Consider the following 72089-nt stretch of genomic DNA (forward strand, 5'->3'; position numbering starts at 1 on the left):
TGTATTTGAGGATCAGTAAGCTTTTAAATATGACATGTTTATACAGGCTGAGACTTAAGCTCCCCTAAAGCGATATTTAAACTGTGGAAATCCAAAAGTAAACACAGGGCGGTGGTTATCAGTATGTTCAATATTATTATCGAAATCAGTCCAATTTCTATTTTGCTTCATGTCATGCGAATGCATTAAATCCGCTTTGATAATAAGATAAGTGTTGAATATCGACAGCTGATCGTGCTTAATCGTTTCGCAAGAGCCTGCACACGTACACGCCACAAGTTCGGGACTATATAAATCATCTTTCATGATAACGCTGTAATAGTTCGTGTATTAGTCTGTGCTCGCCTACACACGTGAGGCCCTGTCGCTCAGGACAGACAACATGATTGCATAACTTCTTCTTGAGGAAATCCTATCAATGTTGCCTTATCATTGCGTATGAGCGCTCTAACACAGTCTGAAGATATTCCCATTAACTTCAGATAAACACGATTCGGTCCTCCTACACTGACGCGACATGTAGTGTTGAGAGATGCTTAAAGAAGCACAGATTTAAGGAGTTGGTGACATCATTCCTGCTGCAGATACGTTCCTGTTTCCGCCCGTGCAGGAATTGTTATACGCATATAGTTTACAGTTGGCGTTGCCAGAAACTACGCCGCAAAATCAGATCTAATCATATAAGCAATAATTGGACTACCTTGACTTACCTTGATTTCCACTTCCAAGTGCTAGTACAGGTATACTGTAACATAATTCCTTCATAATATGACTTCATTCACGCCTGTTCAGCAGCAAGTCTGTTCACATGGCCAGTAGGTGATGTCAAAAGGAATCATATCGTCGCATCTCCCAACAAAAGAAGAATCACAGGATAAATACGGGATTAATACAATGTGGGTATGATATAGGAATTAATGCTAATTGTGGCAATGAACACGCCCACCTACACACGCCCACCTAATGGCGTGTGGACAATTCAGAAGGGCTTCTACCTGATGTCACTGTGGACAGATGGCATGTCATTCACGTCAATTCAAAGATCGCCATCCTTCTGCAATGTTTTCTGAACAGAAGTGAAAGAAGACATTTTGATTTTGACTTGATTCACGAAGAGATGAAATCTGCCTGGTCTCCCTTCTAATACTATGAGCCCTGGAGTATGTAACATAGCTTCTTTGTTCCGCGTGACTATGTATATAGTGTGTTACTCATTGTTTTGATGTCACAGTATTTTCCCCCAGGCAGCCAGCAGGGATGCGATATCTTATAGACGTCCATCAGACACTTGGCGATATGTGATGCATAAATATGATACAAACACCAGTACACACCCACTAGACAGCGCCATAAACTGATATGAATATGGAAAATGAGTGCAACAAAATACCCAATCTTGACGACCCTTAGAAACAAATTCCGTTTGATGCAAAGGCGTACACTCCTATGAGACACATTGTGATGAGTCACACACACACACACACACACACACACACACACACACACACACACACACACACACACACACACTATCTTCTTTCTCTCTTCCTCCCTTTACTAATGAAAGTGTAATCCCAAATATAACATGTTACATTTCATCACTTTCTAAAATGGCATTGTGTATTTCATAACATAATTTATTATTTTTTTAAATCTGTTCTTATACATTCTGCCAGTCGAAGACGATTCAGTATCTGAATGCCAGTTCTGTATGTAAATACCAATATTATAGGACTATTCATTACATTATGCTTATACGATTTTCACTAAACTGATTTACTGTTATACGTCCCGTTTTAGCCAAACTATCAAACGGAATACAAAAGAACTTTTCCGTCCAGTCTTAGCATGAAACATATATACGGGAGCATATTTCTAAACACGGAGCTATGTTCTGTTCTTAGGAACGTTAGTTGAATATTTGTTATTAAAGTTCTAACTGACTGGAGATCGATAAATTGTACTACCTGGCTTTGGATAAAGTATAATTCATTGCTTTGAGACTTTTCTGATATAATGCTTTTCTAGAGGACATTTCGTACTATGATACAGAGGTGTTAGTAAACTTCCATAACTTCAATATTCACTGAATGCTTAAGCTGTCTAAATCGCTAGCTCAATGTGAGAGGGTAAGAGGAGAAAGGTCAGAAAAGTATGAAATAGAAGGGAACACATTTGCAAAATGCAATAGCATAATCAACAAGAGAAACTCCTTTATTATTTACTTGTCCTATACCTTTGTCAAAACCAACACTCGTTATAACTGTATACTATATTGATTTTTACAAATGTCGTGTAACTTATTGCCATGATTATTTGCACGACCTTTACCAGAAAACGATCTTGTGGCAGGAAGATTCAGGCTAACCAAGTCTTGGAGTATCTGGTCACAACTGGTGCGGTCCTCTGGCAGGTCCACATCATTGTCAAGATCCCCCAAGGAGACATAACCAGGACTGGTTCTAGCGAGAGCATTATATAGTCACCCAGTAACATCAAGTCATCTTCAAATTTCATATTAACAATGTCATTTTCTAGATCAGCAAAACAATCATTTCGAGAGGAGGGAGCTCCTTCACGGGAAATGTATGACACACTAATCATTAATTCTTTCTGGCACTCTTAACGTCCAGACGCACAAAGTATTCATTACTACTTTGTTTATTAGTCTGTGTATGATATGTACCTTGACTGCCACTAGAATGTCACCTGAGCCACTCGGACCCTGTCTTGGTCTGGGGAAGTTATAAACCTTATAGCCTACAATGTTGATACTGTCAGGTTCGTCAGGTTCGGCTCAACAAAACCAACAATATCACACTCGTCAATCAAGTAAGTGAAGTCTGGGGTTAGTAGCATAGTATATAAACCACACAAGTTAATGAACACTTAACGCATCTTTCCTGATTTGTGAGATCACTAGAATGTGTAAAATGCTCTGTGTGTAAATTTTCATGGCTGTTTACTGCATTCTCGTGACGATCTTGGGTGTGAAGATGACCTCGACGACTGTCCTCAGATACAGATCGACCAATATCCTCAATGTCATCCGCGAATTCGCTACATTATATTGTTAATAAGCAGTTTATCCCTTACCAGCTTAACATTATCATCTCTGTTCACTTTGCCTGTCTAAAGAGAGGGATCAGTTTCTTTCTTCTGTCATTCATTGCACGTGGGAGCTCTTCGGGTGATTGGGTGCTGCTCTTCTAAGACGCTCAGGTTATTTGGAGTGAGAAAAGCGAGCTATAATGGGGACCCAAGACGATGGACTCTTTCTTTTGTGTTCTATTTTATGTTCATCCGTAATGAAAGTATATAACTTTTCTTTTGCATTTTGTTTATGCATGTATCAACCCCACTGAATATCAGTTACTTCCGCATTTCTCTCAACTCCTGGTTTCTCTCTCTCTGTCTGTCTCTCTGTCTGTCTCTCTCTCTCTCTCTCTCTGTCTCTCTGTCTCTCTCTCTCTCTCTCTCTCTCTCTCTCTCTCTCTCTCTCTCTCTCTCTCTCTTAAATGAAATTAAGCAGCACTAGTCGGTGAGAGAAGCTGCTTCGTGACTTCAGTCGGCAGCTCGACTCCTGAGAGTTTCTATATGGCTTCGGCCATGTCCACACTGAAGCCTATGTAGTGTGGGGTCTCTTCAAGGAAACTGACCTTGAGCGAAATGTGCCCAGCAGTGATTGCTATGTCCTTTTTCACACATGTATTGACGTTTGTCAACTGATACCATGCTCGATCACACACACATATCATTCTCTGTGTTAAACATATTGCAAAAGTTACATTTTAACCATTGTTTCTAGTGGCTTACGCGTTACGCAGTTACGAAGTTATCGCAATTTGCATTCCACATCCCCTGTTAATTCCTGTTTCTTGTGACCCTCGGATTCAGTTATTCTGTTTCGTTTGTGAACACATAACGCAAAATAGATTGGATGGTGTAACTATGTGACGTATTGGGGCAGTTGGTTTGGGTGAAACGGTACACAAGGGTACAGGTTGATGTATCGTCTGTTCCAATACAGTTTCCTATGCATTATTGTGGCAACAGAAACGTGAACTAGTCAAGATCGAAAGTTCCTCTGGAAATGGGTGAAGGACCATGGTGGAAATATGAGGATTCCAAGGCCAAATGAACTTGTGTGGATAACCTATTTGAACGGAAATTTACTTGTCATAAATATGAGAAGTGTTCATTAGAACAGAATGCCGTCTTCACATTGCGGCTTGGTCAGCGAAAGTTCCGTTTCAATTACAATTGCACGGAGAAAAAGAGGAAAATTTAACTGAAACCTTGAACCCCCTATCTGATCAGTTAAGAAGGGTTAAGAACTATGTGAACTGAGAATGGCTGTTAGACATAATGAGCCGGATAATGTTGGCGAAGCTTTGAGGTTTGCAGGTGAATGAGACCGTACAGAACAAACTGATCAAACAGAGAATGGTAGGGAGGGTTGAAGCGGTTGTGACACATTTCCTGCATATCACTGCATTATGACCACTCAGTGAAACCAACTGCTATCTAGGTTTCGAGCCCATCGCAAAATATTCCAGTTCAAATAAACAGCTTATGTAAAGTCCAGTTATTTTGCAAATGTTGTATACACATTTATAACCACTTATAGTCCTTATAGTCCTTCAACAACTCCTTCCCACCACTTGTTTAGTTTCTTGCACTGTCCTCGCCCAGGCAGTCTTACCTAGGCATGGTGTTAAATAGCCACACCATACCCCCTCCTTGTAAAAGATCACCATGTGCCCGCTGGTGGTAGGTGTCTTCTGTATTTGAGAAGCTACTTTAATGTTCTGTCATATCCCCTTAAACTCTGCTTCTACCTCTGTCCTTATCTTTTCTGACGTTATCTGTGTATGTGAAGGTGCAAATCAATCAGTCAAAATCAACCAGCAAATCGTATAGCCTGGATTCTACTCCTCCTTGGATTCTGAAAGTTTGCTTGAAATCTCGTTTGCTTGAAAACTTGAAAGTTTGCTTGAAATCTAATTGTTGAACAATTAGTCCCAACTTTACCTCCAAGCAAGCCATCACACCTCTACTACTAAATAAGGCATCATAAGGCACACGTATGGTCACGAACTGTATATGCTCTGGACACTCCTGTGTCCAACTTTGTGTCCGCAGAACTGGAAACGTTTATTGCAGTGAAACTCAATCAATCAGCATACAAACCAAGAGACAGTACTGAAACTGCAGTGTTCAAAGTACGCAACGATTTCAAAGGGGGGCAAGTGTTCTCCCTGCAATGCTTAACATTTCAGCAGCATTTGTTCAACGGACCATAACATAATCACCTGCTTAAAACACTTTCTGGGAATCAAGGACACATCATGATCATGGTTCAGATCCTACTTATCATGGAAGGGTCATGCATTTTCAGGTAGATGCTAAAAAAGTCTTTGTCTTGCATTCCTAATTTGTGGAGTGCCACATTGATTTAAGACCGATTTTGTTGGGTATGCTGATGATGTAAAGGAATGTTTTCATAGTTGTGGTTCTCGAGGTTCAAGATTTGTCACTGGAGGTTGGTAATTCTACGCTTTAACCTTCCTCTTTGTGAGGATCATGTCATCAGAGGAACAGGGTCTCGCAGTCGCCAGATCAGCTTCTGTTGAGCTTAGAAACATTTAAAAAGACAACTCAATGCACTGAAGCTCCACAGCCATGTTCTGTGAAGGATAGGCTAATGTAACACCTTATTACATGATCTACCTGCCATTATCCATTTGCAGTGTGTGCAGGACACTGCAGTCCGTATTATTACAAACACGAAATCCACACAGAACATCACATCCATACGACAGAGTCTTTTTCACTGGTTGCCAGATAAAGTTCAAGCACATTTGTATCCATTTGATTATTTGGATATGCGGTATCTTCAAACTCTACATCAATTCACACGTCGCAATCCACGCCCTGTCGATCAAATATATATACCAGACACTAAAATACAATTTAGCCTCGTTTCATCAGACCTGCCTCTAAAACCTCCGTTCCTCTGAAGGCGTTATGGCCTTTTCACAGCGCAGCTGCGCAACTTGGAAGGTTGGAAGTCATGTGCTATATAAGGAGTTCCGGGATGATGACAAGATCGCAAGATTCAGTTAAAAAAAAAGCCAAGCCCACTAAAAGAATCGGATTGAAATAGTCCTCCACCAATAGTCACCATCTGAAAGTTGAGTTGAATCCATTGAAAGTTGTGCTGACCAGCAATTCATTAAAGACTTGAGTAAAACTAATTATCGCTCAAGGAGGTGACTTAAAGCTTTTCTGTAATCTAGTCGACGCATCGCGAGATTTAGGCGGTAACTGTTTGTCTCAAGGATCATTATTTGTACCATCAATTGTTCCTTGCAACTGCAACAATCCTTTTCTGCTCCATGTAAAAAATGGGAGGAATAATATGATGACGCAATATCTGTATAACACCCTGTTAATATTTTGTACCGTGATTCAGACATGCAATAGTGGCGGTGGGGTAGCCTAATGGTTAAGGCGTTGGCTCGTCACGCCGAAGACCCGGATTCGAATCCCCACATGGGTACAATGTGTGAAACCCATTTCTGGTGTCCCCCGCCGTGATGTTGCTGGAATATTGCTAAAAGCGGCGTAAAACCAAACTCAGTCAGTCAGACATGCAATAGTTTTAATTTCAGATCAGTCAAATTACTTTCCCTTTAGACAGTTTTCGACGTTTGAACAACCGAGTCGGAACATCCCCCACAGGCACGAGAGAAATGAAACAGGGACGTAATGGTGTCTGGGCAAGGGAACAGTTTCCAATACTGGTTTTGAATTCCATCAGCGCCGCCATGGATTTGAAAGTTTTTCAGGCAACCACCTTTAATGACACACACCGATGGCGACCTTACTTCTTCGTGTACGTTATTAGTGCAGTTCTCTAACCATGTTTTATCAAGCATGCAGTTGCCGGGTAAAGACACAACCGTTTTCAAAAACTTTATCTGTATTCCATTCTGTCCAAATCTTTAACATTGCCTTCAAAGAATCATGAATATGATTTTTGTCATCTGTGGTCTTGTATTTTGTTTATTATTACGTCCAATTTGATTTTTGACGTCTAGTCATTGATTTCATTGAGGAAAGCAAATTTGTATCTGGGATACATCTTTTTTGGTTTGAGTCAGATTTGTTCCGAACAGATCTTTTGATGACTTCGTGTATCACCATTTTGTGGTTCTTTGTCTTCAGAAACGGTATGGTGTTCGAGCAGCAGCGTACACGCCAAACTTAAAGAACCACTAAACTTTGTTTTTTGTTACTCTTTTAACTATTACATATGAAAGATTTGTGGTTAGTCTTATGCGGAACACCAAATTTATTCTTTAAAAACTTGTGGTTAATTAATACCGAGCGATTAAAAGTGGCCAAAAAGTCGCCTGCTTCCCTCTCGCCCGCCAACGAAACCACAGACAGGTTACGTAACTCTGTCGCCAGAGCACTGCAGTGACGTCATATGAGGAACGATTTTCAGTTAGTTGTATAGAAAGTGTGTAGCACGCTCATCATTTTGATGATTTCTCGACATGAACGACGACATGCCGAATCGTTGCTTTGTCGTCAATTGCTCCTAGGGGTCGGGTGATGGTGTCACCATGCACAGATTTCCACAGGACCCCGCAGTTCGTGCTAAATGGGTTATGTTCGTGAGTGCGAAGCGAGCGTTGTGGAAGCCTGAAACGATATCTTACTTGTGTTCAGATCGCTTCACGGAAGTTAAAGAATCAAAACTACTTACTAGTTATAGTAAAATATGTATATGATTGATGACCATAAAGATTTTCCATAACACAACTTGTAACATAACGATTTCTTCCTCGGAAGTGAGGTTGTGGTCGAAGTAACAATAATATTGTAAGTAGTATTATATTGACACCCACCTCGCTGCCAGGAGAGAAATTGTTATGTTATACGCTATGTCATGCAAAATCCTATTGGCCATCAATAAAATACATATTTTACTACCAGTAGAAAGTAGTTTTGATTTTGTAACTTTGTGAAAACAAACCTAAATAGCATTTATCCTCAGACTGGCGGATGTTCCCGACAGGGCGCCGCCATTTTTGAAAATCGTAAAGTCTGTTAGAATTAATGAGATTATAGTTTGTTTTCATCAAGTTAGAAATCAAAACTACTTTCTACTCGTAGTTAAATATGTATTGGAATCATAACCAAAAGGATTTTGCATGACACAACTTATAACATAACGATTTCTTCCATGGAAGCGAGGTGGGGGTCGAAGTCACAATACTGCGCGATAAATTTCTTGCTACATTCACATGGTTAATGTCCACTCACCAGTATGTAGATACTAGTCAATGTGCGTCTTTATATTTGGTCTTATAATCCTAATTAGTTTATTATCATACATGTATGCATTTTGAAACTAAATAAAAAGCTGACGATCTGCTGATACTTATAGTGAATTTATAACAGAACTGTAATATCTAGACATTTTATAGTTTGCCAATGTGAATCATAATTCGCACACACACCCTAGTGTATGTCGTCTGTCTCATTACACTTCACGGCGAAAACAATGATTCTGTTGAATGCTACGACAAATGAATAAAAAACAAAATGCAAATATTAAAATTAAAACAGATTAAAGTTATAGGAACAATATCAGGCCATTACCTTGTTTGAGGAATGTATCCATCAATATCCACAAAACTGTTCCAAATGATGTGTCTTTTAACAGTTTAATATACGAAAAAGTGATAAATCTTTTCAGGTATTGGTGTATAGTCTCATTGGTCACCCAAGATAGCACACCTGGCAACTAATTGCATAATGTCCGCCTTTCATTAAAAACAGTAATTTAGTTAGCCAATAATGGGCAATCAATCAATGTATTGCCGGTTAATCCTTTGAAAGAAGGACATTGTTTTTACGCAGACACCGACACGGCAGAGTGTATTCAGTATAGATTAGTAAATCTACATACATAAACACTACCTTTTGACAATTCCGCTGTGTAAGATAAAAGTAATTAATCAATCAGCGTGTTATCGGTTAATCCTTTGATCGATGTTTATAATGTTGAAGATTTACTCCAGACACAAGAAATGCCAAATGGGAACCTTTGTCGGGTAATCTAAGTGTGTTACTACTAATCCTGTTATAAATGCATTAACTGACCATCAAGTGAATGATGACAAATAACATGTGTAGGTTTATACCACCTAACACGGGTTACAACAAGGGAGTATTAATTGCTGTATTGCATGTGAAAACTTATGGGCCGACACTGTTTTGAGAATACAAACAGATTTTTACATGACATGATTAAATATCGAGGTAAAAAAACACAGAAATGGGATCAATTTGGATCAGTCATTATACAAATAGAGCCTAACGACACCAATCAATTGTGACAGAAGCGTCTATGAAAACAAGTTGTAACTCGGAAACTAGGCAAAGCAGGAGACAAAATTAAATGCCAGTAGATTGTGAGAACATATAGCTTTCATTTTCCACAACAATTGTCACGATTTCAGGTTTATACAAGCCTGTAAACACGATAATTTACCCCCTAAAATGTAGATGAATTCTGCATCGGCCCTCAAAGCTATTCCTCATATGACGTCACAGAGTCGCGCCGCTCTGATTGGTTGAAATTTCGTTCGCGGGTGAGAATTGTGCACTGTTGTCAAAAAGGTCGATTTAAGTCAATTAAAGGTCGAAATGAGTAGTTTTAATGACGGGGTTTCATTTATAACGATGCCAGTTAGTGATTTATGTATTTTTACCCCCTAGGGTTTATGTGACCTTTAATGCCGTGAAAAGAACAGGCACGTGATTCTGTGGTTCATGAAATACATCAAATTAAATGACATATTGGTTTATGAAATAACATGAAGAAAATGTACAACGATCACTGACAGAAGAGGTGGTCGGAATCGGAAGAAAACTACAAATCTCTGTGACCAGATTAAGCAACTTTGGGTACAGGGAGAAGATGGATGGTGACTTCAGTCGGCAGCTCGACTCCAGAAAGCCTCTACGTCATTGGTCGTGGCCGCGCTGAAGCCCGTGTTTCACGACCGATGTCTTCTCACACAAGTAACTCAGTTCGATATATGCCTCTGTTGGCCCGGCAGTGAATGAGTGTCCAGTAGGATCGTAATGTGTCTACGAACTTTTAGCGCGAGACAGGCAACTTGGGTTGCATACTCTCAAGGGAGCTGAGAATGACAAGTGCGTGGATATTGATCCAGTGGTAATAGTGTACCACTTTACGTATGCTCTAGGGTGTGGATCTGGCGCATTATGTTACCCGACATTGTTATTACTAAACTCTTTATATGACAACAATGCCTCACACAGATATCAGAATCTCTGACACGCCTACATATCACTGTCACACCCACAGTCCAAGCTCTGTCTGACACCAAAGTAAAATCCCTGTCTGAGCTCTCCGTCACACGAATGTCACACAGATATCATTCCGCCTCAGAAATGTCATTCTGTGTGACACCAATGTAACACTATTACACCAACATATTTATGTTACACCAGCATCACTCTTTGTTGTACACTGTCGCACCAATATAGCACTCCCTGTCACACCAATATCGCACTCCCTGTCACACCAATATCGCACTCCCTGCCACACCAATCGCGCACTCGTCACGCCAATATCGCACTCGCTGTCACGCCAATATCGCACTCCCTGTCACACCAATATCGCACTCGCTGTCACGCCAGTATCGCACTCGCTGTCACGCTAATATCGCACTCGCTGTTCACCAATATCGCGCTCGCTATCAGGCCAGTGTCGCACTCACCGTCACACCAATATCGCGCTCGCCTTCACGTCAATATCGCACTCGCCTCCACACCAATATCGCACTCGCCTTCACGTCAATATCGCGCTCGCCTCCACATCAATATTGCACTCGCCTTCACATCAATATCGCGCTCGCCTTCACACCAATATCGCACTCGCCTTCACACTAATATTGCACTCGCCTTCACACCCATATCGCACTCGCCTTTACTCCAATATTGCACTCGCCTTCACGTCAATATCGCACTCGCCTTCACATCAATATCGCACTCGCCTCCACACCAATATCGCGCTCGCCTTCACACCAATATCGCGCTCGCCTTCACATCAATATCGCACTCGCCTTTACATCAATATTGTACTCGCCTTCACATCAATATCGCACTCGCCTTCACACCAATATCGCACTCGCCTTCACACCAATATCGCACTCGCCTTCACATCAATATCGCGCTCGCCTTCACGTCAATATCGCACTCGCCTCCACACCAATATCGCACTCGCCTTCACACCAGCATTGCACTCGCCTTCACACCAATATCGCATTCGCCTTCACACCAATATCGCACTCGCCTTCGCATCAATATCGCGCTCGCCTTCACACCAATATTGCACTCGCCTTCACATCAATATCGCATTCGCCTTCACACCAATATCGCACTCGCCTTCACATCAATATCGCGCTCGCCTTCACACCAATATTGCACTCGCCTTCACATCAGGTACCTCACATCAATATCGCACTCGCCTTCACATCAATATCGCGCTCGCTTTCACACCAATATCGCGCTCGCTTTCCGCAATGTCGCGCTCGCCTTCACACCAATATCGCGCTCGCCTTCACACCAATATCGCACTCGCCTTCACGTCAATATCGCACTCGCCTTCACATCAATATCGCGCTCGCCTTCACACCAATGTCGCACTCGCCTTCACGTCAATATCGCACTCGCCTTCACATCAAAATCACACTCGCCTTTACTCCAATATTGCACTCGCCTCCACGTCAATATCGCTCTCGCCTTCACATCAATATCACGCTCGCTTTCCCACCAATGTCGCGCTCGCCTTCACACCAATATCGCACTCGCCTTCACACCAATATCGCACTCGCCTTCACGTCAATATTGCACTCGCCTTCCCATCAATATCGCGCTCGCCTTCACACCAATGTCGCACTTGCCTTCACACCAATATCGCGCTCGCCTTCACACCAATATCGCACTCGCCTTCACGTCAATATCGCACTCGCCTTCACATCAATATCGCGCTCGCCTTCACACCAATGTCGCACTCGCCTTCACGTCAATATCGCACTCGCCTTCACATCAATATCACACTCGCCTTTACTCCAATATTGCACTCGCCTCCACGTCAATATCGCTCTCGCCTTCACATCAATATCACGCTCGCTTTCCAACCAATGTCGCGCTCGCCTTCACACCAATATCGCACTCGCCTTCACACCAATATCGCACTCGCCTTCACGTCAATATTGCACTCGCCTTCCCATCAATATCGCGCTCGCCTTCACACCAATGTCGCACTTGCCTTCACGTCAATATCGCACTCGCCTTCACATCAATATCACACTCGCCTTTACTCCAATATTGCACTCGCCTTCACGTAAATATCGCACTCGCCTTCACATCAATATCACGCTCGCCTTCACACCAATGTCGCACTCGCCTTCACATCAATATCGCGCACGCCTTCACACCAATGTCGCGCTCGCCTTCACGTCAATATCGCACTCGCCTTCACATCAATATCACACTCGCCTTTACTCCAATATTGCACTCGCCTTCACGTCAATATCGCACTCGCCTTCACATCAATATCGCACTCGCCTTCACATCAATAACGCACTCTAGTCAGGCCAGTATCGCACTCTCTGTCACAGCAATAGCAACACATATCGCACTTGACTGCTGGCAACACTCACTTCCAGTCATAGAATCAAGTGTGGCTTGCGTCATCCGATCCAAGGATCTTTACAATCCCCGCTTCATGTTACCATCAGCCATTTGAGAGTGTCAATATCGGGTTTATTTCGAAGAACATTACCAGCACAATTACTTGCATTATGGGTTCCACCTGATCCGTCATCCCTACGCAGCTTATTCACTAGCACTTATAGTTAGATATCCCATTAATGAGTAATAACGTAATATTCTCTTTATTGTGCCATACCTTGATGCATTAATTAAATTAAATACATTAACATGAATAGACTGATTTTCTTAAAGTATGACAACCGTATATAACCTGAACACCAACGAGAAAGTGGTTGTAACTGGTGGCCTCCCGCTTCTGGGTCTGTCTCTAGTTGTGCCAGTATTCTGGAATCGCTGACGCAGCCTTAGAATGGTGAGGCGATGACACCCGAGTGCAGCAGCCACTTCCCGATCAGTCGACCCAGTCTGCAGCATTCCAATGGCCCTCTCCCGCTCTTCTGCTGTTAATCTCGGCATTTTAGTTAATGTATGGTGTGAAATGATACATCTAGGGGCCTTATATACCCGTTTCCAACAGTTTTCACGTGCATTTCATGCAAGGTGAAGTTACAATGGGTACGTTTTGGCGTTATGCTTCCTTATACAAGGACAGAAATAGGCAAAATTTTACAGTATCTAAGGGAAAAATTAGTCTTTTCTCGTTTGACGACTCTTCCTAAAACAGTCGAAAGTCATGATGATCCAAAAATTTAACCTCAAGTGGTTGTAATGTGTTTTAAAGAGACAAAAAATCCAATTTCAGCATTGGGTCCCTTTTTACGGTAAACAACCATTCTTTCATATCCAAAACCCAACTTTATCACTCTTTGTGAATGTGCATGCATTATCATCATAAACAATATCATTTGGACCCATTTTTAACTGTTTTTTTTACACTTTTGATTTGAATTTTTACATGATTGAAAATAGGACAATGGACCCCACCTAAACAAACATGTCGATATCCTAATTATCAATGACTTCCTCAGTCTGATGTTTTGACTCAATAGAGTTACATGATTGGTTGTTAAAACATACCAAACCAAAGTCTTCTATCCATATAACATTTTAGGATATTCTAATGTTCAGAGGTGTAACGTTTCTTTTGGCGTTCAGTTTTTATTTGAAGATTCCGTCGGTCCTAAATAGTTCACAAACGAACGTAACCTCCGCATGGCACTTTTAATTCTATCAAACTAATATCACATGTGGGTCTTATGTAAACATTATGTCAATATTCCATTGTTCGAAAATACACCAATGCTAAACTACCTACAGCGGTAGTAACATTACTGTTACCTGGTCCGGGGACGGTTTACTCTGCTGCTCCATTCCGTAGCACGACTGGGCCCAAATGACTTCAGTGGTGAGAAGTTTTTATCGTGGTTTCATGTCAAATGTGAAATTCAAATCACGTTGACGCGTAAAGTCTCTAAAGGTTGAACAAATAGTTGTTTGATTACTGGATTTAATACACTGAGACTATTAGCTTGCTGACTGGGACGTCCAAATTGCCAGCTCCTTATTCATATTGATTTGATCACCATCTACGAATATGTCCGTCTTTATGGCCTGTATTACGGGCAGCACTCAAACCAATATTTGCAAGGAAAAAACTGTCGATAATTAATCTTCCAACCATTCCCAAAAATAATAAAACTCCATATGATATGATTAATATATGGGCTGTAAACACTTTCTATCACCGACCACTGCTTGAAAAGGGATATTAGTACTACTTTTTTGTCCTTCGGGGAAATATTCACCACTAATAACTTCTTATTGTCCAATATCAAACTCTAGGCTTTTAAGCCAATTTGTTGATCAAGTAATGTGACAATTTTCCGAACTCAATCTGAAGATATTTGTAACATTACTTTACGACATGAATTTATCGAATGCAATCAGAACTCTCTGTGCGCTGTGCCGGCCGGAATTCAGCATTCCCATCGCACGTTCAGAGGCTGAAATCAGTCTATTGGATAGGCATTAACATCGTGACTCGCTACTGTACAGTACTCCAACACGGAGGAAGAACCCACCGCCGTGAGCGCGTGTAGACCCAGAGCGGGAGGAGGCAGGCGTGATACCGGTTGCATACCACTCTCACACAGCACTGGGCGGCAGCTGATTCGTGGTTGGGATAATTGGAAAAAAATCAATAAAGAGGAGCTTTTAAAACCAGATGCTCGAACTTCCACTCGACTGACTAACTCTGGCAACGGGGGCATCATGAACGGGAATGTGACAGTCACGAGTCTCACCCTCCTCATGGGGACAGAAGTGCCAACTAAGGACAGTTATACCATCTTGGGGGGAAATGTATCGGACAACGATACACGCCCATCTCCTGTCCCCAGTAGTCCTGAGTATCTCCTGGCTTGGGTGACTGTGGCTAATGTGCTGGTTTTCATTACGGGTGTGTTCGGGAATACTCTGGTTATCATCGTCGTGTCCAGGGTGCGAGAGATGAAGACAGCCACCAACTTCTGTCTTATGAACCTCAGTATTGCAGACCTGCTAGTTCTGTTGATCTGCCAACCTGCCGCATTGCTGGAGTTTTTCTGCTATGAGAAGTGGATGCTGGGTGACTTCATGTGTAAGTAAAACCTGGGTTAAAGTGGTTCATGTCATTAACACAAGCGGGACAAGCATAAGTATTTAAACTTATGATGTCCAATAAAAAATGAAAAGCCTGTTATATTTGGTTTTGATAAATATATACTCATCAGCAAAAGTAAGTGACGACGACGAACCTTAAAAACAAAGCTTAAAGCTATTAACAGCATAACGAAGATGGACTTGAGTTTAATTTAATTTAAGAAAACGTGATTGTTTTATACTTTTGATGACTTTGATGTTGTTTTAAATGGATGGACACCATATCTGTGTTTTGTTCGTGCAAAGCGATACAGTTAAGGCTTCTGTTGGCATCAGTTTGATAACCGCCCCTGTAACTGTATGAATAGTTCCAATTTCAAAAGATAACTTAACATATGAAAACGTAATCACGAAGTTGTGCCATGCTCAATGTGTCGCTATACACTGAAAAGCATACGTTTCACTTTATGCAACAGGCAGATAGTTACATATTATCTCCTCAATTCATCAGTTCCCCAAAAGGTTACGCATCATGTACTCAGATTAAAGCCAAATAAGGCACTTCATTTAAGTTGTGGCAAACTTTAAAACAATCTAACATGCAGGATTGGTATCGAAATCTAGTTATCTACTTTGCAAAACTATTGTGCATTGTAATAAGTCAAAAGCGTAATTCACATGGGTACAATGTGTAAAGCCCATTTCTGGTGTCCCCCGCCGTGATATTGCTGTAATATTGCTAAAAGTGGCGTAAAACAATACTCACTCACTCACTCACTCACTCAAAAGCGTTAACATACAGTTTTTTTATAGGCTGTGGTCAGGAAACGTGTTACAAGGTGTAAGGGAACCTAGGGACAATGTAACAGGTGGTGTTTGTGTGGACACTCTCATATCATACGATGTATATCATGTTTGTTCCACATTTTAATGAAACGCTTGTTTATAGATACCTCACGATAAAGTTCCGACCCAATCATGAATGCGGCGTAATATTCATTTCAAATATGTGAAAACAAAATATTGCTTGCAATTAATTCGGCAAACAACAATTGTATATATTCAAAATACCCGGAGCAGTACACCATACATACAACTGAAACGAAGAGGCCCATACACCAAGCGCGCTATTTTCAAACTATGAAAATTGAACTTTCAAATTAACCCTGTCTGGCATCAATTCTTGCGTTCTTGTGTAAATTGTATTTCAAACCAAGTTATACTGGTCTGGTCGTCTTACTCTTAATATGTGCAGTATAATTTTGAGGATGAGTTGGATTAGAATAATTAAGAAAAATGACACTGTCATAGTCATGTAAGCTAAGCAATGTCTGGCTAAAGTTTATTTTTCGGTTTGAATATTTGATCTCATGTAAAGGTTTGTGCACAAGTAACTTACAACACCTCTCCCATGCAGTAAATGTTACCTTGTTTATTTTGTATCCATTGCCTGATTGAAATGAAAGTGAAGGAATACAGAAACTTATGTACATTGCCTTAATCGAACCTGTTCGTGTATATATGCAACCTGTACGAGTATGTACAATCCAAAACAAAATGTTCCTTCATTTACATCACAGTTATCAGTCACAATTAGCAAATATGAGGGCATCAGTTCGTTTCTAACTTATTTAAACTGACTTGCAATGGAAAATGGTATATGCCTCATTGGCATTTTGTATCTTCGCTTACACCTTTTCTGAGGTCATCAGTTTTAAGTCAATTCAACCCCGTCTTTTTCTTTATGTATTATGTTAATGTTTCAGAAACAATATGAGAAATATAATAGAACTGCAAAATTGTATGGTAAGCATGACTCGCACTGTTCAGTTACGCTTCTTAATGCATTATGGCAGCCCTTTTTGCACAATATTGACAATGAATGAAATAAGTCATCAACTTCATTTGCTAAAGCCTTCTATTAATGTGTTTGATTCATTTCTTTACAATGTATATTCGTACATGTACTTCTAATGGAGAGACTTCTGTCATATCACGTAAAAAGTTGGTCGGGAATATGGTAGACAGTTTGTCAAAGCTCGTCATACGTCCCCATAACTATATTCCTATCAAACGTCTTGTAGTTGAGAATATGCTTTGATAAACTCGGATGAAAGGCATTAGCTATTTACGACAGAGACAAGCAGGAGATGTAAAGTCGCTGAATATAGCAACTTGTATGCTGGATTACCCATTCAGCCTGCACTTTAACCCGACATATTATCTTGGTAATGAGTTCGGATAATTATCAAACGAATGTACCTGCAAAACCATTAAGCTTGAAATATAATACATGATGTATAACAATGGTGTCTTAAGTGAACGTCAATCACACTATGCATTGTGGTCATTAGCGACATAATCGTCAGCAACTCCAGACCAGGAAAACGTTATTCTAACAATTCGTTTTGTAAAAACACCACACATTCCCTTGGATTCCCTCCCACATTTGCGAGTTGGGGTAAAATGTTGTCTTATACGTTCATTTGAGTAGAAGTTAGATGTATTTGAGCCTCTGAAGCTAATTAAAATTGCGCGATGACTTTGGTCATTTAATATATTAATGAATTTCATATTCATATATATATTGACTGAGCTGTAGCATGAACACGTATTCTCAAAACCACTGTGTCACAAGCATCAGAACCACAGCCATGCATGATGATTACCAGGTAAAGGTGACAGCAACATCGGAAAAGTATACAAAAGTATAACATCTGTCGAAATGGCGACAGAACACTTCAATTTAGCAAGGACAACTACTCACGGCGGTCCACCGCCGTTTCCGCTGTTGTTACCGCTAAAGTGGATCCATAGAAAGTAGTCTTATTACCAAGTTCATTCGCTTAATTCACCCCTCACTTAGTCAATACCCCGCACAGTACTGGTGTACAAATGAGCAATTACTGGAAACCTACCATGCTATGTCGGAAAGCCGTGTAATGCTTATTGAGTGAATGGTATAGTTAAGTGCGGCCCGTGATTGACGGGGTCCAACACACTCTCCACACACTGAACATGAAAGCAATGCCTGTTTGCTTGATAGCAATATTTACAAATCTCCAAACAAAAATGACTCCCAGCATCAACGTGTGATAGGAACTTCTGAAGCAGTAGTTTCACCGCCCTCGCTTCCATGTTACTTAAATGCCGAAAAGATATTGCTTTCATGGCGCAAGTGTTCCTGCGCCAAACGATATCAGTCTGTTTTGCTAGTTACAGAAAGGATGTATTGTGTAGTTGTAAATGCTTGGCCATGTTTTATACTATTTGCGAATTTGGACCGTTCAGATATACTTCGTCGGCTTACGCAGTATGTATTTGACAGAACTCACCATGATACGCTCTGTGTTGACAACCGAAAACGTAAAATTCAGTGGTAACTGTCATTGACTGTAGGCTAGCAATGTAATTCACTAGGATCCTATTTACCGCTGATTCAATGGTAACGGACAATTTCTTCCTATACACTGTGGCAATTGCAATACCTTCCAACACACTGTGGCAATGACAATCCCTTCCCATACACTGTGGCAATACTAATCCTTTTACACACACTGTGGCAATAACAATCCCTTCCCATACACTGTGGCAATACTAATCCTTTTACACACACTGTGGCAATAACAATCCCTCCCAACACACGGTGGCAATTCCAATCCCTTCCAGCACACTGTGGCAATAACAATCCCTTCCCATACACTGTGGCAATACTAATCCTTTTACACACACTGTGGCAATAACAATCCCTCCCAACACACGGTGGCAATTCCAATCCCTTCCAGCACACTGTGGCAATAACAATCCCTTCCCATACACTGTGGCAATACCAATCCTTTTACACACACTGTGGCAATAACAATCCCTTCAAACACAGGGTGGCAATTGCAATCCCTTCCAGCACACTGTGGCAATAACAATTCCTTCCCATACACTGTGGCAATACCAATCCTTTTACACACACTGTGGCAATAACAATCCCTTCCCATACACTGTGGCAATCCTTCCAGCACACTGTGGCAATAATTCCCATACACAGAATCACGCCATTCCCACACTGTGGCAATTCCCATACACAGATCAGCCATTCCCACGCTTTGCCAAATCAAGATAGTGTTTCAGCTGTGTTCATCCTCTGACAAGCATGGTTTTCATTATTTCCTTATGTGTTTGCACTACAGAGTTGGGTGTTTTGGTATGTTTCAGGAAGCCCGGTGTTTCTTGTATTATTTCCTTATGTGTTTGCACTACAGAGTTGGGTGTTTTGGTATGTTTCAGGAAGCCCGGTGTTTCTTGTATTATTTCCTTATATGTGTTTGCACTACACATATATACAGAGTTGGGTGTTTTTGGTGTGTTTCAGGAAGCCCGGTGTTTCTTGTATTATTTCCTTATGTGTTTGCACTACAGAGTTGGGTGTTTTGGTGTGTTTCAGGAAGCCCGGTGTTTCTTGTATTATTTCCTTATGTGTTTGCACTACACATATACAGAGTTGGGTGTTTTGGTGTGTTTCAGGAAGCCCGGTGTATCTTGTATTATTTCCTTATGTGTTTGCACTACAGAGTTGGGTGTTTTGGTATGTTTCAGGAAGCCCGGTGTTTCTTGTATTATTTCCTTATGTGTTTGCACTACACATATACAGAGTTGGGTGTTTTGGTGTGTTTCAGGAAGCCCGGTGTTTCTTGTATTATTTCCTTATGTGTTTGCACTACAGAGTTGGGTGTTTTGGTGTGTTTCAGGGAGCCCGGTGTTTCTTGTATTATTTCCTTATGTGTTTGCACTACACATATACAGAGTTGGGTGTTTTGGTGTGTTTCAGGAAGCCCAGTGTATCTTGTATTATTTCCTTATGTGTTTGCACTACATTTATACATGAGTTTGGTGTTTTTTGGTGTGTTTCAGGAAGCCCGGTGTTTCTTGTATTATTTCCTTATGTGTTTGCACTACACATATACAGAGTTGGGTGTTTTGGTGTGTTTCAGGAAGCCCGGTGTTTCTTGTATTATTTCCTTATGTGTTTGCACTGCACTACAGAGTTGGGTGTTTTGCACTACAGAGTTAGTGTGTTTTGGTGTGTTTCAGGAAGCACAGTGCTTCTTGTTTTGTATTATTTCAGGAAGCTTATGTGTTTGCACTACAGAGTTGGGTGTTTTGGTGTGTTTCAGGAAGCCCGGTGTTTCTTGTATTATTTCCTTATGTGTTTGCACTACAGAGTTGGGTGTTTTGGTGTGTTTCAGGAAGCCCGGTGTTTCTTGTATTATTTCCTTATGTGTTTGCACTACACATATACAGAGTTGGGTGTTTTGGTGTGTTTCAGGAAGCCCGGTGTTTCTTGTATTATTTCCTTATGTGTTTGCACTACAGAGTTATGTTTTGGTGTGTTTCAGGAAGCCCAGTGTTTCTTGTATTATTTCCTTATGTGTTTGCACACACATATACAGAGTTAGGTGTTTGGTGTGTGTTTCAGGAAGCCCGGTGTTTGCTTGTATTAGAGTTTTATGTGTTTGCACTACAGAGTTGGGTGTTTTGGTGTGTTTCAGGAAGCCCGGTGTTTCTTGTATTATTTCCTTATGTGTTTGCACTACACATATACAGAGTTAGGATTTTGGTGTGTTTCAGGAAGCCCGGTGTTTCTTGTATTATTTCCTTCCACGTAGGTACATGTGTCCTCACCACTTGTACTTTGACCTGTGTGTTCAGTAATGGTTGTTGAGTTGGACGGTGCAGTCATACGGGTATCTGCTTTACTCTCCGGCGATACGACGGAGGCGTATGTGGGTTTTGCTTATCTGTAATAACGTACCTATTTTACCTGTCATTGTGTCTATTTTTCTGACTTTTAACTTCTGCTTAGCAGGAGATAGTTCGCCTGTCCATTTGTTTGTTGTCCTGTTTTAGTGGCTTAATTTCAGCTGCTAGCCTCTGTTCAGTGTTAAGGATATTTGTAGTTTTCCATTCAGAGTTGTGTTTTTTCGTTCTGCGTTTGAAGTAGCTTACATTTAAGGGATTCTATTTCTCTATTTTTGAGTTTTTTAAACTGTGTCCATCCTCTCCATCACAGCCTGCATCTTCTCATTCAGTAGTTGTTTAATCTCTATGATGGATGTAACTATATTTGCCATGTCATAGTCACTTCTAATCTCTGTCACCATGCTGGCATCCAGGGTACTGTTCATGTCAGGGCTATCGGCTTCACTTTGTGTACATCTCTTGCTCAGAACATCGTTGCATAGCGTTGTTTCCGACATATCGCCCATAACACAGTGGTATTGTGTGTAAATGTCACTGGCGTATTTCTGAGATAGAGATCTTACACTTTGTGAACGATTTACTCTTTTAGTCAAACATCTTCCTTCTGGGAATTTTCCACACGTATTTTTTACATAGTCGTACATACCACAACGGACATAGTTTAGGTCACATTCTTTGTTATAATAAGGCGTTTAAAGTTAATTTTGTCAAAATCTCCAAACTTCTGATGAATATTTTCAAACAGCTCTCTTTCCTCTTGAGTGACCTCTTGTGTTGTGTAGACAAGGCTATTGTCCGAGTCAATTTCATGCTGATTCATTGTGTTAGTGTTTTGTGTTGTATTGTTCTCCAGTCACCGGCCCGGCTTGGGGGTGAGTTCAGTCTACACATGTATGCAATGTCTCCAAACAGATCATAGGGTTTTGTGCACGGTATTGTAGATGTACACCGTAATTATCGTACAGTATTTGTGAGGATAAACTATGTAAAGCTTACGTGTTTTTCTGCTTTGTGAACATGACTGTCTCACTTTCACAAATATATACGTGTGATAGCAACGATCAGCGAACATATGGTATGATAGTAACGATCACCAAGCATATATACGTGTGATAGCAACGATCAGCGAACATGTGGTATGACAGTAACGATAACCAAGCATATATACGTGTGATAGCAACGATCAGCGAACATATGGTATGACAGTAACGATCACCAAGCATATATACGTGTGATAGCAACGATCAGCGAACATATGGTATGACAGTAACGATCACCAAGCATATATACGTGTGATAGCAACGATCAGCGAATATATGGCATGACAGTAACGATAACCAAGCATATATACGTGTGATAGCAACGATCAGCGAACATATGGTATCACAGTAAGATGCCAGTTTAGTCTCGATGCGCCTTGTCCAAAGAAAGGTTTCTGAGATCACGAAACGATGCATTGCATATACGTGTTGTCTATCTCGACGCCTCGACAGCACCAGAACACGTTTTTGTGTACGTGCAGTTGACGTAGCCATGCAGTACAAATCAGGCCAATTTATCTATTCTTATCATTACATCCGTTACAGTGTTTTCATAAGAGCCTCCCTCTGATTTGGCATAACCATGAAACGTAAACATAGGTCCGAAGGCATGTCGGTTTATAGGAATACAGCTGCCATCTTCTTCGGTGTTTGGGCGATAGATAGTTTTTAACTTTGCTTTCGTTTATTACATCCAGTCATCTCACCCGACACAGTTCTGTAGGTAGTCTGTCTCACAGTCCCTGAACCATATTATTGTCTCTACAGCCTAGCCCTCCCTGCAATGCTAAAGTCCTAAATGAAGAAAGATTTCCCCGGGTTCTGAATCTCTGGTCTCCCTGGGGCTTCTTTTCAATTTAAATGGGTTCATTTGTTACAATAAAAATTATATATATTCAGAGACTAAGCGTTAGTCTATTCTGTGGGGTACGTATGTGTATAGTCTGTCGTACAGACCCTGAAGCAAATATATCCAAGAAAGCCCACGCAAGTCTAGATATTGTGGCAAGTCTAGATTTCCTCAGCTTCAGGGTCTGTACCAATCTGCTGAATTCACAAGCCAGAATATGGCTTGTAATTATCAGTTGATCTCTAGCTGTCACTAGTGCTTAATATTAACTCTTGGGGAGCCTCCCCAACCACTCCCCAAGACCCCACACTGAGCCAAGACCTCCTGCTTCTGCCCTGTCTTCTCACTCCAGACAAACAACGTGTGTGATTATACTAGAGACCTGATGACTTATAAACTCTGAGTATTTTCTTTAACTGTTTCATTTTACACTGGCGAGGAGAGGGGATCATTTCGAAAAGGTTTCATTATATATATATATATATATTACTTCAGTAAAATATGTTCATTTCAGAGACTAGTTGTTAGTCTAGTATGTGCACGATGTAAGGCATTTTCAACCGCAGCTAAGAATGTGGAAATGGTCAAAAGAACTTCACGCCAGGTGGTCATGTTTCTCTACAAAACCAGGATTTGTAACGCAGGTGTAAAACTGTAATGTTTCAGTGAATTCTTTGGCAGAGACGTACTTTCCAAATGAAGAAAAGAAACAATTACTCCTGCTCTGAGGGAGGGAGTATTTAGCAGTGACCGTACACAGCGTGTATTCACTGCTTACTCCTAAGGAAAACACGCAACTTACGTATTTGCTGACGAGCATACTGACTGTTGATACCTACTGATTGTATATGGCATATCACGCCTTCATTAGCGAGGGTAATCAAGCGCTTCTGGGATGTTTTGGCTGGGTTATTGACTAGTCTCAAGGAAAACCTCCTGATAAAGGCCTGAGAAACTAATCTGGCATACGAGAAGGTGAGTGAGTTGTGTTTAACGTTGTTTAAGCACAACATATCCGTTGATGGTGGAAGGCCCGAAGTTTTCGCCTTGTAGCACTTGGGTCAAACCGTCGAACACAGGCATGGTGCCGGCAAACATAGAAAGATATTCCGGGCGAATCGGGATTTGAAACCACAATCACATATTTGTAGAAGTGACTAAATATGATAAATCATGAAGAATCCAGGGTTGCGAATGACCTGAAAATAAAACTCTGTATAGGTTGTTTTGAAGCAGGAGTTGTTTTTACGAATATGTCCTTATCGTCTAGCTCCATCCACCGACAGCGTAAAAAGTGGCCCATTTCAATGGCGGGAGCAAAGGTGGAGAAAACATGATAATTGAAGCCCATCTGTTAGTGACCAAGTTGCTCGCTATCATCGAGTGTATATGTGGCTAGGGCGGGGGTAGGGATGGTTGGCGGTGGCTAGGGCGGGGGAGGGAGGGATGGATGCAGCACGCATATGCCGATAAGGGTTAGGACATAAACATGTTAACATAGCCATCCTGTCTCTAAACGCTGACGGGCGTCCTAATGTTTGATGATGTTTCACTTGTTGAATTACTTGATATTGGACTATGTGACAAAAGAACTTGTGTTTAATGTACAAATGTCTTGCAGTTTGTATGTTCTGCCACTAGACAGATAACCCCTGCTGTGGTTTAGACCATAAAATCATCACAACGTTATTTATAGAATGCTTCTGTGTTGAAATTAGCAAGAACGGCTTTAAGGGTCATTTGGGGGTCTTTTTGGCACGTTTACAACGTAACGTAATATTATTTTTGTAAAACTCACACGTGTTGCACACTATCATCAAACAATAAGATCCAGAGGAAAACACACATGAAACTCTCACTCGTTCATCATCACCAGGCGAGTACACACATAAAACTCTCACTGGTACATCATCAACATGCGAGTACAAACATAAAGCTCTCACTTGTACATCCCCATCAGGCGAGTACACACATAAAACTCTCACTCATACTTCATCACCAGGCGAGTACACACATTAAACTCTCACTCGTACATCATCACCAGGCGAGTACACACATTAAACTCTTACTGGTACATCATCAACATGCGAGTACAAACATAAAGCTCTCACTTGTACATCCCCATCAGGCGAGTACACACATAAAACTCTCACTCGAACAACATCACCACCAGGCGAGTACACACATTTTTAACTCTCATCCATACTTCATTACCAGGCGAGTACACACATGAAACTCTCACCCATACTTCATCACCAGGAGAGTACACACTTTACACTTGCACCCAAACTTCATCACCAGGCGAGTACACACATAAAACTCTCACTTGTACATCCCCATCAGGCGAGTACACACTTAAACTCTCATTCGTACATCATCAACAGGCGAGTACACACATAAAACTCTCATCCATACTTCATTACCAGGCGAGTACACACATGAAATTCTCACCTTTACAACATCACCACCATGAGAGTACACACATAAAACTCTCACTGGTACATCACCACCAGGCGAGTACACACATAAAACTCTAACTCGTTCATCATCACCAGGCGAGAACACACATTGAACGCTTACTCGTACATCCCCACTATGCGAGTACACACATGAAACTCTCACTGGTACATCATCACCATGCGAGTACACACATGAATCTTTCACTCGTACATCACCACCAGGCGAGTACACACATGAAACGCTCACTCGTACATCATCACCATGCGAGTACACACATAAACTCTCACTCGTACATCATCACCAGGCGAGTACACACATAAAACTCTCACTCGTACATCATCACCAGGCGAGAACACACATTCAACTCTTACTCGTACATCCCCATCAGGCGAGTACACACATGAAACTCTCACTGGTACATCATCACCAGGCGAGTACACACATTAAACTCTCACTGGTACATCATCTGGCGAGTACACACATTAAACTCTCACTCGTACATCATCACCAGGCGAGTACACACAATTAACTCTCACTGGTACATCATCACCATGCGAGAACAAACATGGAACTCTCACTGGTACATCATCACCATGCGAGTACACACATGAATCTCTCACTCGTACATCATCACCAGGCGAGTAGTCACATAAACTCTCACTCGTACATCCCCATCAGGCGAGTACACACATGAAACTCTCACTCGTACATCTTCACCAGGCGAGTACCCACATTAAACTCTTACTCGTACATCCCCATCAGGCGAGTACACACATGAAACTCTCACTCGTACATCATCACCAGGCGAGTACACACATTAAACTCTCACTCGTACATCATCACCAGGCAAGAACACACATTAAACTCTTACTCGTACATCCCCACCAGGCGAGTACACACATGAAACTCTCACTCGTACATCATCACCAGGCGAGTACACACAATTAACTCTCACTGGTACATCATCACTAGCGAGTACACACATGAATCTCTCACTCGTACATCATCACCATGCGAGTACACACATAAACTCTCACTCGTACATCCCCATCAGGCGAGTACACACATGGAACTCTCACTCATACTTCATCGCCAGGCGAGTACACACATAAAACTCTCACTCGTACATCATCACCAGGAGTGTACACACATTACACTTGCACCCAAACGTCATCACCAGGCGAGTACACACATAAAACTCTCACTTGTACATCCCGATCAGCCGAGTACACACATGAAACTCTCACCTTTACAACATCACCACCAGGCGTGTACACACATAAAACTCTCACTGGTACATCACCACCAGGCGAGTACACACATTTAACTCTCATCCATACTTCATTACCAGGCAAGTACACACATGAAACACTCACTCGTACATCATCACCATGAGAGTACACACATGAAACTCTCACTCGTACTTCATCACCAGGCGAGTACACACATCACACTTGCACCCAAACTTCATCACCAGGCGAGTACACACATAAAACTCTCCTTTGTACATCCCCATCAGGCGAGTACACACATAAACTCTCACTCGTACATCATCACCAGACGAGTACACACATAAAACTCTCACTCGAACAACATCACCACCAGGCGAGTACACACATTTAACTCTCATCCATACTTCATTACCAGGCGAGTACACACATGAAATTCTCACCCATACTTCATCACCAGGAGAGTACACACATTACACTTGCACCCAAACTTCATCACCAGGCGAGTAGACACATAAAACTCTCACTTGTACATCCCCATCAGGCGAGTACACACATAAACTCTCACTCGTACATCATCAATAGGCGAGTACACACATAAAACTCTCACTCGAACAACATCACCACTAGGCGAGTACACACATTTAACTCTCATCCATACTTCATTACCAGGCGAGTACACACATGAAACTCTCACCTTTACAACATCACCACCAGGCGAGTACACACATAAAACTCTCACTGGTACATCACCACCAGGCGAGTACACACATAAAACTCTCACTCATACTTAATCAACCAGGCGAGTACACACATGACGTCACTCGTACATCATCACCATGCGAGTACACACATAAACTCTCACTCGTACATCACCACCATGCGAGTACACACATAAAACTCTCACCCATACTTCATCACCATGCGAGTACACACATTAAACTCTCACCAATACTTCATCACCAGGCGAGTACACATATGCAAGTCTCACTCGTACATCATCACCAGGCGAGTACACACATGGCAATCTCACCCATATACCATCGCCAGGCGAGTACACACGATCTCCTTTCACATATATAATGAGAGACAAAATTGATTGTGAACAGAATATTTTCATTGGTAATGTTGTGAATGACATTTCGGATGTAATCAGAGAAATGGTGTTCTAAAATGGCCGAAGAAACGAATCCAAGCAGTTTTTAAAACCGCACCAAATTTGTAAGAAGCATGACGTATTCGAATAAAATGGCCAGTTATGTTCATTTTGAAACGCCATGCACCCAGACGCTTATCATTTCCACTCGATGCATTTAATAAGTGCATTAGTGAGAAAAAAACACCTCTATTCATCGTTCTGGAACAATCTTGACGTGTCAAACCTCAGGAAAAAGACAAAAAGGTATGTTTCTGTCTGGTACCTCACGTGACATCGATTCGACGTCCCTAAACGTACCATTTGGCAGTTATGGCGACGGTTTCAGCAAAACCAAAATGTTATATAGGCAGTCCCAATAGGGCCCGTAAATAGGTCACGGCACTTCACGAGACCTTAGTACTTCCGGTGACAAACAACGTACACTTGGTCCGGTCTAGTAAAGTCATACTTGGCGGTCGCGCAATTTGGAACCACAACTGGCTCTTGTCACCGGAAATCTGGTACCGGAAGTAAGCTAGGCACCGTCTCGCATATCGCAAGGTGGCGCCGGGAACTGACTCTTACAGTCCATAAAGAGCCCCCCACCCCCCAACCCCCCCTTACAGCCTGTACCATACTTGGCACCAGGGACATATCTGCGAGAACAGTACGACGACGTCTACGCGTCTACGGCATCCATACAAGACGACACTAATTGATGGGGACGGGGGACACGTGAGTGGAGGAGAGCTGTCTTCACCGAGTCATGCGTCAGCTGCAACAAAGACGCCAATAATTGTGATTGAATTGAACACGAATGCAGGGAGGTACCGAGACGGCTTAAACGTTTTCGCTAAAAAACAGCCCTGGTGTGACGTTTCAACATGCTAACAACAGACCACACGTTGCTTGAGTTGTACAGCAGTATCTTAATCAGTGCAGTGTTAATCTGTTACCCTGGCCCGCGACGTACAGGACGCGGGATCTCCTGATTTGTCACCATTCAACACGTCCGGGAAGAATATAGCGAAGTTTAAGACGCCATCTGAATCCCCCAACAACGCTACAGGAACTCGCCCGAATCCGTCCCAGGATATGGAATGATCTTCCCGAGGACTTTCATCGACGTTTAGTGGTCTCAATGCACAAGGTGGACACACTCGCTACTGACCGTGTCAACTTGCTTGTCAACCGACCTTTTTGTGGCTCATTTGCAAATGCTAGTTGCGCTGTCCTTATAGACTGTTGATCGTTACCCAACATTGAAACATTTGTATTTCCATGTAATAATATATCATTTTCCGGTATTTAAAGTTTAACACTGATTCTGTTTGTTGTTTGCGTGCCACAATAACGTTTGCCTTTGAGCATACGTCATACTAAAAAAACAGTCCAAACACAGTTCTGTGGGGTACTTATACGAGGGCGATCAAAAAGTATGTAGAGTCACCAAGAAAACTATACAAATGCAGTTATTTTTATGTTTTATTTTTCTACATATTATCTGTCAAGCTCAAGCAATTTGGTTTTTCTATGTTCCAGTCTCACGATCCCCATTTTGTTTGACCTTTTATTTTGGTACCCTCAAAAAACGCAAAATCTACAATGAATGCATCATAAACGTCAGGAAACAAAATAGGCAAGAAATATTTTGTGTGTTTGAGATTGATAGAAGTCCCCTAGAATCACACTTAGATATTAAAGTTCATAAAAAAGCAATTTGAAATTACAATCGCTTGTTAAAGTGACTCCCCCCTTCATGTTCACTGACAGAGCTTGTTTTGGAGACACTACCCATCCCCTTTCAAATGACGTAATCATAAGGTCATAAATTATTCTAATGTTTTCACTTATTCATACATGATGCCAAGGGTTCAAACTAAACACTGAATGGTCACACAAGTGTCAGCTCACAATATATTGTAAACAGCTTTGAATATCTGGACACAATGTTTTAGGAAGATTGAAATGGGGGTGTCCTTAAAAATACAGCCATCGACTAAATGTAAATGAAGCAATCCAAATCTTTGACAGTTGATTATGACGGGAAGTCATCCAATACTATACAGAATAAATTTCACATGATATACTCTGAGGGCATATCATTATCCAAGAGGTACCAAATGACAGTTCGTTTTTCATTTTCTGCAGTTTTATTAGAAATATTATACCCCAATGTGTTGTGAAGACTAATATCTCGTTAACCACATTACCCACATATGTGAAATTTTGGATATGACTTTGCTAAAGATTCCTTCAAAATAAAATGGAAGCTTTTCAAACATTGGACATCGAGAATACAGTTAGTCTACGTACTTTTTGACCGACCCACGTAGGTCGCAGTAAGGCATTTTCAACCGCCATATGCATAGGCTGTGGAAACGGTCAAAAGAACTACAAACGAGAGCGCCAAGCTTCTCAGCAAAAACAGGATATGTAATGCAATTGTCAAACTGTGATGTTTTACGTAAATTCTTTGGCAGAGATCTACTTCCCAAATGAAAAACAGAAACAAATATAGCTGCGAGCAGCGATGTAGGGCTCCTTGGCTTTACTTCTTTGGAGCCTTTTGCATCTCTCACATATCTCATGAATGTAGTAATGGTATTAGTTAATATGAATCATATCACTGCTAGTCGAATGCTCTTCGACTGGAAGTACTGGGAGGTCATTAAGTTTCGATAAACTCATCAAAAAACCTATTTTCGTACTTTAAATAATATCACTTAGGTATCATGAATATCAAAACAGAAGAACCCTTTGTTCAAACGATCAAAGAAACAGAAAATTTTGTGGCCTCAACTAAATACTTTGAAAGGTTCACTGTGACTGACATTATGTGAATCTAAATGTACGTCACATGTAGCTGACAAGTCGTGATTCACATTTAACAGCCAGTAAACACAACTCATGTGTCATTTTACCGAGAGAATGATATTTTCATGCTCTTTATTATGGTGCATTGCTACTGATAGAGGTACCTGGCGAGTTTAGTGCGGATTTTTTCTGCACTGTTGGTAGACACCATTTCCATCTAAATATCAACAGCAACCAAAAAGACATGTCGACACGAAGCACGTATTTCTGTAGCGTTTATCAATATCCATAAAGCTGTTCCTCTCACGCTGACACAAGTGAACATGTGGTTTTACAGCAACTAAGGTACTCCAGTTGGGGTATTCTCGGGACGTGGACACCCTAAGTCGTGTAAAAACAAAGTCTAGAAAAATGTGTCCACTTTGGGTTACTAAGCTAATTAACGCCAGACAATAGACAGAGTTTGTGATTGCAAGACTTCAGGCAATACTAGACTGCGTAATTATAAGGAAACGAAACAAGGGTTTATTTACAGTTTTAATAAAATTATAATACACTGTGTCGGCAATGACGCTAATGTTCCCACGGTTATTAAACATCGACAAATCTCAGTTTCATTTGCATCAGCGGGGTGGTTGTGTGAGCATGTCGTTACCTGTAGATACAATTGATTTACAACACTTGATGCCACGAACACCAGTCATTTCTTCTTCTCTTCAGGATTGTGTATGTGTGTCAATTCACGCAGAAATATCTTCCGCCTCGAAATGTCAGAAGTAATTTGTAATCTAACTGTAGCAACAATTTCCTGACAGTGATTATTACTCACCTACCGTGTACACTTATCTGAGTGAACACATTTTATGAAATCAGTCAACACTCCAAGCGATTTCTGAGTGAACTCACTCACCTATCATAGTCACATGCTAACCACGCTTACCAGAGTGAACTACCAGAGTGAACAGACTCACGAAACCTTCACAATTCCGGTAACAGTTACGATTTTAACACTTCCCGACCAGTTAATCCCTTACTTAAAAACAGACCACATCAAAGGAAAACCGTCTGTCCACGTTCTGAGAAGACAGACAAATATTTTACTTAAGTCTCACCTCATGTAAAAGTACAGATATATACAGACATATACATAAAATGAGCCACAATTAAGGGGTTATGAGAGACTATTACATAGAAGTGGCATATATGATAAAAGGTACACTAAGGATTTAGCCACATAAGATAAGTTTTCTTCTTTGAAGAATATAAACGCAGGTTTTGGCTGTAAAATAAACATGTTCTTTAAATAGTAAAATCATTTCTTCATTATAACATAAATTTAGGAAGTTGGGATAGCTGAACCACATATGGCCATATAAACTTTCACGTAGATCATCGTACAGCGGACATGCCAACAGTACATGACGTTCGACTTAAATCTTATCACTACATTGAAAACACACTCTTTCATTTACATGCATATTTGAATATCAGCCTGTTTCCAACTTTAGAGGTGCAGAACCGGATCTAAACTTGGAAAGGGCAGATCGATAGAAGCGCGGCATTTGCACATTTACATAGCTTTCGCAACCATACACACTTCTCTCGTCTCCCATATCTGCACGTGAACCACGCTTTGCAGTGGTAGTCTCTTTATAGGACATATCATAAGGGGGAAATTAAGCCGACAAACAGTCGCCAAGGTATCCCATGCACATGTTGATATGTAGATATAGATGTAGATGTTATGACTGCATACTTACCTATTACTTTTCAAGTGCTATCCATGCTGACACGGTGAATAAACGTGCACAACTTGTCTGCGTTTGTGTGGAATCGATTGCAAACAGCGCGGTTGAAGGAGCGGCTATAATCGTCCTCGCGCTTTTCTTCAGACTGTCGCATGTTTTGCACGGGTAATGTGCCGTGTGTCGTATGTGTGAGAAACTCTTTGAAACATTTGGCAATGTATCTCTGGGCCGTCGGTGATGTAAAGTGATGCCATATAGCTTGAATATTGCTGACTGCGACGTAAAACTAAACTCAATCAGTCAGTCACACTCACGCTCACGCAAGTGAACTTGAGATTACACAGCAGTTAAGGTACTCCAGTAGTTTTTATCAGTATCCATTACACTGTTACACTCGGGCTGTTGCAACTGAATTTGTGAATCGAGAGCAGGTATATATACTGGAAATACACGTAACACCGCGATACAGGTCACCTATGAAGTTTTAAAATCCATGCAAACAGCACCGAATTGTTAGCAGAAGCGTATTACTCTTCGGGCATTGCAAAACTGGAGCCGATTTTACTAGCGCTTACTTCAGCTAGACCAGAGTTACCCCCCTTAGACCACAGCTAGAACTTTTACCCTGACCCGGAACGCTTAATCACTGACAATCTTTAAAAGCTGCCCCTTACAAAAGATTGAATTACAATGAAGGAATAGCACCTCTACTGCAGTCTATTTTAATTTTGTGTAGCGCTAGCTCTCGTCATTGTCAATTGAAATTGACATCGTCTCCCATATCTGCACGTGGACCACGCTTTGCAGTGGTAGTCTCTTTATAGGAGATATCGTCCTTGCGCCTTCCTTCAGACTGTCGCATGTTTTGCACGGGTAATTTGCCGTGCCGTAAATGTCGATGAAACTTATGACACATTCGGCAATGTATCCCTGGGCCGTCGGTGATATAAAGAAGTCCCTATTTCATTAAATCTGTCCAAACTTACGGTTTTTGAATGTAAGTATTATCTATGATGACTGGTACGTTGTTGGAAGTCTGTTTGCGTCATATTTAGCGTGTTCAGCCTGGAGTTGTGGGTGAGTTTGTTTGGTACTCTTTTTCTTTCATTTGGGGCTCGTCTCAAATAGTTTTTTTTTCTTTTGGCTCCCATACGTTGTATTCACACGGATAATGTTGAACGCCTTAGCGCTTGCAGTGACTTTTGACATTGGACCAAGAACAGAAAATGTTTAACAACCAAAGGCCACTTCAGAACAAGCGTTTAAACTGTTGTATGTGCTAAGTTTAGTTTGGCACAACATGGCAAAGAAGCCCGTGAAAGTTTTTGAAGACAACTTTTGCCCAAAAGTAGCGTCCAATATGGCGGCCATCATATAAACATAGGCACATTTGGGCGATGCTACTGTGTAGGAACATGCATAGACACAAAGTATGCAACGTTTGAAAGCCGTAGCTCTTGTAGTTTCAGTGCAGCACATTTTGGGAGGAAAGTAGTCAGCATTTTGCTTAAAAACATCAACAAAACTTCAATCCAACATAGCGTCCAAACGGTGCATTTTAGCGACTTGAGCCGTCCAGGCGAAATTGTAGGCATTTTGATTGCGCATCTGCTCCAGAACTTTGGCAAACATTGGAGCATTTGTTTTGGAGATATTTGTATTTGCATTTGAAATTTTTGAATTAATTTTGAATTATCTGCCCTTTGCTATTGGGCCTACAGCCTAGGGGTTTTAAAGTGCGATATGTACCCCTCGGTGGGCATCTGGGTGAATTTTTTCAAGGCATTCTGTCCAGCGGTGCTCTCTGTAGGTCTGGTACAAAATACGGCGGAAAAATAAATAATAATAATAAAAACATTAACGATTACAATAGGTCTCCTGCCTAAAGGCAAAGGAGCCCTAATTACTCCTGCTCTGAGGGAGGGGAGGTTTAGGAGTGACCGTACACAGCGTGCATTCACTGCTTACTCGAGAGGAAGATATGCGAAATTTAAGTAGTTGAGTGCTGATGAACATACTGTCTGTATGTCAGACATCAGGCGATTACTCACTTGCACCTGTTAAAGTTCCATTATAGATGTATAGATCATTTATACATAATATTATATACACCAGGTGAGTTCACACACGTGTCTGTGACCCATACTTGAAATTCCAGGTGAATACACACATACACCTATCATTTTTCTATATACACCAGGTGAGTACACACTCGTGTCTCTGAAATTCCAAGTGAATACACACATACACCTCCATGTAATCATGAACGAGGCGAGACCACGCAAGTTCTGATCCTACAGTACTCAGATCACTGAAGATATTTATGTCTCTCGTGATTACAAAGGACTAGCTGACTATTTCATCTCCTCTACTGTTAGTGCTATATAGCTATATGTTCTTTGTTTGAACCTTTACCGGAAGGATTGGTAGTTAGGTGTTAATGCCTGGATACACGATTAATTTGTTCTACAGACATGCAATGATCGTAATACTCTTCGGACATTTTACCTGCTCTTTCATATGCCGAGTACGCTTTCAAGCAAAGAGGAACTGAAAAGATGATTAGACTTTTTCAACGTGGAATTATGTTTCTCATTATCACAGAAGGGGTCTTCGGACTATATGTCAGACCACATTTCGAATAGAATGTTTTTGATCATCAGTGATGTTCGTGCATTTAGGAATTTCTGTTTTTCAAGTTGACAGTCGAACGGCATGTAGACTGTCATCTTTGACCTTTAATAGCGCTGTTGGAGTACATGGACACATAGTCACCGTGCAGTAGTCAGAACTATAGGTTAATGTCTAAAAGGAAGCCCGCGAGGTACGGCAGAATGGAGTTTGGTGGTATGGCGAGGAATGCATGATCCTTTTCAACATTTGACATTTAAAAGAAAAAAAGATGCAAATGATTGCAAAACAATCTGTAGGACGGCCACATCGTAATTGCTACACAATTTGTATTGCGTTGAAGCTTCGTGAGTACATCTACGTCTAAGTGACGTAACTAAAACACAAACTATAATAAAGAGAGACAAATATATGAATTAATTTTTCCCGAGATAGCATGAAAAAAGTTCCAAGACTATGAGAAAGTTGTCAGAAGGTGTTGACTGTCCACGACTCTGAATCTTGATGAGAATCATCCACAGTTCAAATGATACTTGGCCTCCCACGCTGGTGCTCTGCATGGAGCCGGTAAAGTGTTGGATCAGTTAAGAAGCATTGAGACAGGACGAGTCCAGCTTGACGTCAGCATCCATTGAAAGAAGAGCTGATCCAATTAGAATGCTGACATCAGAGAAAGAATCGTGCACATTGATGCTTGTAGGCATTTTCACAAATACCATGTCCCACACATCACGGTGCAGGTACTGAACAGGTACACTGTGTAAATATCTACATTCGATTCCGTTATATTTGCCACTTAAACCACACGCATCCACCCCCCACCCCCTCCTTCAAACAGGTTTCAGTTACTCATTGTAATCCTACGATTTCAGGATACATTTCATAACAAAATAATCCAGTATTATGATGTGATATGATATGATGGTAGTGGACCCAATACAAACTGAATCATAATAAACATGAAAGCTATGGTACGTGATCAAGTATGAAATGAATAATTTAGCTAGTGCAGGGAATGCACACTGAGGGCTCCGCTCTTTTAAGAAACTGATACTTAATATACACAAGAGTGATTGCAAACACCATATACCTGGCTCACTGACAGCTGATAGTTATCACCGTACAAATATATCTGCAGTATCTATTCACTTTGTCATTACTGGCTCAATCACCACACACAGTGGTCAATGTTGCATTATCAGAAACAATAGTCACGGATAGCTTTTGAAACAAGTTTGTATTGAGAGCTGCGCTGACTGGCTGAGGTGAGGACTGCAACACGTGCTGGAAGGGAAATATTTTCTTTCACCGCTGGCATGTGTGTGATTATAATCCACCACTTAGGGGTTGCTATCTCGGCGAAACAACAACCTGCAAGCCTTTGTGATAATGCACGTAATCGGGTTAAGAATGGAAAAGAAACAACTTGCAAATTGTAAAATGTTCCGAGACCGTTTCCAGACATTATCAAAGCAGGGCTGTAATGATTGTTTTTCAGAATTCAAAAGGAGAGGCCTCGGAAAGTTTCACGTTTGATTTGGATTAGAAATGCCAAACTTTTCTGAATCAAGGTCATTTTAATCCAGCGTACTGCTATTACTGGCATAACGGCTGTAGGTCCCCAAAAACATTTGCTCGTTGTGTACGGATGAGACAAAGCTCGGCGTAGCTTAGTGGCTAAACATGATAGTGGATATTTGAAAGTCATATCGCTAGAAATTGCATATAACACATTAGTATAATTATTAATAAAGATTAAAATTTCTGTTGGGGTACCGATAATGGTGTTTGTGTTGCCTCAGCCTAGTTCCGGTTGGTCAGTCTAGTGCACGAGCAAGACGGTAGTAGAATGAAACACGATCTATTCAACCAATGTCGTATTCAACCAAATTAATGTTCATCGATTACTGCACGTTTTGACTACATAGTTAGATAACATATGTCACGAAATGGTTTATTACACTGAGGAAAAGATATAAAACGTGAAAACTCTTTCCATTTGCATGTTCAATTTGCATCTGCAATGCGTGTGGGCGTCCCCGTGCAGACGTAGCATCCCTGAGGAGAGATAAGGTCAGTTCGATGCGAAAAGCTATCTTAATGTACCCAGATGCAGTTTAAGGCCATGCTTATGCAAAGCAATTTCCAGCCCTGAATTCAAAGACGCTCATTGCTTAAAACGACATACGTCCACTCAGGTGACAGGCAAGTTAGTAGTGATCGATGTAATTCATCTGTAGCAGAGAAACAGTATATCACGTTATTCCAAATGCATTCCTACAAATGAGTACAAGTGGTTATTTTTTGTGTTATAAGGAAACCCATGTATTGCTTTTCTTAAAATAAGGCATTGGCATTATCTTGATTAGCCAGCGATACACTATCATACAGTGTAGTATATTTGTCCGCCTTGAATCACTGTCTAACGTATTCCGTAATGACCTCAGTGACCTCTACATGTTTTGAGGGGAGCAGTGACGATGTCGTTATTTATATAAAACACCATATAAGGCTGACACTCCGTAATATTCCTGAGATTGCTAACTCGTGACATCAACACATCTAGATTTGGACATGTGGCCATAGAATTCGATCCCTTGTGGTCACTTGTTGACAGGTTTTGTTAATGGCAATACAATATTTATTTTCTATGTCGAATGTGACGTTACGCATTCATCAGGTAAGCTAACAGTATTCGACTATAACTGGATGATCGTGTTCATATATCCACTGAGATACAATAATGCATTGTGTTTCATTTGTTACAAGACCTGGCTAGCCGTTTTATCAATACGCCATTTACACTATGAAATATGCGACACAACTGCATATGTCAGAGACGTGACTTTCTTGATTGTCCTTGATATATGTAGCTCTGGAACGGTTATTGGCATATTGGGATACAATGGAGTGCCACTACATTAGAACAGATTGCATAGTACATTCCATGGTGTCAGTAATCTGTTGATAGTCTTTTATAACAAACCAGATTCCTGAAGGAACTGTGTAAGGGCCATGTTTATCACACTTAGCCCACTATAGAAATGGCCATATCGTATAATTCAAGCTTTCATCTTTGTACAAACGGCACCCACATTAATCTTTCTCTCAAACCACTTGATAATGTATCGGGAATGGTATCGTTGGAGTGCTTCCAAGCTTCAATGGCGTCATCTGCAAATACATGTTTATGTTTTGTCATGAGTATTCTTATACCATCATGTCATCATCTTTGGAGCATTAGGATTTAAAAGAAGAAAATGCAGATTCCGCATTGGAACAGTTCCATGTAACAGCTCGAATAGATTTCAGATTTTATTCTCTAGGCCTGCAGTAGCATTTGTCGAACAAAATGCAAAATCTCCCGAACTCGGAAGCATGGATTCTGCAAAAAAAAGGCGTGTTCCTCAACTGCCAGGGCAATACCGGATCAATTACACAATTCCGGCCCTTGTCTAAATGGACGACAAGCTTCTGTGTATTTTGCCTCTCTACTTCAACATTGCCAACCGTCTCGATCGCTCATGTCAAGTGTTATCGACACGCACGAAAAAATCTAGTGAATGCTCTTTGACAGAGCAAGACCCTACCTCTGGAACGCGCTCCCTCTCCAGATAAGATCCCAACTTTCATTATGCACGTTTAGGTTTCAGCTGAAGTCTCACGTCTTCTACATTGCCTACAGTGTGTAATATCTGCCAGTGTCAGACATATTAGAGGGGGTCGCATTGACAGGGGTTAAGTTCCCATTGTGTTAATAATGTAAACTGACTCGCGTAGACGAAATCTATTAAAGAAAACGGAAACAAAGAATGTCACTTTTCTCACTTTTCTTTTGAGTAGCGCTTCCAGGAACGTAACGCTTTCTGTATTGCATGCGGACAAGCAGTACCATGGGACAATATGTCGCCGCCTGCTCGACACCTGTGACACAACATGACGACGTACATAACAAAATATATCTCTCCGCAGGCATGGTGTGGGGATTGATATTTTGTATAGTAGCAGCCTTTGAGATCCTTGAATCACAGTATTTATATATGCTATTGTGAAAATGCAATCACTCCGACTGTTTGGCGGCATATTCCTTCAGGTGGTTATGATCCTGGCTCAAGGTAGATTACACTTGCACGTCAACATTAGCAGCCAGTACATCCGCGGCAGGCGCTGTTGTCGCGGCCTGTCATGCGCAATTAACTGTACGATTGTCATACCGTGCGGTCTCTCAAGAACTCTGGTCAGTAAACAAATATGTTGTCAAACAAGGGGAGGACAACCAGATTACACACAGAGCCTGACACTGATTGAGCTCGTGAAGTGCATGCCAATACAGACATCACTGTAGTGGATACTACATCTTGAGTAATTACGGTAGCGCTCTATTTCGTTACTGCTTCAGTTGGTTAATGCAGTTTTCTGCCTGGGCTGAATGCCGATATGTCACATACAGTCGGTGAATATTGAGTCGGACACTCAATTAACTGTTCCAAGCTTGGCGCTAATAAAGCTTCAAGCGGACATTTATTCACTGTGGAAAAGCTACTAAAGGTAGTTAATGGTGAACAATAGACCTATGAAATAGATAATGAAAGATCCGAGTATTGCTAATTAGACACATGTTTGCTGCTTTTATCTATTCTTTAGTTACGTAACCGTTCATCGTGAGAGTCTCCCCTCCACCGGACTGTTGTTATCAAGTGAACATGGCCTTGTATTCTTGTCCGGCAGTAGGTATGCATTTGTATTCACGTTTACATATGCAAATACATCTTGACTTGCACGCATCTAATTTCATATGTACATTCAACATCAGTTCGAAAACTAATACGTGCGGCTTTGTTCCACGTATCAGATTACTGCCACAACCCGCACAGCTGTTGCGCTGTTTCTGAAAAGGAACTGACCGAATAAGGAAACTTCACATTGGGAGAAATGAATAATATTGAAAGAGGGTAGTACAAGGTAATTAATATGGGCGAATACCATGAAGACCAGGTCTAACCTGACACATCCGGGCATTTCAACTGTGGTGGATTACGCGGAGTGCATGCAACACGCTCTTTTGTTCTATATTGTTATATTTGGAACCTAAAGTAAGTCATGTAAGGTTCAGTACGATCAAATGAGCTCGGACAACTTTAGGTTGAGCTGTTATAAATATTCGTGAACTGGCATGTTTGTTTGTTCACTGCAGAGAGTGTAGAACATTTTCTGATTCCCATCTTGACTGTTCCGGTTGATGGATCCTTGGACTGGCATATTTGTTAGTATAGTGAGTGAGTGAGTTTAGTTTTTCCTCGCTTTTACCAATATTCCAGCAATGTCACGGCGGAGGACACCAGAAATGTACTTCAAACACTGTAGCCATGTGGGGAATCGAACCCCCGTCTTCAGCGTGACGAGCGAACGCTTTAACCACTAGGTTACCCCACAGCCCTATTTTGTTGGTGTAACTGCAGAGACTGGAGAACATTTAAAATTTCTTATTCCAATCTTGACTGTTTTGGGTGATAGATAGATCTGTGGACTGGCATATTTGTTAGTGTCACTGCTGTGAGTGGAGATAATGTGTTCATCCTATCTTGATTGTTCTGTGCGAATAATTTCCACGAGCATATGACCCTTTTGAAGACATATTTCGAGGCAGCCTTAAAATCCAGGCTCATCGACAGCACTAGTGGTAACTACAGGAACTGTACAAACATGTATCAACATTGCCAATTAGTATTAATGGACTGTTAAGGCATGGACACATTCTGATGTCGATATGAATCAATCAGCTCACATGCTTCTGATCATACACGCCCGGCATTATAGAGGTGCTCTTGTTGCAAGATGACAAGAACTGGCCAAGATGTCATTACACAGCTCGCTCTTTCATGTTGGTAATTTCGCATCAACTTCATTGAACTATGATGCATACATATATTATATATTCGCATATATCGTTACCCTGACTAATAGCGATTCCTGTCGATCCATATATGACTCTTTTCTGTTTCTAGTAACCATACATTGCCGTCCAAACAACCCCATGCTGACGGTATAGTTATGCTCCACACCATGAATAATATCGACTGAAACATTCTATGTATTCAATATCCTCCCAAGCCCGTGATGTTGTAGGAACCACGTTAACAGTTTCCCCATCCTGATCCCATTTGTGTCAGCAGCATTTGATAGATGGGGAGGAGGTTGCGACCAAAATCTTGAAGATCATTTGTGAGCAAGGTTAATGAAGCTGTAAGATCGCGGATATCGACAGCACAAACAACAAGCAAGGCGGAACAGCCCTAATATCATCCATCATCTCCAGGGATCATTTAGAACATGGACTCCATCGGGCGCCTGCTGGGACAACTTTTCTATCTCATTCAGATTAAAAAGAGACAAATGTGAAAATGCCAGTGTGTTTTCCAATTTGTTATGCTTTCCAAAGATAAAACGTCAAAGGATTACCAGGGGGATTTCGCTGTTTGAATATTTCTGGCACATCGAAAATAAAGCGTTTTTTGGGCACGCACTATTTATAAATGGGACTGCGGTGCTTCCCTGACATTCTCCCCATGTTTCTTTGAGGCTAGTCTTAGAAGGTTATCGTTGTATTCAGCTGCTGTTTTTAGGACTGGAAACAAGATCATACTGTTGTCGTGCTTGAGTTCTTAACATCGTCATTTGGATATCAAACAAAATATGTGCATGTTGTATTACCACATACCTGTTGCACCATCTGGCAGGCAATCAGTGTGATATTAATAAACTTATATATACATGATGATATGTCCCCACGTTCAGTAACCCAGCATACATCAGTAACCAATGGGTTTTCCTACATAGTGTCTGCACCTAACTATTGTATCTTAAGTAACGTGACCGCTACGCATTCCGTACATTGAAAAATCTAAGGTTTATTGATGAAAGAGCCAACGGCTACGAGCTATGTTCCAAACGTAGCTCAGTGGACGACACCAATGAACGGCATCTACATACAATCTGTTTATGCCCGGCGAGGGCTTAGAATGTCTGGTATGCGACAGAAATTCAATATAATCATGTCTCTATTCAAACTTAATGGTCTACTTTAGATACTTTCTAAATTCAAGTCCCGCTTATTCCAGATAAATACCCACGCCCTCGGTTCAAGAGCTGCCAATAGACACATGGAAACAATCGAGACGTGGTAAACATTAATAGCAGAGCACTGACAGTTAACGTCTCCACCTGGGGGATATTTGGGAACTTTAAAACGTTAATTCACGGAAGCCGGAAATCATAGCAAAACTGCGTTTCTTGACAATCGATATTCATCAATAACCAGCATAGTAAACGGTTTCACAAACTGTGATTATGGTGCATTATATTTACAGTTATTTGCACGTAACATTTCCATAAATTGCGTTATCAGTCGAGTCATGCTTTCATAGGATCATTAATGTACTAATGGTTGGAAGTAGTTAAGAGTATCGTATGCGTGCCGCTCTCACTACACCCTCGTTAGCACGTGTACCAGACTATAGATTACCCGTTGTTGACACCAGGCAATTACTATGTCCGACAGCCTGCGGGGACTACATCCTAGACAGCTGAAGCCCGTGAAGGGACTACCTCTAAAATGTCACTGTCTTAATTTGACTACCTGAAACAAAATATAATTTTCTCATGCCAATAACCTCTAACCCTGGCTCCTGACGTTGGTAATTGGCAGCCGATTGTAGATTCGTGACATCTGTGTGTCGACTGTTCGTACGCTGACTTGCCACGTTAACACGAGGTAGACGAACCTCAGTCGTTCATTTACATACACGTCACTGCTGACATATCAAGAAGTTCCCCAGCAAGAAAGTAAAATCTAGAGCAATAAGGCGAATTCACGATGCCAAGAACAATTGATTTCATTTCAAATAAAACTACAGGTTAATATCCTTCAAGAGGAAGTTTAAGAGCGGTCATCATTATGCAAATGGCCTGAGTACAGTGATGGTTAAGAGAGGTCATTATCATGGACACGACCTGTATTCAGTCTGTAAGATAATCATTATCATGGACGGGACGGGACACGACTAGTATACAGTGAGGTCCAACAGAGATCACTATCTTACAGATGGCAAGTGTACGGTGAAGGGTGAGAGGAATCATAGCTAGGTTAATAGGCACAGCTAGTGCAAAGCGGGGTCTAGGAAGGTCTTCATTGCTATCTTGTCATCGTGGGTGAACGTTTTGTATGAAATTTACGTATGCCCTGTTGATTTTAAAAAGTCTATTGCACGAGTCTATTCACTATATCATGGCTATGTGTTTATGAATCATTATCCGATAGTGGTGATACCCGGTGTTCTAGAAAAGGGAGGCGTATCTTCCCCCACTGGAGACCAGAAACCAACACGGGATCAGATTGTACAAGACAAAATAGGGTATTGCATCGCAATGATGTGTCAGATTGGCAATTAATTCCAAAGGTCTAACATAAAACCTGTTACAATTAAGCACACCACTTATCCATATAACATATGTTTGAAACACTAGTATACCACGCATGTGTCAATGCTTGTTTGAATTAACATGATTGTAGATATTAGGATACCTTGTTATGAACTTAATTTATTCACGGGTGTTAGTTAGTTACAGGTTTCGCAAAAAATATTAAGTAGATTGCCGACTATTACAATGATCACTAAACCTTTCCCCATATGTGAAATGGGCGAGAAAACGGGCTTCCCCAAACTGGATAAAACCATGTGTATATAAGGTTACGGGCAGTTGTAGAGGTGTCCTTCTATGTGTCTTACACCTGCTGTCGAACTCGGACTGAAAGGATGAAAGTGCAAAATGAAACAATTGAATAGAATCGATTATTGCAAACACACTTTATATGTTGTATCAAATGTCATTTTGTAAACGGGATGTCGTCACCTATATCTTATGTATGCATGACCAGAAGCCTGTGTCACTAAACGAGAGGTCTTAACTTTACAACATTCAAGACAACGATGATAAAAACATTTCTGGTTCACACCTGATACTCTGGCTCTGATACAATGATTACTTAGACGCACCTAGCTGTAAACGGTGTCACTGCAGCATTTGTCACTACAGATATTATATCTCCTTGCCTTTCCCAAACACGATATACCAGGACATTTCCAGCTGTATCCATGGATGCACTAGGATTTGCCATAGATATATCCTAGTGATTAACATTGCAAGCTACAATACATGTTCCATTTGCCATTTTCGTCCCTGACTATCAATATGGAAAATGAATATTACATTCTGTGTAACAGTATAAATTTCACTTCATTTCCAATGATAATAAGTGGCGAAATGATTGAGATGCCCTTATAAAGTATGAATTCACAGTGACCTTAACTTAGGATGACTTCCCTGGGTTCTTTAAAACCCAAACTCCTTCACAGCGGACACCTTGATTGTCCGTTTTAGAAACTGTATTAGACAGAAAAGGGGGCGATGCGAGGCCTTCCCTCTACAACCTGACTTGCCGTATCTCCCTGCCGAGTGCGGGCAGGATATCTATTCCCAACACTAATCCTTTGCTCTTCATTATAGTCAGTCACTTGAGATACGTACTGGACATCTGCGAGTGCGCCGACTTCTGCAGTGGAGCCTGGTATTGTATGGTACTGTTGCCACATATTGTCGTGGGTTGTAGCATTTTATGATAGTAAGCTTGTGTTGTGTATTTCAATATAATAAGTAAACATTATCTGTTGAACTTTCTTAAATAAACTCCAGGTCAGAGTCTGTTGAGGAATGAATAAAAAATTATGAAAACAATCAGAAGTTTCTACTTTTTCATAATTACTTTCGAGGATTGCCATTTTCAAAATGAAATGTAACTCGTGGCGCTACTATGCTGATCATTTGGGAGTAAGTCATTGTCACGAGATTACATATACTGTACAACAGACTAGGGGATAGTTTTGAGGTGACTACACCATCGACTGGCTATGAAAGTAAGGCATTCATTTGGCTAGAACATTCCCGAAGAAATCAAGCTTCCACATGCAACACTGTGACAGTCAGGAAGCAGGTGTCCTCGGACAGCACGTGCAACACTGTGACAGTCAGGAAGCAGGTGTCCTCGGACAGCAGCACGTGCAACACTGTGACAGTCAGGAAGCAGGTGTCCTCGGACAGCACGTGCAACACTGTGACAGTCAGGAAGCAGGTGTCCTCGGACAGCACGTGCAACGAGCGCCAGATCCCGGTTGTGAGCAGAGGCATAATATTTTCTTGAAATGAAACACTCGAAAGAGACTTTGTAAAAGGCTTACTCAACCTGGTTTTCGGTGTTTCCAGCTGTTATCGTGACGCTTTACAGTATCTTGACTTCTCAAACTGAACCAGGAAACGTCAGATTTGATCACATGTCTAAATGCCGAATGCCAGGCTGGCTTGGGGACTATTTGAAGCTATATGGGAAAAGGTAATTGATGCATATAAGGTTATGAAAAGGAAAATATTGTTTAGTCATTCGCCTGATAATAATTCATTATCGAAACAAATTCATTATTCAAAAACAAAATCCATAACTGGATAGAGAAGACAGAGCGACACGGCCAGAGAAAGGTGGTGTGACAAATGGTGTTTAACAAGGTTCTTGTGGGGCATATAGAAGTTGGTTGTTGTTGTCTTCTACTTGATGTTAACAATTACAAAATCGGGTATACGTTCACACAAAGACGAGGCATCAGCAGCGAATTAAAGACACAAGATGGCAGCTTGGGAGATGTTACTTTAAATGTCAGATTGGCTCAACTTGGCTCTCGTTAAGGGCAGGTTCTGATCCTACCTTGGGCGTTTTTCCATCTCATCCCAAACATGTTGTATGTTGTGGAGAAACAGGCGGCTGTGGCAGCATATGGGGGCATTACGTGCGGCAACTTGAATGTATATTACTACGTTTGCACAAACAACAGAACATAATTTGGAACGATGTAGTCCATGTCGTCGGTTTTCAAATTATTATTACACGAGAAAGTGTGTCACACGACTTATACGAGACGAGTGTGAAATTTTGTATTGCCCGAGCGAGAGCGAGGGCAATACAAAATTGTGCACGAGTTTCGTATAAGTCGTGTGACACACTAGCAAGTGTAATGATTTCTTTATTATCCATTTTATTCATGTGCATTTGTGCAGTAAAACACGGTAAGCAAGTGTGACTGCCCAGTTCATTGACGTCACGTTCAATTGTTTAATGACGTCGCAGACGACGAAACTCAGAAACAATGGTTGCTAGGCAAAAGTAATATGTGCACATGTGCACATATGATATTTATGACACTGGTTATGTTTCACCATATGGATAATAATGAGTGTTATCTCCCTTGCTTATTGAGGCCATCCCATACCATACCATTACACTTCACCTCGAAAACTGATCACCTTGAGTAACCCAAGTGTTGGTCCCTTTAGACCCTTGTAGCAGGGCTGTCCAGGTTTAACTTGCGAAAGAATATATTACTGTTCCAGTCTTGTCTTCTGAACCTCAGGTGTTATATGTACAAAGTTAGACAAACCCCAGCTTGTAGAAACACTATCGGGCACATCGCCTGACGTCGGTTAGCATGTTATACTCGATCCCTCAACCGGTTGCTTGCGGTTCTGTTCACCTTTACACACCACGTGTGTAGTAGCATTCTAAAACAACACATAAACATCCAAATTGTGCGCGAAGCATTTCACATGTTCACAGTCCCTCTGTATTGTGTTAATGTCGCCTGTTTTAACACGTGACGCTGAACATTCCAACAGTGAATTGTGGGCCCATGCTGACCGACAGAAATATGGATAGCCGTATGGTTTTCTGTCCTTAATAACCTCTCGACCACTAATGTTGGCCGACTGCAGCAATTGCAGGCCATGAGTGTTTATCGAGTAGGTTGCACTATAGGACGCCGTAAGAACTGACGTGAATGGAACATTGAACGATAGAAAATGGCATCGCCGAGGGGCAGAGAAAGGACAAATTGCTGTAGTTCTTTGACTGCAGTATGTTGATAAATGTTTTAATGCTGAGCAACAAAAGTAATGTTTCGTGGATAGCCCAAGAATTGTTCAAATGGGCAAATGGCAGCAGTGCCTTGGATAACTTTGTCATGATTATGGATACGGTAGCACTGACAGAGTAGTTTAAATGTTTGTTTAAGATTGTTTAGTCAAGTGCGTGTATGAAGAATTCGAATTTGGTTTTGAATGGGGATCCAAAAAGAAACTTCAATATCTGGCCTCAATTAAAAGGGTAAAGTTAAAAACAAGTAAAGTGACGTTTGTCTCAAATATATTTCCAACCCATTTTTGTCAAAGACCGCGGTGTCTTTTGTCACATTAATTGTATGAAATTAGTTCACCGACAGATAATACGGTTGATGTGGACGCTTCATCTTGATTGGCAGGAATGACAAAACAATGTTACCAAGAATTTATTAGATCACTGGCAACGGGGGGTAATTTAATCAGCGTCATGAAAGCAAACTCATCAGGACGTAACACAAAATGTGGACGTTATTGTAGGTTAACGTTCTGCCGTGCCTTTCAACTTTAAATGAGTGCGTAATGTTTTATGCCGCTTTCGGTAATATTTCCGCAGTATCACGGCAGGTACAACAGAAATGGGCCTCACACATTGTCACCATGTGACTAATCGAACCCTGCGTTTCGGACAAGCGCTTCAAACACTTGACTACCTTTGATTTTTAATGTGTATAAGTGGATGAGAATTAGGGTTTACCATCGACGCCAAAGCCACACCAATTATGGAAGACGGAGGAAGACTAATGACAGTGATGTGACCGAGTCCAAATTCATCTACCCAGCCTCAAACCCATTGCCCCATCCGGAGGACTGCGCCGGCACTAGAGACTGTGAGTCCGACTCTTCACCAGTACCCTCGGCAGGAGGATGCGAGCTGCAGGTGTGAGGGAAGATCGTCCGATTTGACGTCCCATCCTCACCGACGGGTACAGGGAGGGACGTCTGACGTGGTGCAGGCTCATCTTGAGGACATAGCCTACGGTTCTTCGGTCTGATGAAAGATGCTACATCTACACGTTACCGACAGCCGCTGTCCCGTATGGACACGTGTTAACTAGGCATATCACCAGGAGATTATCCATGCAGCTGAACCCTTTGGTGGACGTTCAGTGATGCTCAGGGGTTGCTTTTTTTTAACCACCCCTTTGTCTGTCGTCTAACATTAATTGATGACAACGTTAGACCGTTTGAGTTCGCCCGTTTGCAGAATAATGCCATCGAAACATTGCCATGGCCCGCAAGGTGCCCCGATATGGACCCCATCGAACATCTTTGGGATTATCTTGGATAACAATTCGATCCTCCTGTTCAAAATCTGCAGGAATTGACGCAGCGCTCCAAGAGGACTTCCACATGATTTCGATCGTGAAAATTCGATGTTTGACTGCCATTATGGAGTGGTAGGTACTGATGTGGACGCCAGTGGTGGCTCCTACAAACGCATCAGTGATAATTTGAGAACGGTATGAAAATCAGATTGATGGCCTAGTTATGGTGGCCAAACTATCCAACATTGATGATATACACATTTGCGTTCCTCTCATATTGGAAGTTTATCATCAAATGGAGGGTGTTATCTGTGCAATAAAGCAATCTGATAAACTTGGTATCCAAATCTGATAACTATGCAAATTACGTCAATCCATGAACTACTTTCACAAAACTCCATACAGGCCATGCGAATCCTAAAACGTTTTAACATTTCATTGATGACGTCGTCGCGAGTTTACATTGTTTGTAAACAAACATGGCTGCCCTCATTCTCAAAATTGGTGATACTGTAAGAATTGATGTCGTTACAGCAGTAATTGACTTTGGAAAACACGAAACGGAATACTTCGTTCAAATTGAGGTACTGATTATGAGGCACGAGTGAAAGGCGATCGTCTAAGATCTATCGATTACAATACAGACGACGAATCGATTTCATCAGGTATCAGAAACTGATATTGATGAGGTGATTACCTGCAATGAAAATAGAAACACTGCCAAGGAAGCCCTGCCCGATTTTGTTGTTCTTTTTAGACAGAAAGATCTTATTTTACGCATGAGATGTTTGCACTGCATTAACGACTAGTCGCAACCATATGCCGCTGTCATGAACGACCTTCACCTTGGTGTACCGCTAAGTATTCTTAGCGAATGATCGATTCTCTTCATATAAATTTACGTACGATTTGCTACATTTTTAAGAGTAAGTTTAAGAATGACATTATATGATAAAGAGATTATTAACCGTATATTAGGAATGTATGTTTTATAATACATTTTATTCCTAATATATGATATTAATATCATTACATATCATATATTACAAACTTATTTATGTTTTGAATAAAAATGGTATGCAACAGATATGGTATCAATAAGTCCATGTTTATTTCTTTATGTAGTGACGATCATCACTTACTTGATAATGATGTTAGCATCTCCACCGAAACGTCGCATCTATTGCAATAACGAAGTTGTCAATCCATAAAACGTGTTCTTCTTCGTCATACCAGCCTCTAAACGCCACTAAAAGGAAATATGATAGGAATGGACAAATATATATCAGTGATGACACCATGTCTTCGCGAATAGATGAAGTATGTCCTATAGGACCGTTAACTCCCGCCAAATACACAAACTGCCATTAAACAGTAAACATTTACAGGGCTACACAGCACAGTAATACTACTGCCTGCCACAGCGTTCTGTAAACAAACCAGACAATCAAGTGATCGACTGAGAAGACAATATAAACGTAACACAACTTGTTAACTTTGAATAACAACTACAGTGTAGAAGTGGAGAGATTCCTGAGCTTACAGATAACGAAACTCATTTGTGTTACAACACCATGGAGGTCAGTTTCAATGTTTCGGACCAAACGTTTGTTTCGTATCTGACTCAGCAATGATAAATGCTTCTGCGCTGAGGGACTGTTCATAATATATGGCTAGGGGGTGATGATGATTTTTATGGCGAAGCATGTAAAATGTGAATGAAACCCCCTAAAATGTATGTACAATCTAAGTGACCCCCCTGCATGTCATGTACAAAATCAATGCCCCTCCCCCCTTTCCCATATATTTCAAAGCATAATTTTTAAATAGTTTTGTGTACAAAATTGCCGACCCTCCCTAGAAACGTGTACAAAATTGATGACCCCACTACCTCCCCAGAACAAAATGAGTGAATCCCCCTTAAAATCATCATCATCATCATCATCATCACATAAATTATGAACGGTCCCTAAAGGTGAATTTTCGACCCAATTAAAAATGCCAGTGCAAAGGAACACTCAGTACTGACTAACCTCAGATCCCATTTAGTTTCGCGGTAAAATAGCAGTGAACATAATGAATGGACTGCTGAAAACCAGTGATGACGTAATAATCGCCTGATACTGTTACAAGATAAACATGTTTTCTTTACTTAAATCAGCTAAAGGTGTACTACCAATGGGTCAGCAAATGCTTCCCGCGAACGTTAGGTGTCATCAATGACTTTAGATTATCCATTCATATCATATCATGTTTACGTCTGTTTCTCTTCTTTCCGCCCCCGGAAATCTGTCTGGACGGATAACCGAGACTAGTTATTCTTGTGCGTTTACGTTTCATGTAGCCAGCTCATCCACTCATCCAGAAACGTGTCTCTAATCTGGCTGTGAACGATAGGCAGTAGTTACTGAGTAAGTCGATATCGTATTGATGTATAGGCCTTTTCAAAAGTAGTCCCTTTCTTGTTGCAATCACCTGCATATTTTTAGATCGAATCTTGATTGATTTATGTCATCGATAAACCGATGCATTGAGAGAAAAGGCTTCGTATTGTTGGTACACAACTACTGATGTTAGGTACGACGGTCCAGGCGAGATGTTGTTGGTGCTGACATGATGTCGTCAGGCACCTGGCAGTGTCCCCGTGGGTACCAAATGGAGAGTCAAGGAAAATGAAAGTCGGATACACTTATGTTTTTAACCTCCATCACAAGTATCTGATCTGTCAGCTGGTGACCATAACGTATCATGAGATTATTTGACATGGACACACATGGGATAATGGAATTTTCTATTTAAAATATGTAATGGGTGTTTCTTTTGGGTTGACAATATTTGGGAACCAAGTTGGATGATAGCATGTGGATTTGGAAAATGATTACTCCATTCCCACAAATTGCGCACAAGGCCATTTCATCAGGATTGTGTTGCTGCAATATGGCGATGGTGTTACCCCACGGTTGACGGACCGTCACATTGCTGCAATATGGCGATGGTGTTACCCCACGGTTGACGGACCGTCACATTGCTGCAATATGGCGATGGTGTTATCCCACGGTTGACGGACCGTCACATTGCTGCAATATGACGATGGTGTTATCCCACGGTTGACGGACCGTCACATTGCTGCAATATGGCGATGGTGTTATGCCACGGTTGACGGACCGTCACATATTGCTGCAATATGGCGATGGTGTTACCCCACGGTTGACGGACCGCAATATTGCTGCAATATGGCGATGGTGTTACCCCACGGTTGACGGACCGTCACATTGCTGCAATATGGCGATGGTGTTATCCCACGGTTGACGGACCGTCACATTGCTGCAATATGGCGATGGTGTTACCCCGGTTGACGGTTGATGGACCGTCACATTGCTGCAATATGGCGATGGCGTTATCCCACGGTTGACGGACCGTCACATTGCTGCAATATGGCGATGGTGTTATCCCACGGTTGACGGACCGTCACATTGCTGCAATATGGCGATGGTGTTATCCAACGGTTGACGGACCGTCACATTGCTGCAATATGGCGATGGTGTTATCCAACGGTTGGCGGACCGTCACATTGCTGCAATATGTCGATGGTGTTATCCCACGGTTGGCGGACCGTCACCTTGCTGCAATATGACGATGGTGTTATCCCACGGTTGGCGGACCGTCACATTGCTGCAATATGGCGATGGTGTTATCCCACGGTTGACCAGGACCGCAATCACATTGGTTGGCGATGGTGTTATCCCCACGGTTGGCGGACCGTCATTGCTGCAATATGGCGATAGTGTTATCCCACGGTTGATGGACCGTCACATTGCTGCAATATGGCGATGGTGTTATACCACGGTTGATGGACCGTCACATTGCTGCAATATGGCGATGGTGTTATACCACGGTTGATGGACCGTCACATTGCTGCAATATGACGATGGTGTTATCCCACGGTTGGCGGACCGTCACATTGCTGCAATATGACGATGGTGTTATCCCACGGTTGGCGGACCGTCACATTGCTGCAATATGGCGATGGTGTTATACCACGGTTGATGGACCGTCACATTGCTGCAATATGGCGATGGTGTTATTCCACGGTTGGCGGACCGTCACATTGCTGCAATATGACGATGGTGTTATACCACGGTTGACGGACCGTCACATTGCTGCAATATGACGATGGTGTTACCCCACGGTTGGCGGACCGTCACATTGCTGCAATATGGCGATGGTGTTATGCCACGGTTGACGGACCGTCACATTGCTGCAATATGGCGATGGTGTTATCCCACGGTTGGCGGACCGTCACATTGCTGCAATATGACGATGGTGTTATCCCACGGTTGGCGGACCGTCACATTGCTGCAATATGGCTTTGGTGTTATACCACGGTTGATGGATCGTCACTTTGCTGCAATATGGCGATGGTGTTATTCCACGGTTGGCGGACCGTGACATTGCTGCAATATGACGATGGTGTTATGGTGTTATCCCACGGACCGTCACATTGCTGCAATATGACGATGGTGTTATCCCACGGTTGGCGGACCGTCACATTGCTGCAATATGGCGATGGTGTTATCCCACGGTTGGCGGACCGTCACATTGCTGCAATATGGCGATGGTGTTATCCCACGGTTGATGGACCGTCACCTTGCTGCAATATGGCGATGGTGTTATCCCACGGTTGGCGGACCGTCACATTGCTGCAATATGATGATGGTGTTATCCCACGGTTGGCGGACCGTCACATTGCTGCAATATGGCGATGGTGTTATCCCACGGTTGGCGGACCGTCACATTGCTGCAATATGGCGATGGTGTTATCCACGGTTGGCGGACCGTCACATTGCTGCAATATGGCGATGGTGTTATCCCACGGTTGACGGACCGTCACATTGCTGCAATATGGCGATGGTGTTATCCCACGGTTGACGGACCGTCACATTGCTGCAATATGGCGATGGTTGTTATCCCACGCTGTTGATGGACCGTCACCGTGCTGCAATATGGCGATGGTGGTTATCCCACGGTTGATGGACCGTCACATTGCTGCAATATGGCGATGGTGTTATCCCACGGTTGATGGACCGTCACATTGCGATGCAATATGCAATATGACGATGGTGTTATCCCACGGTTGGCGGACCGTCACATTGCTGCAATATGGCGATGGTGTTATACCACGGTTGATGGACCGTCACATTGCTGCAATATGGCGATGGTGTTATTCCACTCACATCACATTGCTGCAATATGGCGATGGTGTTATCCCACGGTTGACGGACCGTCACATTGCTGCAATATGACGATGGTGTTATCCCACGGTTGACGGACCGTCACATTGCTGCAATATGGCGATGGTGTTATCCCACGGTTGGCGGACCGTCACATTGCTGCAATATGGCGATGGTGTTATCCCACGGTTGGCGGACCGTCACATTGCTGCAATATGGCGATGGTGTTATCCCACGGTTGATGGACCGTCTGCATTGCTGCAATATGGCGATGGTGTTATACCACCACGGTTGATGGATCGTCACATTGCTGCAATATGGCGATGGTGTTATTCCACGGTTGGCGGACCGTCACATTGCTGCAATATGACGATGGTGTTATACCACGGTTGAAAGACCGTCACATTGCTGCAATATGGCGATGGTGTTATACCACGGTTGATGGACCGTCACATTGCTGCAATATGGCGATGGTGTTATCCCACGGTTGATCGGACCGACGGTTGGCGGACAGTCACATTGCTGCAATATGACGATGGTGATATCCCGATGGTGTTACGGTTGGCGGACCGTCACATTGCTGCAATATGGCGATGTATGACGATGGTGTTATCCCACGGTTGGCGGACCGTCACATTGCTGCAATATGACGATGGTGTTATCCCACGGTTGGCGGACCGTCACATTGCTGCAATATGGCGATGGTGTTATCCCACGGTTGATGGACCGTCACATTGCTGCAATATGGCGATGGTGTTATCCCACGGTTGATGGACCGTCACATTGCTGCAATATGGCGATGGTATTATCCCACGGTTGGCGGACCGTCACATTGCTGCAATATGGCGATGGTGTTATCCCCCACGGTTGGCGGACCGTCACATTGCTGCAATATGGCGATGGTGTTATCCCACGGTTGGCGGACCGTCACATTGCTGCAATATGGCGATGGTGTTATCCCACGGTTGATGGACCGTCACATTGCTGCAATATGGCGATGGTGTTATTCCACGGTTGATGGACCGTCACATTGCTGCAATATGGCGATGGTGTTATTCCACGGTTGGCGGACCGTCACATTGCTGCAATATGGCGATGGTGTTATCCCACGGTTGACGGACCGTCACATTGCTGCAATATGGCGATGGTGTTATCACACGGTTGGCGGACCGTCACATTGCTGCAATATGGCGATGGTGTTATTCCACGGTTGGCGGACCGTCACATTGCTGCAATATGTCAATGGTGTTATCCCACGGTTGGCGGACCGTCACATTGCTGCAATATGGCGATGGTGTTATCCCACGGTTAGCGGACCGTCACATTGCTGCAATATGGCGATGGTGTAGAGAAGCACAATACATAGTGGCGTAGAGATAGAATGAGCATTATCAGGCAGAACAATCGTTGTCAGGTGGCTCAGTTTGTTCCTATGTTATTTAACGCCGCGCAATATTCCAGCTGTATGGCTGTAGTCTGTACATAATCGAATAATGGTGTGGGGTTGAATCACTGTGACCGGCAGAACACCTTTACATGTTATACAGGGACGAGTGACGGGTCAGTACCACAGTGACAACATACCGGAGGCACACACGGTACCACGGTGCGCCGAGACACGTGGTACACGCAGAGCTTGTCTTGTCTCGAGTACCACCAACAGGAGAGTATAACCACTTAACCTTACCTTACCATGACCAGCACTCAGTCCACACTTGTCACCTTTGTCACGCGGCCGGGATGTACGTCACAACCACCGACCACTCTCAACGAAAGTGGCACTGAAGAGAGTATTATGGATGTCGACTTCTCTATTATGAGGAACACAACGTTTCAGCGTATGTGTTTCATTGACCTCATGACGAAGTAAGTAATAACTCCGATACGTTGTGTCCTCATAATAATGACTTTGACATCCAACTCTCATCCTTATGTGCATCATTTCTAACTGCCACCTAAAGACTTGAAAACGGCACAACCCTGCACACAGAATGGGATGGAAGAAAGTCAGATGACATTTGACGTTTGATTGAGATTATACCGTGTCAAATCCGGAATTACCTTAAGGATAGAGGCGGATTCGCGCCATATTAATGAGTTTGACTTTTCATGATTTGCTGGACTGTAGGGCGCGTTGGCCAATCAAAACCTATGATCATCTGTCCTCCAATGAATGATGCAAATCTCAGTCAGAGGTCTGTATACGGTTAAACAATTTATCTCATTGAATATCAATATTAATAAAACAAATAGTTGTGGCACCTGTTAATTAAATACCCCTACCTGTAGTATATCATCACATTATTGTATGTGCTGAGACCAGAAGCCACCACAACTGTTATCTGGGCTATGTCATGACTCCTAACTCTGTTCACGCCGAAGACCCGGGTTCGATTCCCCACATGGGTACAATATGTGAAGTCCATTTCCGGTGTCCCCCGCCGTGATATTGCTGGAATATTGCTAAAAGCGGCGTAAAACCACACTCACTCACTCACTCCCTATCTCGGTATTTCTACTCAAATTTGACAGAGCAATTTCACTTCAGCTCTTGGCAACATCCTGTTTCTTTGAATGTTTCGTATTGTTTGATAATGACAAAAAGCTAAGTCAATTTCTCGAAACACCTGTCTGAATTCTAGTTAATAAAAAAGAGGTTGCTGAATCTTGATTCACTCTTCCGTCTATAGTTATAGTAATGTTTGACATGAACAGAAATCTAAAATACTTGAATGTGAAGTCGACAGCTACAGATGGTAGCTTACCTCAACATTCATCTTCAGCGTGTCACCCACAGGTTACATAACCACACGTGTGTGCGTGCGTGCGTGCGCGCGTGTGTGCACCTGTGGTTATTGTGTACTATAAGATCTATCTAAATAGAAGCGACAAAACACTTTCCACATTCATAAGAAGTTACATAATATGTAATGCGCATCTTCTCTACTTTCAGGCAGACTTGTGAGCTTCCTGGAAAACTTCGTGACTCATGCCTCCATCATGATTATTCTGGCTGTCAGCCTCGGACGATTTTTCGCAGTTGCTCACCCACTCCGAACTTACTCATCTGGAAGCAAGTCCAAGGCTATGCTCATCATGGTGGTCATCTGGATCCTGGTCCTTGCCGTCACGTCACCCTTCCTCGTCATGGCGCACACAACTGAAGAATACCATTTCATCTACAAAGAGCACGTCTCGATATGCATCACTCCTATCAACGAGAACTGGAAGACTGTGTACATGGTCATCATATTTTGTTGTTTCTTTGTCGTGCCCATGGCTCTGCTCGTATTCCTGTACACGTTCATTATCTACAAGGTTGTCAAGGATACCGTGATGAGCGGCGATGTCAAGGACAGCGCTAAGGTTCAGTCCAACAGCTCCAGGAAACAACTTGTAAGCATGCTGATTGGAATCATCGTTCTCTTCTTCGCGTGTTTGCTTCCGTTTCGTATTGTAGCTCTCTGGCAGATCTTCACCCCGCTTGAAAAGGTACGAAGCATGGGAGTGGAACAGTATCAAAACCTTATGGCATTCGTTCGTCTTCTCATCTACGTCAACAGTGCTGGTAACCCAATCATATACAACATCTATTCACAGAAGTTCCGGAATTCGTTCAGAAAAGCCCTTGTATGCGGTTCAAAAAACGATCTGAGCAATGCCATGAGGCGAACAACAGTGACGAACTATAGCTACGTGAAAAGTGATGTGAGCCAAGTCGACTATGTGTGAAACTAGCGAACTATACTTGGTTGGCGAGTTCCTGGGACATCGCAATCACGATAGGATGTGAACGAGATCACACTGTCTAAATATTACTGTAATTTTAAAATACCTAAATCCATTGGTTACATACAATAGCTGACGTCATATGAGTATTTATTACGCTTTGCAGGGAGGGGGAATACATTTTTCTTCTCGTTTTCGGTGGAGTCATATGAACGTTTTGGGGCCAAATGAACTGTTTCGTAAGCCTGTCACGATTCGTACTCGATCAGCTGACACAGATCTCCAGAAGGGTAAACGGATTATTTGAAATATTAATGACAATCTTCTTGGCTGTGTTTTGTTTGTGTGTTGTGCAAAAAACCGTGATGTTATGCAGTGCCATTGTCCTTCACTCATTAATATTTGGTGGTATATATACATAGCCACGGGACTGACCCGTCTTGTATACATAGTTCACCCATTCTGACTGAGATGTATACAAAACAATTCATGTGCTTGTGAAGGTGAATCTGTCAACTGTACCACCGATGATACATTTACTGTTCTCATTCAGTTTTGTTGTATTTCACTTTGAACCGCATGATGAGTTGTGGATATAACGATAATTCTAACCAAAGCATATGGTCCTAGCTTATCATGGTAATGTTGTCACGCGTCTAAGACCATTCTTCTATTACTTCACGTAAGTAGGCGACGAAATGATAGCTGGGGGCAAGGTTGCTAGGTTTCAGCTGTGATATTAGTTTCCATGTCCAATTACACATGTCGGCTCTCATGATCTGGCCATTACAAGGAGTCCTCTCACAACACTCAACTTCCCAATGATGAACGTACATCCTTTCCCAAGTAACCGCCGCCTATCGGTAAGCCTAGGATAATACGCCTGCCGTTATGATATTCCCCAGTCTAATCCCTGTTGTTAATAATTTAATAATTCAGTTACATCGCTTTTCATAATGGTTGTCGAGTCTAATTTCTGTTGTTCATATCCTGGCTAATTTCGAGTTTTATCAAACTATGCCAGTCATCTGTACATTCAACATTATCACGTTTACACATTGCACAACATTTACGTCATTTATTCATAAACCTTTACAACCATCGGGGGATGAGACTCAAATAAGGTTTAATCCGGTATTCAACACTGACTCAGTAATAATCCAAACGTTAACTTCAGGACAAAGCTATCGTGTAGTGCATGCAATGTAATATGCAAGTGTGCGCAAGGCCATACTTTTGATTTAATAGCATGTCGTTAGCTTGGCGATATCAGTATTATTTCGAAAATGTATTGCTCCATATTATACCACTGTGACCGCTTATACCAGCACATCGTATGTATATTATGGGTATTTACATATCTATGTGTTGTCTGAGATTAAACTGGTAATTTGTGCGCAGAATATACATGCAAACCCTCGTTTTCAGCAACACATAACCAAACCTTACGTGAATTGATTTTGTCAACCACCTATATATTTCAGAGTTAACAAGGTCGAGAGGAATAACTCACCACAAACACATCTAAATACATCTGATACAATGAAGATTGTGTGTGTATTTCAGAGATGTCTTATTGGAAATGGTATAAGCCTTGTTAACCATCCATCTCCGTCCCTTGTGTATATCAGGGGACTGAAGATAAGCCTCAGGCAGCACTTCGAGGTCTGTGTGATGTTGCCTTGTCCCAAACATGATTCTCACATAACAAGGGGGAAAGGTGATCCTTTGTATCCATTTAAGACTGCTATGAATACCAAAGTGCTCATCTAGCGATGACAGTTTCAATCATTTACTCTTGCACACATATCCACTACGTCGTTCGTGTGTCACATAGGAGCTGATGATCGAAGTGCTGTGTGCTGGGGAAATATATAACCATTTTACTCTTCCTTAATGTAATACCTTAAAGTTTGGTAACTGCAAAGCTTATAACATATTCCTGCTGCCTTTTGTTACATGATAAATTTGTTTTTTTCTGGTTCATTAATTGAAATAAATAATAAATAGCTATATACTTCACTTCTCATGTGTGACTTATTACTGTGTGTCCTGCTGTTCTGCCTATGTTCTTCCTCTTGACAACATACCCCTTGGAACTGAAATATTCAGAATGTTCTGTTGAAGATTGTTTAATATAATTACACATTGTTTACTGACAATACGTGCTGAGGGGATTACTGTGACGGCAGGCAAGGTTTCAAGTGTGGAACGTTACCAAACTACTGGTTCACCGCTGTTCATGGTCAACAAGAACTTTCTCAAGGGATATAGATATCATTGGGCATCTATACCCCCCGTTCCCTGATGGATTATCGGATGACAGTAGATTCATGTTAGTTTCATAGAACACCAGAAACGCATCAACACAAAGTGCACGCATCTCAAAACACGCCAGTTATGGCGAACACTTGATTGTGTTGACTTACTGCAGTATGTGGCACTTTCTACCCACAACGCTGTCTATGTGTGTTGTGTGGTACCAACATTAACAGCACTGCAGGATAGTTACAGTCGTGTAACACAAGCAGTCACTCAAAACCAGTTCTACATTTTTGTAACAACAAAACTCACATATGAAAATAATGCAGGGCATCGTATTTATTTCGCATATGCAAAAAAAAAAGTTAAGTGCTTAACTCACGTTAATCATCCATTAAGTTTTGTTTTCTCTATACCACCAACTTCTAGAATGCCAATCCAACAAACCGCGTGTTATAATGGTAAAGATCAGTGTTAGAGATCAAGAAACGCCTCTTACCCTGTGTACATATTTGATAAATGATCTGACTGATGTCAAGGTTTGTTAATGTATGGTATAAACTATATATTCCATAACTAGATACAATGTATAATTAAGATATCAGATTAGCAATGAGAGGACATCTCCCACTACATCCATACATTGTGTCGCCAATGTGCTGTGTTTAAAGTTAAGAGGAGTAAAACCCGCTTTCCAATATACTGGCAAGTTTCACGCAAAGATATCTTACCCAGCTTTTAACTGAATTATCAAACCAGATGATTAGATTTGCTATGATCACAAATTAACACTGTTAATATACTCTGCGTATGCTTTCATTGATATCTCATCAATATTTCTAAATTTAATTCGTCAGAAATACCTCCATGGTTATCCTGACGAAACAAACGAAAGAATTGATGAAACAAAGAAAGGCCGTCACAAATACATTATTGCACAGATATGCATTTTGGTTACCAACAAATAGATATCTCTCTTGTAAAGGTGTACTAATGAATCGAACACGGCGATAATGAATTACCCACAGAAATGTAGCACATGTTCTGCCAGATTGACTGATGGAAGTTCCATGTTTACTGCCGATGCATTGGCTGTTTTAATAGCCCTGAAGTATTTTGCACATATTTTTTCAGGTAATCAAGGTTTAACAAAGCAAACCCATTTAGCTGAAATTTTATGTCATCAACTTGACTTATCTGCTGCTGGTAGGAATATGGTTGTTTGATGGCTTCTGTATCACAGTGGCATAAATACTTCCAGAGCAGACTCTAAAACTGCTACCTCCACTTGCCGGAATTACATCTTTATGTCATTTGAACCAAAAATAGGACGTTGTGACTTTACTGACGTAAATCCAGATGAATCGGTGTCGTAAAGGACGTGGATACTTTACACACTTCTTTATATTGAGAGAGGAGGAATCAGTTGGATGCATGCCTTCCATGGCTATCAAGCACTCGTGAATGTGAAAAAAATGTTTTGCAAGCATTCTTTCAAATTCTTGGTAGATTTCCTTTATGGGCATTTCCTTTTAATCGTGAAGTCTACAATAATAATGGCAAGGTTATCTTAATCTGATTCTCTGCTTTGGATGTGATAGAAGTAGTAGCAGCAAAGAATATGGCAAACTGAAGGCCCATTTGCGCCCAACACGCTAACTTGAATTTATAACTGTCCATGCATGATTCATAGTTATAACATCCATGTGCCCAGTAATCAGACAATGTTCAACAAATGTATTCACCTGGACATATTGACAGTGATCTCACTGGTTACATGATAATACCTTCACAGTTATGATGGTGTAGGTGTCAAGTGAAGACTTGTCAGAACTTTCCCTAAAACACTGCTTACAGATTACAGTACCCGTATCCCACATAAAACCGACTAATGTTTTAGTGCAAGGACAAATATGGCGAACACGTTCATCAACAATCTTTTTCATCATTTTCACCTCACAACAGAAATCACTTAAAGTGGTATGCATTTACAGACCACCTCCATCACGTTGCAATAAGCTATCAGACTCAGATTTCTACAAGGGTTTTGCCGATCTGCTCAGCACCCTTGACAGGACGAGGTCATACAGTCATATAATGTGACTTCAATATTCACTATGACAATGCCGAAAACTCCTTAACCAAGAAGGTATTACAACTCCTTTACTTTCATGGATATGATCGGCATGTCACATCAGCCACGCACAGATCCGGTCATGTGACAGATTGGCATCTGTCTGCTAACAATACTGTTCAACATTTATAAGTAACTCATCACCAAATGTCAGATCCTTTTCTTGTGAAACTTACCCTTCAATTCAGTAATCCCACGACAGCAGACAGAAGAGTGGACTTTCGACACTTCAAATCTGTAGACATTAACTCTTTTTCAAATGATTTTCTCGAAAGACGATGTAAACACTTTGGCCAGTGAGTTAAACACAAAACTTGCGGAGGTAGTTGATAAACATGACCCTGTCATGACGTAGACCAAGAACGACATCCTCATGGCACACGACAGAGATCGGGGAAGCCAACAGCATACGGAAAGAAGCAGAACGCCAGTGGAGGAAGTCCCAACTGGAGATTCACAGACAAATCTTCAACACTAGTACTTGCAGACACTCTGTGAACAATCTCATGCGTAAAGACAACGCTGACTGCAATACTTCCTCAGGGAGAAGATGCTCACCTAGCATCAGAATTTAACAGCTACTTTCTGAACAAGGTCACCAATATCCACCAACAGTTTGATTCTAATTTACACAACACCTCTAGGCCAGTGTATTGAAGAACATGTAACACCTCATCACATCTATGCAGAAGTCAATCTGAAGCAAAACATGCAATGCAACAGTGCATTGCTGATGTCAGTACATGGATGGAAAAGAACAAGCTGAAACTCATTTTTTAGACAAAACGGAGGTGATTCTATTCGAGGGTTGATCCAGATTACGGACAAGAAGTTTTGATCATTTGTCCATTGGGTCAGCAGACATCACCTTCAGACTCTCACAGTCAGGTACGTAATCACCAGTACAAAAAGTCTGTCATCCCACCCAACCAGCCACCGCGGCTTTCACAAGAATGGAAGTCGGAAAACTGGTAGTCTAGATCCCGGACTTTGTGTACCCCTCTGACAAATAGAAATTGGCACGGCTGAAACAGCTTTGTATTGTAATTGGTCTATACGAATTTGGGTGAATTGGATCACCAGTATTTTGTAAGGATGAGGGGTTACACCAGAGGAAATTACCAGCTTGAAAGAATTCCGAGTATAATGCGGTAAGTACGCCAATGCTATCTTACGTCATCATTCTTTGCACAAACCACTCCTGAAGCCTTATTTCGTTTATGTACATTGTTGGATTTTGCATTGATCACTTTAAGGAGATATAAAGACTCTGAATGTCCGAGTGGATGGGAGAATAGCCAATTATATCAGAATCATTTAAGAGGGGAAGACACATTTGTGACACAATAACATTGTCAATGAAACTTTTATCGTTGCGCGTTGTTCTGTCATTTTTATCATTTCCTAGTCTGTCATCATCAATAAAATTGATTATGCATTTACAGATTTTAGTAAGTTTAATTCCGTAAGTTTATTCCACTTCTGCCTTGAGTACCCCTCACGCTAGGCATCCCGGGCTCATCGAGAACAGATTCAGGATTAGGTTCTAATCTCAGTTGATCAAAATCCACACTGAGATCAAATTCGTTAATCTTAATATAATTCGTTAAATATCTCTGACATTCAAATCCCCTGTGAGAGGGACGTACTAACAATTTGACATAATGATTATTGATTGCCAACGTTCATATCATATCATATCACTTATAACATACAACTTTGATCCTTCGTGTGGGATATTAGGGTTCCTAAATAATGATCTTGACCGGGGATAAATACCATGTACTTGCATGTTTCTCTCGTTAACGATATATACTCTCATTATTTTTTCAAAATGCTACACCTGCACTACATGATCGTCTTACAGTGCTCTCCCGGCTCAAGAAACAAAACCAAACAGTGGACGAATTAAATATACCACTATTTTACAGCGTTCGGAAGGGAAAAAGAAAAGGTATTAGATCAATAAATTCCTTATAGTCCGTCCGCTTTCTTATGCCACATACATTTAAACTTAAGAAACTATGTACTCATTATATCACAATCATCATCGTCGTCGTCGTCGTCGTCCTCCTCCTCCTCCTCATCATCATCATCATTCATCATCATCATCACTACCAAAAAACATCTTGTCCAAGAGCTATAACGTCATTATCATTATCAGCAAAATTTGAACCATGGTTTACAACATCTACGTTATTGGAAACAAATATAATTTACATGAAATATTTACTGCATGAACGCTGTAAAAGTTGTCTTGCGTACCAGTTTGGGGAGTCAAGGTAATTCTGCCATGGGTATTATCAGGTACATATGTGTTTGCATGTGGTTTCGTAAAGGTATCATCATCAGAATTGTTTTGCTTACCTGAGGAAGTGTGATTTTTGAAAATATTTTGCATTTCGGAACACACATTGTGAAGACCATATGTGCTTTCAGTCGTTTTCCTTATTATTTGTTTTGCTATGCATATATTGTAATTCATAGTATCAGATACATTATGAACATTAACATTATTTTCATTTGAAGGAACTAATATATTTGCATCCCGAATATATCGATTTATTGTTTCAGAAGTTTTGCCTCAGTGATTTCATTGTGGTTATCCAAAACCCCTGCAGCAAGTATGTCACCAAATGTATTGTCGACAGACCTTGTTTACCTTTGCTTGAGTTGATATATTCACCTGTCTTTGAGAAACAATCCCACACTCAACATCAGGTGAGCTTCCTTGCGATAGAAGTATAGATTTAGAAAGAACGACAACTGTATCGACATCTTCTGTACATAGGTCAACATCATTGTCAGGCCTGTCCACAATGTTCAGGTCAGGCCTGTTCACTCCAACATGGCTTTCAAATACATTAACAACATCAGGTGAGCTTCCTTGCGATAGAAGTATAGATTTAGAAAGAGCGACAACTGTATCGACATCTTCTGTACATAGGTCAACATCATTGTCAGGCCTGTCCACAATGTTCAGGTCGGACCTGTTCACTCCAACATGGCTTTCAAATACATTAACAACATCAGCAACGTCCATGTTTGTGTTCGGATTACAAGACTTCAACGGTAATCTCAGAAACATATATGACCAACATCTCTGTATACTGCAGACTGACATTTGATATTTGCCAGAGTATACTTTGTGATATTACGTTTTGTAGAATCTAGATGTTTTTCGACACCATGTTCTTCAACAGTCTTCTAAACATTTGTTATCATATTTGCTTTGTAAAACATATATTTCACATAAAAACAATGTCGTTGCTTCTGTCATAACTACATCTAGTGTAGGCTCCTGTCCACCCTCGCATCTCTAAAGGGCGCTCCTACTAGTCCTATATGCAGAAGCCTTTTTTTGAAGGTTATTGTTTTTATAAAGTCTGTCAACAGTGGTAAAAGATTTCTATTCTATATGATGTAGCCGTCTCGAGCAGTGTCAAAAGAAAATCCCCCCTACACAAGTTTACCTCCCCCGGGAAACACTTTTTGATACTGCAGTGACAGACAGACAGACAGATGATTTTATTTGTATGGATGGCCATGAAACCAACAGTACATCAACATTCATAATAGTAAAGAGTCCGGAGCGCCTGGACATTGATTCACATATGAACTGTATGTGATGGTACTTTTGTACAATACACAGCTAAACGTACTAGTATATTAGCTGATTTTGAATTCAGAAGAGTTACAAACTTGTGATAGTTGGGGTTGGTGTAGTAATAACATGGTAGATATTTTTTCCGTAGATCGTTATACAATGGACATTCTAGTAATACATGATATTCATTTTCTAATTTATTAAGGCAATGTGGACACATGGCAATTGCGATATCTGCACTTTTCGATCTTCTGTATAATTGTATGTTAAAACCAGCAATACCACATCGAAATTTGGTCAGTGCTCTACGCAAATGAGCAGAGGGCAAGACTCGTAGGTAAGTTTCCGGCATTATGTCAAGTTTATAGGTTGAATATGTGCGTAAATATTTGGAAGCAGTCACGGTAGCTGACACTGCAGTGTATTGTTAGCATAGAAGATGAACATGGCAAGATTTCTTAAAACCAGAGGAGTAGCATTACACATCAGTCGGTTAAATTTACACAAGGTTGGATGGGTGCAAACATCAACAGGGATAAAACGTTTACGTAGATCGTCATAAGCAGTACATATCAATAAGAAGTGGTACTCATTTTCTACATGGTTACAGAAACTATTTCACACAATCTTAAGCTTTTTGGTTTATTTATATATCTACCAGTTTATATATTCAATTGGTGTGAACTACACCTAAACTTCGCTAAGGCAATACGAAATGTCTTGATAGTTATGCAATGGATATATGGTTCAACACCAAAAATAAATTTAAATTGAGATCATAAATAAGTTTTTGAGCTATTAGACAGCGAGGAATGCTATTCCTGTAAATATATGTTTGGGCTCTAGATATGAATTCAAAAATAAAAAGGTTTATATTAGGAAAAGATTGATTTTCCCATACCTATCCAAACCCACTGTATACAATAACTTTTTCAATTTTGATACTCAGTTAATTTTACCATTTGAAGCATCTAACAGTAATAACTTGTAACATTTCTTAGGAAAACTTGTAGAAGGCATATTTAACAGTTTGTACCAATACATAATACAGCGTTGGTATGCAAAGATATACATAGGATATCTCCCGAATTCTCCACGTACAACGTGGTTGGGGTACATAGCTTTTTTTTAACACAGGGTAAATATTTACAGGCTAAGGTATGAACTGTTTCAATAGATGAATTACAATCACAGTCTCGACACTACTCGACATTGGGTGTCGATGATAGCTTCCTTTAGTTGTTAGATGTTCTTTTGCTAGAGGACTGTGAGTCGTAACTGAATCTTTCAATGACTCGATGTCTTTTCCATTAGCAGTTTGATGTTGACAGCCTCTCTATTCATCAAATCAGGAGCTCATATATTTCAGGCATTCTTCTTGGTTGTTTCTTTTTCTTTAAATTGATCAGTCTTCTGCACGTGTGCAGCTGAGGCTTCGATGGCGTCGAGTTATAAGAGTGTTGCCAGGATCCGAGAGTGAGTTGTGTTTTACGCCGCTTTTAGCAATATTCCAGCAATATCACGGCGGGGACCCAGGATCCGAGACCTGAAGTCAGTTGGGGGTACTTGGTTATCATTGTTTGCCCTGGTCAGGGAAGGCGATATTCACGTGAACGGTCATGCTGTATGTCTAGTTACTGCTTTGTTACCTTGAGTACCAGCGCTCATCGTGGCGTGTCAGGCTGTATTCACATGTGTTCGTGTCAGATTCAGCTGTATTCACTGTGTTTTCTATCCTTGGTCATGTATGTTCCTCCAAGGTGAGTAGAAATCCGTTTGTTTGTTGGCTGCATTTAGGTTCACAAAACCATGGTACAAGAATCTAAACAATGTGAGTTTTTGCATCTCAATCAAATCGCAGCCTCCTCCCACCATCTTGATTACGTGGTCAAAACACATAGTGATTTGTTAATCGCTAATCAGCTCAGAAGTTTGTTAATGTTTGTATTCATGTCCTTATTGTTCGATTTTATTGAGCTCCGAACTTAAACCAAGCTTCACGGGTTTACTCCCACTGTGCCCTCTTTTGGAAATGGGCAGTGTTAAAACAACAGAGGAATTAGGGTATAGTCTGTATCAGGCTAGTGGGCAGTGGTATATGATATAGTCTACTTAACTCTTTGGGCAGTCATAAACTACATACTTAATTCATAAACTAGTATGTAACTGGCATTAACTCAGCAAGACATAAGTGTAATGAGTTTGAAATAATAATTTATTAACATACAAGTGTTTATTGACAATCACATCTTGATACATGGCAGAAACAGATCTAGTCAAGAACTTGTCAACAGAATGTATGTTTGGATCGACCCCATGGTTATGAATGTTGTTAATGACTTAGTGATAAGTCTTTCATTCATATTCAGTGTCGCTCGGCAGTCTTTGACACAGCATCTTCAGTACACACTATTATGCTTTTGGTTCTTAACCCTAAACTTACAGTTGCCATAAATCAATTTTGTCCACCCTGTGCATTATCAATGTACTGGACGTCAACTTGAGCATTAGCCATGATGATGAATGATGAAGTGGGGGTTCGTTTTATTATATATATACATGACTGTGACATTTGTTAGTGTTCACCAGTTTGTTCTGAAATGTGCTCACCAATTTCTTTGTGGTCTGACTTGTGGTCACGGTGTCTAATCCCCCTAGACTCTACCTTGGCTGCATTTTGAAACACTATAACTAATCCCCGCTATTGTTCTGCGGGTGACTGTGAAGTCAGTGCCGTGCAGCAGTATTCTGTATTTTCAAACAAAAGGAAATTTAGATAAACTCCACAAGGCAAACAACAATATCTACGTTCAAAATTCCTGTCTGACATTAAAAGACCTTATATTGAATTTGGTAAATTTAATCTGATAACACACAGAGGTAGTCCTACAAACCTGACCTTCTCGTCTTTGGAATGCATTTTACAAACACCTGTGTAGAATTAGTTCCATGTGTCTGATACGTCTGACCACAGATAACTGCATGGAAACAGGATGTGGATACACATTTGGAGACGTTGTCATTCCGTGCATCCTTTTTCACCAAATGTCTTCATGGTGCGGACGTTTTGGGGTGAAAGTGCATGCATGTAATTGGTATTTCACTTGAAAACTGTGCGCCATGGGCATGGCATTGGTAAGTGAATGGGGCTATAAAAAACAAGAAGGGCAAGTGTTCTCAAGCTCTTTTAATATATATGATGGAACTCTTTAATGAATTGGGTTGCCAATTTAAGACATTGTCTGTGTACATTTGGGTTTGGCTGCATGAATGTACTTTTAAATGTGGTTCAGCAAAGTTTAAAGGACAACTTCCAGTAAACTTGGCATTATATGCAAACTTCAAACTTTCTATAGATTGAGAAGATTCAAAACCGCTCTCTTTCTCGTTTTGGTTTAATTAAGTTATCCTGATTTGAAAACTGAGTGTTGGCGTCACCTCGATAATAGTTGAAATCTATGTTAAGTGTAAAGCTTTTTTTTCTGAAATTGTGGAGAGGTAACAAATGTACCCGTCAGCGAAGTAGTTCCCGTCTTGTTGAATGCGCAAGAAAACAGCAATATCTCAGTCCCTTGTTGATAAACGTGCTTGCAAATATTGAGGTTGCTGTGTCTGTATATGGAAACTCTAAACCTGGTTATGCGTGTGAGGACCCGTTGTCTGTGTGACATGTCACGGCAAGGAATTGAAGAAGAATGAGGCAAGCAATGTGTTACTTCTGTTAAAACGTTTACAAGGAAGCAAGACGAATGTGTGGTTCAAACAAATACCTACCAGTTCACCTGTTCACTACAAAAATCTCTCAAACTGGTTACATGATCATCGGAGTGGAGGTTATCTCTCAAATTAAACTGTCAAACATTTGACCATGACTCGAAATCGTGTCGTGTGATAGGTTCCCTGTTTGTCAACGATGCAGTGTCAGAAACTCAGCTCAGACTGCAAATGAGGACCTCATATGTAAACACTGTGATGGCCAGCACATGGTCTCTTTGAAGTCGTGCGCTGGGTGGATCCCTGATTCTAACAAGAAACACACAAATAACAGTCCCTACCATCATACCAGAAAACTAGACTCCCGTTCTACTCAAACCACTTCTAGTTTCATTCTAGTTTCACTGTCAGAAAGACCTTACTTGGACCTACTCCGATCAACCCCTTCAAATGCACCCATAAATCATCACAGAAGTACATCGATATCTGAAACTACCACTGAGCCAGGCAGTCAACCTGTATATCAAACTTCGTCAGAATGCACGTCAGACTGGAGATAACCCCGTAGAAGACAGAGGTAGAAATAGGTCTTCCTCACGACTGCGTGAGAGGTCTCCCATTAAATCACCGTGACTGATCAATCAATCTAATACAATGGAATTGAGACCTTAGAACTAATTTTTATGATATTCAATTGTTCATACAGAGCTTTATAGCATCTACTTCAGGCCTTAAAACGTACAGACAAATTCGTAACAGCCAATACAATCACCTCCTTCCCCAACCTTATAACATGGCTATTGGCGGTTCATCTACACTGGTGAAACGGTACGTGATTCACAGCCCTGTTCCTCTCAAGACAAATTTACAAACTGTCGCTGTTTGTTTGACTTTACATACTGTGTTTATTCGTTTACGCATTTTGTTTACTCTGTATTCCCTGTATATTCTTCCGTCGACTGTACTTCGACAGTCTGATCTTCAAAACCTATATGATCAGCTCCCCTCATCCACCCATTACCATGGGTGATCTGTATGGACACAACCCTCTGTGGGAAAGTGTCAACACAGACAATAAAGGTCTCGAAGAACTCATTAATGACGATATTTTCTGTAAATATAATGATGGTTAAAATACTTATCTACATCCTGCCACTGGAACGTATTCTGCACTCGACGTGCAAACTTAAATGGTCGGTCCATGATGACCTCTGTGGTAACGATCACTATCGCAAATATTTTAAAGCTAGGAACCCAACCAAGTTTCATTCAGATGGAATATTAAAGGGGCAAATTAGCAGTCGTATGAAGTATACTGAAACAATTGTGGCAATTAAACCTTTTGGGCACTTGACCTGTAGACAAACCAGCCTCGAGAAATCGGACATCCCTTTCTCACTCTACAGCTGAAGAACGTGGCATTATGTAAAGTCGGCAGTTTGGTGCTGTTCAACATCAGTGTGATTGTGACACACAGTTTAATGATCTGTCAATTTGTTGTGGAACCACCACGTTTTATGCATTTTAACTCGATTTGCAGGCTAAAAGGTGGTTTTCAGCAAATGGTTGGTCACGTGTCGTTTAGCTCTATTTATGTCACAGTTTTGTAATTTCAAGTCCGAGTGGGTTCAACCCTGCTTCACTTTTACAAGCGGGATCAAGGTGTTCCACAAGCCAGTATTTTGTCTGTCACTTTATTCGCATTAATATGGACAGTATATAAAGGTTGTAAGAGATTTGGTAGACGGGTCATATTCTGTAATATAATGTTTCTTGTCAAATGTACCTTTGTACATGTCTTTAATGTGTGGGTACCACAGAAAGACAATTACAAATTTGCCTCCATAAAATTCATAGTTGGTGCCTTAAAATTGGTGTATAGCTTCTAAATCAAATACCAATTGTACACATTTCCACAACAATGTCAGTGCTATAGCTTGGTCAGGGCTATAGCTTGGCCAATCTAATAATGTCATATTTTGGGTCCGAAACCAGGCCTGTGAATGCTTTGAACGATGTTTTGGGTCGTTGTCCTGCTGGAAATAAAAAAAATTCTATAGAACACGTGAGCAGATGGAAGTAAATGTCCCTCGAGAATATCTGTGTACCGCTCACTGTTTATATTCCCTTCAAATACACAGAGGGGCGTTGCCCCTAACACATATATGCCACCCCACAGGTTAATTTTCTGACTGTACTTTGGGCGCTGATACAAAGGTTTTTCAGTTTGTTTGGTCCAGAATTTCAGTGTATTAGGAAACAGCCACACAGAACTTTCATCTGAGAAAATCACATTGTCCCAGTTAAAATTTCTATGTTGTAAGCACCAGTTCAACCTTCGCTCCTTTTGTTTAGGTTTCATGATCGGTGATGGCATTCTGCCAACTTTTCTGCCAGCCCATTGCATGCAGCTCAATTCTAATTGTCTCCTATCAGACAGCCACAGTTCCTCTATCAATCATATCCAGCCTTAAGTTTTCTAAACTCCTTCGTTTGTTTTTAGAAACAAGGATACCAAGCCGCCTCCTGTCACCGACAGTCAATTTTCTGGGCCTACCTGCACCTCCCTGGTGCTCAATGCCATATCCATTTGCAATATTTTTCAAAACAAGATAAACAGTGGACAAAGGGATGCCTGTTCTACTTGAAATCACTTTAGCTGATCTGATGTCCTTGTTATAATACTCTAAAATCAACTTCCTCTTCTCTAAATCATCCATACTGAGGATCACTGAAAATGTCGTCTGCTAGCAAGTAAACAAAGGGGGATAACTCTTCACAAACTAATGAAAAGGGATTAACGGAGTTGTCTCTCTTGAATGAAACCAAGCACTTGATAGCTGGTTAAGGTTGTTTATACTAGAAATCCAATTAAACATATTCCTAAAATTCTCAATAATTTCTGGTCATACTATATCTCTGTGACTTTATCTAAAGTCCTCAACGTAAGAGTTCACTATTACACAGTTCCTACTTTTATGAGGTTTACCATCA

General features: G+C 41.3%; 1 protein-coding gene across 1 annotated transcript; it reads left to right on the forward strand.

The window, feature by feature from the left end:
• Positions 1 to 14920: 14920 nt before the first annotated feature.
• Positions 14921 to 59403, forward strand: LOC124272361 (QRFP-like peptide receptor). Its single transcript, XM_046707532.1, has 2 exons — positions 14921 to 15430; positions 56603 to 59403. The coding sequence occupies exons 1-2, from the start codon at positions 15064 to 15066 to the stop codon at positions 57379 to 57381; spliced, it is 1146 nt and encodes a 381-aa protein (XP_046563488.1). The 5' UTR covers positions 14921 to 15063; the 3' UTR covers positions 57382 to 59403.
• Positions 59404 to 72089: the final 12686 nt, after the last annotated feature.

The sequence above is a fragment of the Haliotis rubra genome, unplaced genomic scaffold (genome assembly GCF_003918875.1).
Source record: "Haliotis rubra isolate DU_JTF1 unplaced genomic scaffold, ASM391887v1 Scf169, whole genome shotgun sequence".
Taxonomy (NCBI): domain Eukaryota; kingdom Metazoa; phylum Mollusca; class Gastropoda; order Lepetellida; family Haliotidae; genus Haliotis; species Haliotis rubra.

Coding starts and splice junctions, on each gene's coding strand:
- LOC124272361 (XM_046707532.1), top strand. CDS start 15,064: ATGAACGGGAATGTGACAGTCACGAGTCTCACCCTCCTCATGGGGACA. Junction 15,431..56,602: donor GATGCTGGGTGACTTCATGT/GTAAGTAAAACC, acceptor CTCTACTTTCAG/GCAGACTTGTGAGCTTCCTG.